This window comes from Lactuca virosa, chromosome 1, assembly GCF_052849685.1.
Source record: "Lactuca virosa cultivar CGN04683 chromosome 1, Lactuca_virosa_CGN04683_v6, whole genome shotgun sequence".
In the NCBI taxonomy this organism is placed as follows: domain Eukaryota; kingdom Viridiplantae; phylum Streptophyta; class Magnoliopsida; order Asterales; family Asteraceae; genus Lactuca; species Lactuca virosa.
This window is the reverse complement of record NC_136426.1, coordinates 38,523,015-38,595,103: the sequence shown is the minus strand read 5'-3', so window position 1 is coordinate 38,595,103 and position 72,089 is coordinate 38,523,015. Positions and strand designations below refer to the sequence as shown.

The following is a 72,089-nucleotide window of genomic DNA, read 5'->3' as shown; positions in this document are numbered from 1 at the left end:
TAACATACAAACATACATGATAAGAAACAATACAACATGTCAAGTGTTAGCATTAACAGGATTAAGGGAACATCATTAACAAAATAATAATGTAACACATTGCCAATCATCTCACATTGCCAATCATCTCACATTGCCAATCGCTATAATTTTCATCCCGAAGTAAACTCTCGCCAACGAAATATTGGGTGATCAACCGTGGTGATAAAATATCCATCATCGTCTGCTCACTTGAGGAATTGTGTTTTTCTCCACCTCCAGTCACCAAATCTGATTAAATCTTCCAAATCTGCTCTGATACCATGATAAATTTGACAGAAAATTGTAAACTGCGTTTTCTTATTCATTAACACGAAAGCATACAACCCAAAAGTATTTATACTCAACAAAAAGAAAACCTAGATAAACTAGGAAAGGATAAATATGACAGCTAATAAATAAGATAAATAATAGAGCAAAGATAATGACGCCATCAACAAACCGAAAAATTAATTACCTTAATAAGTCAATTTTCCTTAATTTATCTCAATTGATATTTTATTTTCAAATTTTGTCTTGGGATTTTCGATCTTTTTGATTTTTGTGATGTTTTATATATCTTTCCAAATAATTTATTATAAAATAATGCATGTACAAGTTATTGAAATATAACTACACAAAATTTGAAGTTACCATCCTGGTATTTTTCATATCAACCGTTACCATCCATAACCATGCACAATTATTAAGGTAATCTTTGTGAATAATGTCTTTATTCTCAAGTATATTTTATTTCCCTAAAATATCCCAAAATGAATATACCTTTACCCGAAATTTTGAAATTATGGGATATTGAAAATATAAATTAATGAAAATAGCAGTCGCGTAGTTGGCTAACTAATATAAAAAGAATATCTTAGTAATTAATAAAATAAAGACATCACCACGGACATAAAATATTGTTACCTAAACTAGAAATTTCGAAAGATTCTTTATTTCTAAATTAGTGTTGGGACTTTCATCACTTTGAGTTTTTTAATATCTTTTACTTACTTCTAGATGTTCATCTTTTTCAATCCCTTCTATTTTAAGTTAAATATATATTAATTGGTTTAACATATAATTTCACTTTCTATCCACCAACAAAAAGTGTTTTTTATATAACTCGTCATAGGTGTTCTTAATATGTTATAAGAATAGTTAATAAAAACATAAAAAATTCCTCAGCATCTAATTATAACAAAATGTCAAATAATATTACCATATATGTATCTAATTACATGGGATATGACTATGTTTGTTTGAAGTGTGGGTTAGTATATGTATGAAATTGATTGAACCCATGATTTTTTTGTTAGAAAAATCATTGTTAGACATTTTGTTAGTCAAGTCGGCTAACCACAACTTATGATATATGACTATGTGTTTATTAGTTTTATTTGAGTAATCAAATATCTATCTACATTTTGATTTTACATATTATTTTACTCATTAGATCAAGACAAGTCAAAATCAATAGTTAAGATTGAACAGAGAGAATTAATAGTTTCATATGTTATTATTGTATTTGTATATGAGTAAAAAAATTGGAATGAACAAAAAATAAAAAGATATTTATTTGTTTTTATTTAAACAGTGACATTTTCTTGAAAAATAAGCTTATATAATTTTATATTATTCTTCATTTCTCTACTTATTAGGTCTTACTTTCTTGCAAATTATACAAAAAAAAATGATCATATTAAACGCTAATAATATGATATCAAATCAATTTTGTAGTATTATGCATGTAGTTTAAAAACAAAAAGTAGCAACCAATGAAAATGTCTTTGTCACATGGCTCTCACATTCATTTTGCACAACTCCCCACATGCTTCCGAAGTGTTCTCTGTTTTGTGCTTTGCCCTAATAATACACCTTGACCCTAGTTTTTAATTTACTATAAAGTTTGGTTTGCCATGTGTCGCCATTATAAGATTTGGAGGTGGTGCAAAGTCATTGGTCCTTACAAGAGCAAATCATTGTGTAAAGACTTTCATCAAAACTAATACTTAATATATTTGTCGACAAAACTTCAAGCAAATTGATTTCAAAATGTTTCAGTGGAGGATAACTTGGAGATTTTATGCATCCATCAAAGAGAGATGCAGAATAATCATAAGATATCTAAATAAATTGCCAATGTGTATAGTCGTTTAAATATTTTGATTTTGTTTTTCTAGTTATAATCATTCTTTATGACCATTATACATCTCTTTGTTACACACATACATGCATACATACATACATACATACATACATACATACATATTATAAATATTTTTTCAGTTTCTAAAACATAAATATTTAGTTAAATACTTAAATATTACATATGATATGCTGTCATTAACTCATTTCGCGTTTCTTGTGATTTTATTTTTAGCTTCTCTAATCCATTTCTTCTTCTATTTTGTTTCTTGTTCATTTTCATATATGTTTCTTGTAAATTAACAAGTTAGAAATATCTTTGTAGAGTTCAGCCGCAATGTCATATGAAGAATGACATTTATTTGCAAGATGCAAGTATTAAGCATTCCTCATCCGATGACACTAGCTAGGCTACAAAATTTTCAGTTGGTTTCTCATTTCTCAAGAAATTATTTTAATGCTTAATTGTATGATCATGCGGTATTGATAGCCTGAAGGGTTACAAAGTTTGGGGCATTAATTTGAGGAACTGTTAGATGTCTTTTTGTGTATTTTCGTTTTAACGTTTTGTGGATTTTTTCATCTCCTTGCGAATAAATGAATTTAAATTGTATTGCATATGTGTGTGGTTTTATGTCCTCATTATTAGATGCACCCTCATGATGAGACATATGTGTGGTTGTATATGTGGATAACCCACAAGACAGATATGTCCATCATTCACCAACTAAATAGGGTTATTTACTTTAAATTCCTATCAATTTAGTTGAATTTTATGCACTTGTATGTTTGATACCTATTTCTTAAATGGTAACGTCTCATGATATATACACTTTTGGGTGTTGAAAACAACTTTTTAGCAAGTGTGAAATATAATAGGATAACTGAAATTTTTGTTGAAGAAATGTATTATAGAAATTCGCTTTGGCAAATTTGCAACTTTTAGCTTGTTTTTAGAGGCCTGTATAATACGATTATTAATGGATTTAATATAAATGTTTTATTGTATGAACATGGACTTTTTTCAAGTAAAAGATTAGGTGTTTTTGCAAACAAAAAACTAATAGAGTAGTATATATATTTTAGTTGTACAATACAAATATGGGTTAAAGTCCGACTATTTACCAAATGTATAGATTAGGAAGTCAACAAACAGTTAGCTAAACCTAAATTCAAATATTTGATTTTTCTTGGAAAGGTATTCTACAAACCATTTGTGAAACCTTATTTTGTCGGCTAAAGTGATCTCACAATAATTTGAAATTTTAAGAAGGCCATTTGCGAATTAGGCGTTTGTTATGAACATTTCAAAATATAGAATGTGGTTTGAATGTTTGATCACTCTAAACCCTCATTTCTTTTTGTTATTTTGTGATTACCACTTTAAAGTTTTTTATAATATTAAATCATTGAAATTAGATAATCAGTTAGTTATCGTAAAAGACATTATAGAAGATAATGTTGAAATCTGTTTCTTTTATTAGAAGTCGTAATATTTGATAAAATGTGCATGTTAAAATAATAATATGCATCTTCTATACTATACCTAATAAATAAGTAAATAATGGGACACGTCGACTAGGTAGCCCTAAAATTTGTTTTTTCCACTAAAAGTTGTATTTACTAGCAATTTGGATTCCATTCAATAATTCAATTTGATAACCATCATCCCTTTAAATCAACAATAAATCATCAACGAAAAAAGAAAAAAAAAACTTAGAAGCCCCTGTCAACCAACGTCATACTAATTTTCCATGTAAATTATTTGAGAAAATGACAAACATAACCAAATTCTTTAAAGAATTAGCAAAAAAATTAACATTATTCTAAAACATAGTCGCCCAAATCCTAGGCCACTAGCCTTACCATGATTTGGACATGTTAGGACTGAGATTTGGGCCTATTTTTGGCCCATAGGACAAAAATATATAAATATCCTTTATTTGTACAATTTCAATTTCAAGAAACCACCTCTGCTCTATATAGGCTCAATCACATTATTCCCCCAAAAACTTTTTAAGGTATCTACTTATTTCATGTTTTAATTATTGTTTTATTAGGTTTTAAACATTTAAGTAAACATATATGATTTTTGGTTAAAAAAACTGAAATGTTAATTTTTTATAGGAATTCTTAGCTGGCAAGGAGGAAATCTCAACCAATGGGGGCCAAATGGCAGGTCACATTTTTTTTTATGATAAGAATATACAAGTCACTGATGCATACATCCTATATTTGTTTTTTTACCATATTTGTTAGTTTATATCACATGATATTTAATATTAGTGACTTATATATATATATATATATATATATATATATATATATATATATATATATATTTGCCAAATTCTTATTTTTACTAGTTTATAAGGAATGATATTTAATATTAGTGACTTAAATTTTATTACTTTTTCCATATTCTTATCATATTTAATATATTATTAATAGTTCTAAGTTCTAACATATAGTATTTAATATTAGAGACTTGTAGATTCATTTTTTTTTTTGCAATATTTTTGCCATAGTAAATATATGTTTACTAGTTTATAGCGCACATTTAATATTAGATAAATTTGTTTCACCGTGTAAATAAGCATAAATAAGTCTAAATCAACTGTTTTTTTTTTCAGATCCAACTTTTTTTCACAACTCATAATCTCGTCAAATGCACCCTTTCAATGGAATATAGAAGAGGAAATGGTACTCGTACGCTCTTGGATTATCATTACACCTAGTTCTTGAGTTCATTTAAAGAGTACAATGGAAATATTTGAAAGTAAATTACAAGGGAAATGTGTTATTGTTTTTTTTTTTAATATTGAAGGGAATGAAATGGAAGGGGAAGCAAAATATGTGCATTTTTTTTTCTTTCTTTTCTAATTTTCATACTTTTTAGATGCATCCTAGTTTAAGTTCATGCATTTTTGTTTTCTCTTGTCTTCTCATCCCTACAGGTACCAGAGCACCGAATCATAAGTATTGAATCATAGATTGGTCCCGGGTCTTGATATGGAATTCCTTGTATTTGACAAGTGGGACACGTTTTGAGCCTCACGGACCATTTTAAGACCGCTTGTGTGGGGGTCAGATGCAGGTAGCTTGATTGGGTCTAGGTGCGGAGGGATGTGGTTGGTCATGCCAATGTGTGCGAGCAAAGATTAGTCCGGTAAGGTATTATGAAGACATTGAAGATAATGAAGACTCGCATATTGGTTTTGGGGGGAGTACCCTTTAGTACTCCCGAGTCTCGTCCGAGCCTTGCTTAGTTAGATTCTCACCACCTTTTTAAGATAGGTTATCATTTTTCTAGGGGTCTAGAGTAGATAGTTAGATAGATTTTGTTTATCACACCTTGCATTGAGGTGCTTGATGAACTTTGAAATGGGTCCCCCAATTCACATCTTTTGGGACCAAGTTTTTTCGGTAATACCCATTTTTGAGTCATATCTCACCCTTTTTAGTTGATCTTGGCACATTGTCAATGATCATTAGGTGTTCATGTTAGCCTCCATCCTTTGTTACATGGTGAAATTCCTTAGACCTTCAAAGAAGAAAACACAAAAAAAAAGAAATTGGAAAAGTGAAAACAAAGAAAAAAAAATGAAGAAAATGAGCAACACAAAAAGAAGAATAAGAATCCAAGTTCAAGGCTTTAGTTCTAAAAAAAAAAAAAAAAAAAAAAAAAAAAAAAAAAAAAAAAAAAAACAAACCCAGAAGATTTAAGAAGACTGAATATCAAGCAACAAAGAGGCTGAAGACCAAATAACAGAAGTTCAAGATTGAAGATTTAAGTTGTTAGGTTTAAGATTTAGGTTAAGTAGAATTTTATTTTATTTTATTTTATTTTTGATTTTTGGTGAGAAAAGACCTTGACGATGAGACGGTAAACTGTAAAGGACAGTACAAGGGAGAAGCCTCTGAAACCGGATGTTTGCCCGGAGGCCGCGCTACAAAACCCTATTTCGTACTATACATTTTAGCCGGACAAATGTAGGAATCATAGTGTGTGAAGAGGTGTCTTTCCTTCGTGCACTATGGTCTACATTGGTGATTTAAAGTGCCCCCACTGGGCGCATCTCTGTTTCCTTTGTCTTGCACACCACGACTGCATCCAGCCATGATCTATTCGCCCATCAAGTGGTTGAGAATGTGGTTTATGACTCTAAAGCGGGGAACATTTTGAAGATGCGTAGGGTCCATGAAGGATTAATTCTGACCATGTTGACTGATGTTGACCAAGTTCTATGGTACCTTTCTTTTTCCTTTTTAGTTTAGCTTATCCCGAGCTCATTTTAGTCTTATTCTAACTTGAGGATAAGTTACGTTTAAGCTTGGGGTGATTTGATAGCTTATTTTATTTCCTTATTTTATTAGTTTATTTTAGATTTTTTAGATCTTTTTATCATTATTGCATTGTATTTTATTTATTTTTCTTTAGTATGGATCGTACCGGGTGCTTTTTATGTTGCATGAGGAATTTTGCAGGGTTTTGGAGCTTATCGCGATTGTGGATTAGAGTGAAGACGGACTTGTGGGCTCTCGAGGCGCTATTGGGCTTGGCGGATCCACCAAAGGAGATTTGGGCTTAAAAAGATAAAGGCTTGGATGAAGTGGGCTTGTGAAGATGGATCATGGATAATTAATTTTGGGTTTGGAGCATCCACATTTGAAGATAAAAGATGATTGGCTGATTTGAATCACATGGATATGGAGGGGACCAAAGGAATCTTTGGTAGTGGAAGGGTGGAGTGGTGGAATGAAGGACCAATAGCATTACAGCAACATTTGCGCGAGTGGAATTTTCGTCGCGCGGGTACCCGCGCAACTGCCCAGTTTGGGCATTTTGGTCATTTGGCTTGCCATTACCTTGGGGGATCAGACCTAACAGCCATAACTTCGATTTTACACAATTGGAGACCTGCAAGAGGCGATTTTGGAGCTTGAAACCCATTTCCTTTCATCTTTCCAAGTCTTAGGTAGTTTCTTTATGCAATTAGACTTTTGTTATTGTTATTTTGTTGCCATGAGTGGCTAATTTCCCTATTTTGGTAGACCTTGGCTAAAACCTCTGAATGTTTGTGGGTTTTTGAAGGATTTATGCTTATTTATCATTTATCTTATGTCTATGATTCTAGTTCATATTTCCTATGCTTGTTTAGTGCTTTGATCATGAGCTTGGTACTTTAATAAGCAATTGTTGGTTTATTTCTTTGGTTTAGCATTGAATCATTGAATTTACTTAGAACAAATGCTTTATGATGGTAGAAATCATCTCTAGCTTATGAATCATAACTCCTTTATGGATGTGTAAGCATTGATATCCTCTAGGAATTGGGGATTTCTTCATTCTTAAGGCTAATCAACTTCTTGGGTTTAATTGCTTTAATTGACCCTTGATCTTGATTAAGAAGGTGTGTTGTGGGCTTCCCCAACCTCCATACTACCTATGAGAAATCTTGGCATATCATGCTTCATGATTGCTATAACCAATTTGGGATGAATGATAAGCTTCATGTTAAATCCTAATGATAAACACACAAATGTTCATTGTGTTGAATTGCCTTGGTTTACCAATTCTCTCTAATATTTGAGCATCTCACTCTCTTGCTTAATTGCAAGTATTTAGTTATTCAAGTCTTTTAGTTTTCAAGCAATCATAACACCCCCCCCCCCTTTTTAGTTTAATTGTAGATAGTTAGTTTATTTTCACTAGTTCTATTGGATTGCATTGATGATTGAATACAACCATTTCCCCGAGGATCGATACCCCTTTTTACCATTATATTACGTTTTATTTGCAAACAAAGGGTGTAATTTGCTTGGTGGACTTGACATCCCATCAAGTTTTGGCGCCGTTGCCAGGGAAATTGGTTATTGTTATTTGATTGTTTATGCCTAGGTCTACAAGAACCGGTGAACTACTCTACAATCCGGAAATTGAAAAAGAAGCAAAAAGGTTGAAAAAGTTAGCCAAACAAGCAAAGCAACAACAACTAGTTCAAGCTTCTTCCTCTTCTCCACTAATCGACATAGAAGATCAAGTTCACACTTCAAGTGATACCGACACCGAGCCGAGTTCTCCAATTGTTGGTCATTCCTTTGAAGACATTCCATTTGAAAACTACATAGCCATGAATCACACTCCACCTCACAATCCCAACCTAAACCCAAACAATCAAGATGCCAATACACCACCCCAACAACCAAGACAACAACAAGAACCTCTCATTGATATGCCACCTTGGAATCAGCCCCTCCTCAAAACCAACCCAATTATCAACAACCACAAAACCAACAATTCCACCAAAACAACCAACCTCCAAACAATGCTTTTCAAGTTCAACAAGAAATACATTACCCAAATCAACCCAATTACCAACACCCTCCAATGTACCAAAACCCAATGTACCCCCAACAACAACCCCCCTACAACCAATATCCTAACTACCAACCTTATCCACCACCAATCTACAATCCCCAACAATACCCATACCCACCTTACCAACAACCACCCAATTACTTGCAACAATATCCTAATAACCCCAATCCACCCAACCCCCCTCAAGAGTTGACACTTCGACAAATGATGGAGACGGATGTTACTCACACACCTCTTGGTATTGTTTATCCCGCAAACCGCCGAGGGATTGAATTGAAGTCAATTTTCATACATCAACTCACTAAGTTCTATGGTTTGGATAGAGAAGATCCTCAAAGGCATTTAAAGTCCTTTCATATGATATGTGTTAGCATGTTGCCCGAAAATGTGACATTGGATGATTTCAAGCTAACCGCCTTCCCGCTCACCTTGGAAGATAAAGCTAGAGAGTGGTTATTCAACTTACCACCGGGATCTATCCACACATGGGAATAGTTACTCAAGGACTTCAATAGCAAGTTCTATCCCACCTCCCGGATATCAAGTCAAAGAAGTGACATTTTGGGGATTCGTTAAGGAGAGAATGAGACTTTTCATGATTTTTGGGAGCGATTCAACAACTTGTGTATAAGTTGTCCTCAACACAATATTCTCGAACAATTACTTCTTCAACAATTTTATGATGGTATGAATGAAAAAGATCGAAGGATGATTGATGCTTCAAGTGGTGGTGACATCTTCAACAAAACCCCTCAAGAGATAAGATCACTTTTTGGAACCATTTCTCAAAATCAAAGGAACTTTGGGACTAGAAATGACATGAAGAGAAATTCTCCACAAGTGGTTGGTGAAGTTAGCAACACTCAACACTTGGAATCAAAGCTCTTGGATTTGACTAATGTGCTAAGTCAAATGGTGGTGGGAAGTGGTCAACAATTTATGGTATGCGGTATTTGTGCCATGACGGGGCATTACACGGATAAGTGTCCCACACTTGGAAGTGAACCGGAAGATGTGAATGCTATGGGCGGATATCAAGGTCAACCAAGACCCACGGGATTTCAAAACAATTTCAACCCAAATTGGAGGAATAACCCAAACAATCCATACCCACCAAAGCAAAATCCACCAAACATTTTGATGAGACCCTAACATCCGCCATATCCTTCCCAAAAACCTCCATATCCACAAACTTCTTATAACCCTCCAAATTACCAACAACCTCCACAACACGGCCAATCAAGTGGTAACCATCAAATGAGCCTTCAAGAACTCGTCACTTCTCTTGCTCAAAGCCAAACCCAATTTCAACAAGAGACCAAGAACACTTTCTCAAACATTCAAGCACAAATTGGAGACTTGGCCACCGCTCTCAACAAGATGGAACAAAGGGGTAAACTTCTATCTCAAACCGAGAAGAATCCCAATGTGAGTGCAATAACTTTAAGAAGTGGGAAAACCCTTGGAGAAAGCAACCCCAAAAGAGTTTCAAGAGAAGAAGAAGATGAGGTTATTATTATTGATCCTCCGAAGGTTGAAGCTACTTCAAAGGAACCGGTTGTTCCCAACATTGACAAACCCGACTCTTCCAACAAGCCTATCAAGCCATTGGTCATACCACCACCTTTCCCTTCTCGGTTAGCCTTTTCCAAGAAGCAAGAGGAAGAGAAAGAAATTCTTGAGACTTTCCGAAAAATTCAAATCAACATTTCACTATTGGATGCCATAAAGCAAATTCCGCGCTATGCCAAATTTCTTAAGGATTTGTGCACTAATAAGAGTAAGTTTAAGGCGAATGAAAAGATTCAAGTCAATGCCAATGTGTCCACTGTTATCCAAAAGAAGCTTCCACCCAAATGCAAGGATCCGGGCATGTTTGCTATTCCTTGTACCATTGGTGACTTGCATGTTGAAAGTGCCATGTTAGATCTTGGAGCCTCAATCAATGTAATGCCATACTCGGTTTTTCAATCTCTCAATGTTGGACCTTTGGAAGAAACCGGAGTCATCATTCGATTAGCGGACAAGTCAAATGTATTTCCAAGAGGTGTGTTGGAGGATGTACTAGTTCAAGTCAATCAACTAGTATTTCCCGCGGACTTCTATGTCATTGACCTTGAAGAGAAGACCCCTTCCAAGTCATCTATGATCCTTCTTGGAAGACCTTTCATGAATACCGGTCACACAATTATTGATGTCCATAATGGGAAGATCACAATGGAATTTGATGGAGAGATCATTAACTTCAACATCTTTGAAGCCATGAGATACCCTAGCAACATTTCTCCATTATATCGGGTTGATGTGATTGAACCAATCACCCAAGAATTATTCGAGTTATCACATGGGGATCTTTTGAAGATGGTGCTCAACATGAGTTTTGATGTTGAAAGTTTGAAGAAAACATTGGATATGTATACATTGGACTCCGAAGTTGAAGAGATTGTGAAGACTTTAGAACTTAACAACTCAACAAAAAAGGATGTTTCTCAAGTTGCCTTATCTCATTCTCCAAACAAGATGCCACCTTCCATAATCCACCCACCCACACTTGAATTGAAAGTCTTACCTATCCATTTGAAATATGCTTATCTAGGTCAAGATGAAACTCTACTGGTGATCATCTCTTCTCAATTGAAAGACTTTGAAGAAAACCAATTGATTGAAGTCTTGAAAGATCATAAAGAGGCCATGGGGTGGACAATAGCGGACATTAAGGGGATAAGCCCTAATGTATGCACTCACAAGATTCTCATGGAAGATGATTGTAAGCCTAGGAGGGAAGCTCAAAGACGATTAAATCCTCCCATGATGGAAGTTGTCAAGAAAGAGATAATCAAACTCCTTGATGCGGATATGATTTACCCGATTTCCGACTCCAAGTGGGTTAGTCCGGTTCAAGTGGTTCCCAAGAAAACGGGAATCACGGTTGTTGAGAATAACAAAGGAATAATGGTACCCACTCGAGTTCAAAATGGATGGAGGGTATGCATTGATTATCGAAAGTTGAATTCAAGCACACGAAAAGATCACTTTCCTTTTCCTTTCATCGACCAAATGCTCGAGAGATTGGCGGGAAAGTCACATTATTGTTGTCTCGATGGATACTCGGGTTTTCATCAAATACCCGTTGCCCCCGAAGATCAAGACAAGACAACCTTCACATGCCCTTTTGGCACGTTTGCCTACAAGCGGATGCCCTTTGGATTATGCAATGCCCTCGCCACATTCCAAAGATGCATGGTGAGCATCTTTTCAGAGTATGTAGAAAATATAATTGAAGTGTTCATGAACGACTTCACAGTGTATGGAAATTCGTTTGATGAATGCTTGGATAATCTTGAGAAGATTTTGAAAAGATGTATTGAGAAAAAGTTGGTGTTAAACTTTGAGAAGTGTCACTTTATGGTCAATCAAGGCATCATCTTGGGACACATCGTCTCCAAAAAGGGAATTGAAGTTGATAAAGCCAAAATTGATGTCATCCAAACCCTTCCTTACCCAACATGTGTTAGAGAAGTAAGATCTTTCTTGGTCCATGCGGGATTCTATAGAAGATTTATCAAAGATTTCTCGAAGATTACGCGTCCGATGTGCCTCCTTCTCCAAAAAGATGTTGATTTTGACTTCAATGTTGCATGTCAAGAAGCCTTTGATAAACTCAAAGCCTTGCTCACTTCCGCTCCAATAATCCAACCTCCAAATTGGGAGCTTCCTTTTGAAATAATGTGTGATGCAAGCAATTTTGCAATTGGAGCGGTCTTAGGTCAAAAGGAGGGCAAAGCATCACATGTCATCTACTATGCCTCCAAAACCTTGGATAATGCTCAAGCCAATTACTCAACCACCGAGAAGGAACTTCTAGCTATTGTATTCGCCTTGGAGAAATTCCGGCAATACCTTCTCGGAACAAAAGTGATTGTATACTCCGACCATGCCGCATTGAAGTATCTCATGACCAAGAAAGATGCCAAGCCACGGCTGATTCGGTGGATTCTTCTTTTACAAGAATTCGATCTTGAGATAAAGGACAAAAGTGGTGCCGAAAATCTAGTTGCGGACCATTTAAGTCGGTTGAATATTGGTGACTCCTCATCTTCTATCCTTGATGAATTCCCGGATGAGCACCTCTTCTACATTTCAAACACCATCCCATGGTATGCGGATATTGTGAACTACTTGGTTACTAAAGAAATTCCTCACGCATTTACCAAGTACCAAAAAGCCAAGTTGAAGAGTGATTCCAAATACTACGTATGGGATGACCCTTATCTTTGGAAACATTGTCCGGATCAACTAATACGGCGGTGTGTTCATCAAAATGAGGTCGAATCAATCTTGAAGTTTTGTCATGAGTATGCATGCGGAGGACATTTTGGTCAAAACAAAACCATGAGAAAGGTCTTAGAATGTGGACTCTATTGGCCAACAATGTCAAGAGATACTTATCTATTTTGCAAAAGTTGTGATAGATGTGAAAGAACAGGAACCGTATCCACGAGGCATGAAATGATTCAAAGCCTTATCCTCATTTGCGAAATCTTTGATGTATGGGGAATCGATTTCATGGGCCCTTTCCCCGTCTCTTTCGGATACACTTATATACTCTTGGCGGTTGATTACGTATCAAAGTGGGTTGAAGCAAAGGCTACAAGGCATGATGATTCCAAAACTGTGATTGAATTCTTGAAGTCAAACATTTTTGCAAGATATGGTGTACCGAGAGCTTTGGTGAGTGATAGGGGCACTCATTTTTGCAACAAAATGATGGAAGCCATGATGAAAAGATATGGTGTCACACACCGGATATCAACCGCTTATCATCCACAAACGAATGGCCAAGCCGAAGTGTCAAATAGAGAAGTCAAGCAAATTCTTGAAAAGACGGTCAACACCACACGAAAAGATTGGAGCTTGAAGTTAGAAGATGCATTGTGGGCGTATCGGACCGCCTACAAAACTCCAATTGGTATGTCTCCATTCCGCCTCGTCTATGGAAAGTCTTGTCATTTACCGGTGGAATTGGAACACAAGGCATATTGGGCAGTTAAAAAGTGTAATTTCAATCTTGAAGAAGCCGGAAAGCACCGAAAGATGCAACTTCAAGAAATCGAGGAGTTGAGGAACGAGTCTTATGAAAATGCAAGCATCTACAAAGATAAGACAAAAAGCGTTTCACGACAAACACATCACTCGTAAGCATTTTATTCCGGGCCAAAAAGTTCTTCTTTATCATTCACGCTTAAAGCTATTCCCGGGAAAGTTGCGATCTCGATGACACGGACCTTTTATTGTTATAAAAGTGTTTGATCACGTTGCGGTTGAAATTAAGAGTTTGGAAACAAATCAAATATTCAAAGTGAATGGGCATCGCTTGAAACCATTTTATGAAGGCTTTGACACAGGAGAATTTGACAACATAACATTGGAAAATCCGAATTACGAAGGTTGACGGAAGCGGGGCTAAGTCTTGGCAAAGACGTTAAATAAATGCGTTGTAAATAAATAATCTCCGCTTGAAGTTTTGGGTGTTTCTAAGCTTGAAGTTGGTCTAAAAATAAGAATTTGGAAGTCTAGCAATGATCTTGGTGAAGTTTGAAAAAAAAATGAAAAAAAATTCAAAATTTGCGCGGGTACCCGCGCAGACGTTGCGCGACCAGCCCCCAGCCGCGCAAGTTCTGAGTTCCAACCTCCACAACTTAGAATTGCATCTGATTAGTCTGCGCGGCCTAACTCCACCCTCGCAGATGCTTGCGCGGCCAAGAACAAAATGCAACCTTCCTTGCGCGGCCGACCCAATTTACCCACAACTCACCCGCCCCACCCGGTAACCCGCTCCAAACCCACTCCTTACCCGGATCCGACCCTAGTTTTGACCCGATACCCGACCCGTTCCATCTTAAGACCCACCCTTATACCCCCTCAACCCATCGGACCACACCCCCCTTGTAACTCCCGTCTGCGACGCACACAAATCCCCAGCCTTATCCCTCCGATTTGGCGCAAGGTCTGCTACCTCCGACTTCAGCCTCCGCCGGCGAGCTCCGCTACCACCGCTTCAGCACCACCGGTGGCCAGCCCTCTCCTCCTACAGCGACGCTACAACGGCGCCAAAACTTGATGGGATGTCAAGTCCACCAAGCAAATTACACCCTTTGTTTGCAAATAAAACGTAATATAATGGTAAAAAGGGGTATCGATCCTCGGGGAAATGGTTGTATTCAATCACCAATGCAATCCAATAGAACTAGTGAAAATAAACTAACTAACTACAATTAAACTAAAAAGGGGGGGTGTTATGATTGCTTGAAAACTAAAAGACTTGAATAACTAAATACTTGCAATTAAGCAAGAGAGTGAGATGCTCAAATATTAGAGAGAATTGGTAAACCAAGGCAATTCAACACAATGAACATTTGTGTGTTTATCATTAGGATTTAACATGAAGCTTATCATTCATCCCAAATTGGTTATAGCAATCATGAAGCATGATATGCCAAGATTTCTCATAGGTAGTATGGAGGTTGGGGAAGCCCACAACACACCTTCTTAATCAAGATCAAGGGTCAATTAAAGCAATTAAACCCAAGAAGTTGATTAGCCTTAAGAATGAAGAAATCCCCAATTCCTAGAGGATATCAATGCTTACACATCCATAAAGGAGTTATGATTCATAAGCTAGAGATGATTTCTACCATCATAAAGCATTTGTTCTAAGTAAATTCAATGATTCAATGCTAAACCAAAGAAATAAACCAACAATTGCTTATTAAAGTACCAAGCTCATGATCAAAGCACTAAACAAGCATAGGAAATATGAACTAGAATCATAGACATAAGATAAATGATAAATAAGCATAAATCCTTCAAAAACCCACAAACATTCAAAGGTTTTAGCCAAGGTCTACCAAAATAGGGAAATTAGCCACTCATGGCAACAAAATAACAATAACAAAAGTCTAATTGCATAAAGAAACTACCTAAGACTTGGAAAGATGAAAGGAAATGGGTTTCAAGCTCCAAAATCGCCTCTTGCAGGTCTCCAATGGTGTAAAATCGAAGTTATGGCTGCTAGGTCTGATCCCCCAAGGTAATGGCAAGCCAAATGACCAAAATGCCCAAACTGGGCAGTTGCGCGGGTACCCTCGCGACGAAAATTCCACCCGCGCAAATGTTGTTGTAATGCTATTGTTCCTTCATTCCACCACTCCACCCTTCCACTAAAAAAACTTGAGAACAAGGCATTAAAGATGATATCATCATCACTAGTCTCCTACATTTGATCTCCTACAATTGATGGTGGGATCACTTTCGACCCGCTTGACAAATATGTTTCAATATGAATTAGGTAATAGAGACTACGAAAAAAAGAAATGAAGACTAAGTTTAAAGATTTAATAAAAGAGGTGGAGATTTTCAACAAAATTGATGACAATACCGCTTATGAATTGTTGAATAAAGATGAAGATGATATTTTGGAAACGGATAGGGAGCAATAAATAATGCAAAGTGATGGGGCCGACTTTGCACATGAAAGCGCTTGGAATGTTTTGAAAGATATATCGTATTTCTAATTTGTGGTTTTTTGTTAGTTGTCGAATGTAATAAGAAATAATGATAATAACTATTTACTTATCTAATTATGTCTTCCGTTCTTAGTAGTAATCTTTTAATTATGTATTTATGTATTTGTATTAGTGTTTAATTTAAGTTTCTCCGTACTCTTATTAGTGTTTGAAATATTTTATGTTAGTGTTTTATTTATGTATCTTCGTTATATTATTATTGAACATAAAAATAACTAGAAAAATATTCTATAGAACTCATACTATTTTAGTAAAAAAGTAATTGGAAAAATATTATTAAAAAAAAAAAAAAAAAAAACTCATATTTCATTATATCTGAACTTTATATATAGACTAGTAAAAATGTACATAATCATAATAAAACATGACCGAAATCGTAATGAAAATGTACAAAATCATAATCAAACTAAAAGACTTTTATTTGGGAAAATATATTAAAGAAAAGCTCCAAAAACATAGGTCAAGCCAAAGGAAATGAGAAATCCCAGGGGCTTTTAGTTATTAGCGATTTCACAAAAAAAAAAAGAGTAAATTACTGAAATCGTCCCTATGGTTTGATCAAAATTACACGTTTGGTCCCTAACGTTTTTTTTGCACTCGGACCATCCTTGTGGTATGAGTTTTTTACATTTTTCGTCCCTTATAGACATGGAAAGACTATATTGCCCTTTTTTTTCTTTTCAGTTTTTAATATTATTTCTTTATTATTAAATAATGTAAATTATTATTTAGAATTGGAAATGGGATCCACCCAAAACCCTACACCTCTTCCTTGTATCCTTCTATCTCATTTCTTGCCTCTGCCATTGAAGAAACACTACTGCTGCCTCTAAACCCCTCCCACCATCCACCGGAAGCTTCATCGGAGTAAAAAATAAACCATCATCACCACTACCACCATCGAAGAAACACCACTGCTTCCTGGAACCACACAATCAACTCTCTTATCATGTTGTTTCAATCACCATCGTTCATTCTTATGTCATCGGAAACATCACCCCCCTGAAAACCACAACTCTCCCTCCGTCACCTGAAAATCGCTACTAAAACCCCTAAAAATCAGATAGTTAACTGAAAATTGCCACTGAAACCACAACCGATTCATCGTTCTTGGATTCCAGATTTTGAGTTCTAGATCGATTTCATGCGATTTTGGTTTTGAATGTTTTGGTTTTAAGCTATGGATTTTAGGTTTTTTTTAGAAATATGCATCGATGGTTTTTCTTAGGTGTAATGGTAGTGGTGCTGCTGGTAACGACTTCAAACCCTTTTTCCCTCATCTTGGATCTCCTTCTGTAACAAGTTCAAGGGTTAAGTTGATTTGGTTTCTGGATTTTCTTGTCATTTTTATTTTCATTTAGGGTTTAAGATTTTGGTTTCTAGTATAATTTTTCTGGCGAGGGTGGAAATGGTTTGGGTGATAGTGTTGCAGGTTGCAATGGTTTAGTCTCTTCTCTGTCTCCAGATCTCTTTGTGGGTGTTGTGGTGGATTTATTTGAGATTCTCAAGTTTGTGTGGTAAAGGATTTCATTTCAAGTTCACCTGAGGGGTTTTCTGGATACGCTTTCAGGTTTCCGGTGGTGGATGATGGTGATTGGCGGTGACTGGTGGTAGCGGTGGTTTCCGGTGACCGGTGACGGTATTGTTGGGAGTGGTGAGAGTGAGAGTGGGAGTGGGTCCCACTTGTCTTATAAATTACCTAATTAATTTTTTGTAATTAATAAATAATAATTTGGTGAAAAAATAAAGTATAAGGGTAATATAGTCTTTTTATGTCCGTGAGGGACGAAAAACGCAACAAAATAATACCACAGGGATGACCCGAGTGCAAAAAAATGTTAGGGACCAAACATGCAATTTTGACCAAACCATAGGGACGATTTCAGTAATTTACTCAAAAAAAAAATCTTGATTTTTATACCTACACGGCTACACGTTATCAGGTTGGATGTGGGCCGAACATGGGCCAGATCCACAATCCATTTCGTGAAATCACAGGTAATGGGGTGATTTCATAGCTGGCCAAATCCAACTGTAAAATTGTTGGGTATTTTAGTGTTTTATATATGTATCTTCGTTATATTATTCTTGAACATAAATATAATTGGAAAAATATTCAATAGAACTCATATTATTTTAGTGAAAAAAAAGTAATTGGAAAAATATATTAAAAAAAAACACTCATATTTCATTTTTATCTACACCTATATCTTTATATCTTATAAAAGAGATCATTCCAAATCAATATGGTTCAAGATAACCATTTTTTTACACCATATTGATTTGAAACTCCAATAACTTTTCAATTTTCAACTAATTAATCACAACCACTAAAAAGTTTTTAACTTATATATTAATTTTCAACTAATTAGTTACTACAAATCAAGAGTTTTCTCATTTGTGGTGTTTAATTGTCCTTATTATATATAGTTCATATATAGATCGTATTTCTAGAATTTGTAGAATAATATTGAGAAAAAGATAGACTAAGAATAAACACACTTCTATTTTAGGATGCATGTTTTTATATAAAACGATAAAAAGGTAATCATTGTATTCAAAGATGTTAGTTTGTATAAGTTAACGTATTTGTTGATATTTTTTCTTATTTTCATATGGTCTTCTTTTATGAAATTTTAAGTTCAATGAATGTAATATATGTTGGTTCAAAAATTTTGTAGTTCATATTTTTATTTATAACCATTTTGTCTATAATTCCTTCATAAGTTTGCATAAGCTATTATTAATTTTATATATTAGAAATTGTTAGTCCTATTAATGAATTGTAGTTGTTAATTAACAAAAAAATCGAAATACCAATGAATAATTGATAATTGTCGGTTTAATATCGTTTATTATATAACGCGAGAAATAAGTAGATATTGATATGATAGCATATTTAGTGGCAAAAGAAGAAAATTAAGTTGTATTTTTATTTATTTATTATTATTTTTTTGTATATTAAAGTCTTCATTTTTTTTGGGTAAATTACACGGATGGTCCCTCTGGTTTATGGTAATCTGCGTGTTTGGTTCCTAAGAATTTTTTTTTTAACTCGGACCATCCCTATTTTATAATTTTGTTTCACGCTTGGTTCCTGTCCGTTCTAAAAAGACTATTTTACCCTAATCTATTTCTTTTCTTAATTCAATTTTTATTTATTTATTAATTTATTATTTATTTAAATATTATTTATAATTTAATAAAAAATAATTTTCCCACACCTACTGAAAACAAACTCTTTGTCTCCCTCACTCCCTCTCCTTCGACCTTCATGTCTGGCTTCCACAACTAAATCACGTCCGATGACCACCGTAGCTTCACTTCGACAACCACCACTACTTCACATCCAACGTTCGGCGGCCATGAAAACCAACGATTTTAGATACCCAAACCCCACCCTCATAATCATCCCCTTTCTGAAACCATCAGCAATGAAATCAAACTCAAATTCGCTGGCATCATCGGTCTCCTAATCTACTTACCCCTCATTCTTACCTGATAATATATATATATATATATATATATATATATATATACTCTCTCTCTCTCTCTCTCTATCTCTCTCTCTCTCTCATCAGTTGCAAGAAAACAACACCAGGAAACATGAAATTATGGTATCCTCCACCACCAAAACCAGCATCGTACCTGACACTTCCGACCTCCTCACCCCTCATTTTGGTTTTGTTGATAAAACATGAAGATGACATAGATGGAATTAAATGATTTTGCTTTTGGGTTTGCTGATTTCTTGATATATCTGGTTTTGTTGAACAAAACCCCAATTTATGTGGGTTCATCATTCAACCATGGTTGATTTCTTGATAAATTTGGCAAAAATATTCAGATTTCTTACGAAATCTGAGAAGCTTTTGTGTTTGTCCGGTCATATTCTCTGACCACCTTCACCTTCACTGCTGATTACATCTCATCCCTCTTCCCTAATCACCATCGGCCTGAATAGATTTCTTTAAATCGGAGGGTTTAAGGAAGATAGTATTGGAGGCGAAAGGTGTGGGTGTGGGTGTGGGAGAAAACTGATGGGTTTCGAGCAAAACATCATTCCTATGGTGTACATGCAAACCCTAATAGCTTTTGGATCTAGTTTGTCTAATGAACATGCAATCGAATATCCAAAGCTATAAACCCTAGATCTATCATATAAGAACTGAAATAAGGGTTTAGTAATTACCTTTGATTGTTATATAGTAATAACAATCAATTCCTTGCTTTGATTGGCTTCAGAAAGCTTAGTGCCTCAAGTGTTGCACCTCTAATGGAGTCACAAACACCACTAAGAAACTTGGATGAAGAGGGAGGATAGAGGAGGCACCAAAAACGGATGGAAACCCTAAAGGATTAGTTGTCCACGTTTTTGGGGCTTAGGGGCTACTTAAATAGGTAGGCAATTAGGGTTATCTAACAAGGAAACCCTAATTTGACTGCTTAAGCTCTAAGCAGCCCATGGACCCCTTCTGGAAAATGCCTTGGACGATTTCTAATGGGCTTCCCCATAGAATTCGTCCAACCTATTATTCCAAGGTGATCTATAGCCTAATTATGTAATTATCTTATAATTACACAATAAGTCCCTTAAGTTTAATTAATCTCTTTTAGCCACAAAATTAAATCTTAATTAATTCTTGACTAATATTAATTAAACAATATGATTTCTCATTTAATATATTATTCCCATAATATATTAATAAATCATAATTAAACCTTTCTCTCCTTAATTCATCCTACATATTGCTATGGTGAAGGCAACCCAAAAGGACCATGCTCATAATCGGGTCAAGTACATACCAAAATAGTTATGGACTTAGACACTAATCCAACAGTCTCCCACTTGGATAAGTCTAATAACTATTACGCATTACTTCAGAACCTGATCAACAATCGTAGCTTTCAAAAGCCGCTGTCAACTCTGATCTTATCAGATACGCGTGTCCTTTAGATAAGGGATCATATATTCCTCCATTCTACAAGATATCGTATAGACATGAGACATGGATTTAAATCATTCTCTCTGTCTATGTATTGTTTCCCGACATATGATTTATGACGACTGACAACAGACTACATTTGAACACATCAACTTAGTCCCGGCTTGGCCAAGCGCTTAGGGTGTCATCACTAAATCATCGAGAGGCCCACAGATATCGCTTTTATCCCACTTTGGGTAAAAGGAATGGATAAACTTCGACTCAAATGCTCGCTTCCACCTACTAATCGAATCACACACAACAATAAGTTTTATAACACCAAGTTACTGGTGCGTTTACATATCATTAATGTGCAACCGACCAACAAATAACAACTCACACGTCTCGGTTTCAAGAATATACAATGTTATCGTCTCACTAATCACCCGTGATAAATCCATGAAGTGATTCAAGTGATCGTGGGTTTAATCCAATACTTTAATCTTATCAAAGCACTCATGAACTCTGCAGCAAACTTGTGCTATGTCTAAACACTTTAGACAATCTGCAGACAGATTCATGACAGTCTTCCTTCATACCTACTTCCAACGTATGACCGACTGTGGAGGTTTGAATAACCCAGTTATTCTGGAAGTCAAAACATGCAAAGTGAAACGCAATAATAATATTAATCCTATATGGCCCCAAAACTTTTGAGCGTAAATAAAAACACTTTTATTTAAACACCATATTGATTACTCATTATTCATTGGTTACTGTTTCAGAAAATCAACTTATTACTCGAATTATAACCACAATTGTCTCATGCTCCAAGCATGCACACTTTGGTTTCCTATGGTCCATACTTTGTGAAATAGATCAATTGAAAAACTTTTCCAATGAAACTCATTTCACAATCCCCAATCCTTATTATTAGTATAAGAATACAAAATTCTTGCCACTTTTAGAATATGTCAGATTCTAACATTTTATGCAACAATCCTTTCGTAAAGTCATAGCACAAAAGTCATCAAGACTTGGCCAATGAAATCACAAAGTACTCTATCAGAAATTGTTACAAAACAATTATATAGATGTGATGTCTCTCACTCAAAGTACATTCCTTTGAACATCCTTTTTGCCTAAAATTTTCTAATCTAGACATAAATTCTTAATTTCCAACTCCCAATTAATGGAAACATTTCTATATTTGCCATATGACAACTCATTCTAAATAGAATCTTATTTATTCAAAATAATGTCAACATGGTCCTTCCTTTACTATACTTCCAACTGCTCACAAGCGACAAATCCTCAGTGAACCTCAGATCGTCATTTGATAGTTGTTTATTTATTTTAGTCAAAACCGATTCTAGTCCCTTTTTCCCTCTTAATGCCCTAGGCATTTGGAAAATTTTAGAACGGTCAAATATTATCAGTCTTCTGCCATAATATTTTGTTAGCCATGTTCTCACAATTCGAATTATGAAGAGGGATGTCGTAATCATAATCGAATTTTGAGAATGTGCTATGTATCCCTGACTAAATTTTATTAACATTTCTCGATCTAAGCTTTTAGATATTGAAACGAAGTATAATATTCTCTCCCTTAATTATAGCAAAACAACTTTTCAACCCTTGCAACTTTGCAAAGTGAATCTTTGTTTTCTATAATTAATATTGCTAACTTGCAATACTTACCATAATAATCATGCTCCCACTAACACGATGATTATTACAATACTAGCATAACACTTATGCTCCCACTAGCTTTGACATGTATTCAGAAAATAGTTGAACTTCTAGAAGACAATGCTTATTGAATTCCTTAAGTTCATATTTCTAACACTTGATGCTTTGATAATCCTTTATCTAAGCTTTTTAAGCTCATACATCTTTGTCTTAGATAGCTCACATGTGTGTCTAAACAATTCAGAATTTATGTTACTAAGTCCCAAATGTTCAGACCAATTGCCAAATCTCACAATTCGAACTATGAAAAGGGATGTCGTAATCATAATCGAATTTGAGAATACAATTTTCACAATTGCTATCTTCTTAAAATCTCTCTTAGTGAAAGCATTTCCTCACAATCATTTTCATGAAGGAGGGAAACCTTATGACACTTAGATTTTATGATGTATGTGTTCCTATCCATGCGAATTCGTCAAAACGAAAGTTTGCAACAAATCCAAAACCATATGGACTGAACTTGTTCAATCTTGATTTATTGCCTCATGGTAACACGAGTGCCCACCATGTCTTCCAAGCAACTCACCCCTACATATCAATGTACTTTCCATTGATCAAGCTTATGCATTCAAATGAGAACTCACATACATATTTAGCTTAATTAGAATGACACAGAAACCTCAAGTTGTGCGCTAGTGATGATTAACTAGGTTTACTCTTGATTTGTTCTTGAAACTTTTCAAGACCATTAAGACTCCCACTGACTCCTTGACATATAAGATTCTCTTGTCAATAAACATTTCTTGACAAACAAATATTCAAGAGTTAGTGTAGCCTTTTGTCAAGTTTAACACTTCACACAATTGGTCCTGGTTGGTCTTTGTCTTATCCAAGACATCACAACTTACCAATTTCAAATGTGCCAGAATAAGAAAACTTTTCCAAATTCCACATTTGTCGAGTGTTATAAACCTACTTAAGACTTGTCACTCATGTCAGAATCTTGACTCTAAGACTTGATATTGGAACGAAGTATGATTGACTTCTTGATTTAACCATTTCTACAATTCTTGATTCCTCTTCTTAGACATGCAATTGCACTAAGACTTACTTAGAGGATCAATTGAGACATGGTTCTTAATCATTAAGACCTATCATAAAACACAATAAAAGGTACTCTCCCTTCTTCTTAGAATAGAGAAACTTTTATCTTTCTGCCTACTTGATTCTTCTTATTCGTTCTGCTATTGATTGAAACTCTTTCGATCAACTCAGAATTATACTTAATCTTATAAGTATAACCATATTTACTAAACTTTAGTAAATCATGAAGAATATCTTTATCACTCTTGTGGTGGACTTGATCAACGCACAATCTAGTGTACTCGATCCCCTAGTCCTTCTCTTGACACTTTGTTAAAAATAGTCTAATTTCCAAATATGAAGTTTCTCATTCATCACGCAACCAAGTTGTATGATTCCAAGTTTCTGTCCAATTGAAACTTGGGCGATGAGAATCTTCCCTTATTTGGCAAATTCTCGACATTTCCACAAATAACATAATTAAGAACCAAATCCATTATTGCTAATAATAGAAACAATTAAACATCAATTTTTCATACACACCATTGCAAGGATAAATAAATAAGACAAAATAAAAATTTATTTTATTGCGGAAAAATTTGTCCTTACAATGCAATTCAACTGAAAACCTATGTTATTTCATATTTCTTATCATTCTATCCTAACTCTAGATTAGCAGCTCAAAAATCTGATCTTCGAATCCATGCGATCGAAATCCATTTCTTCATGATCAGATTCAGCACGCTTCTTCCTTAAGCTTCCTCTCTTTTCTTTGATCCTGCAAAACATCAAAATGTAATCTTATCACATCATGTATTAAGAATAAAAAATAGGAACTTGCAGAGTTAGATAATGGATTTTACCTGAAGTAGAGCCATATTCCTTGACTCTCCCATCTCTTAGATCTCTCAGGTAGTTTGGTCAGCTTCGTCTCCAATGCCCCTTCTCTAGGCAATAAAAGCAAATTGACTCCTTTGGCACAGCACATGGGACAATCTCATGCTTAGTCCTTTCTGGACTTCCAATGTTGCCAGTGTCCATTGAAGTTTGTGAGTTTGATTCACCAGACAAATTTGCTTGACCAGCACGCCAAATCATTGCTGATTCAGCAGCTATAAGCAAATAGGTGAGATCAATGAGGGTCACGTCGTGTTCCATCATATAGTACTCTCTTACGAACTCACTATATGATTCAGGAAGTGACTGAAGAACCCAGTCAACAACCAACTCACCTGAAATCTCGACACCCAACATCCTTAACCTGTCAATGTGTGACTTTATCTCCAAGACGTGTGCACACACATGTTTCCCATCTTCGTGTTTACTTGCCAATAGGGCTTGAGTGAGCTTGAACTTTTCAAGCCTTTGAACTTGTGGGTTAGGGAGAATAATTGGAGGAGGTGGAGGAAGTGAAGCATGACTCTCATTTCCTTGATCGTATCGTGGAACGTCATCTTCATTTGGAAAGCTTGTTCCAAGGGACTTGGGAAGACCATTGTAAGATTTAGACATCTACAAAACGGGAGAAAATTCAAGTTAGTTGATAAGAATCCTTGATGTAACACCCAAATGGAACATCAAGGCTAGGATCCAACACAACATTCTACAACCTAGAAGAGGGATGTCGTAATCTAGTTGCAGAACATTTGAAGGTAGGTAAATGACGATTTACCGATTCCCACCATGAAAAACAAAATGAAGTTTAAGTTTTAAATGAATTGAAACTCCTTGATCTTTTGAGATTCATTGAACTTTTCAATGACATGATTAATCTCGATTATGCCCTTCTATTTGTGACTGGGATGCCGAGGATCACAAATAAGGTGTGAATAACCATACGAATCTACGTGATGCACTCAATGATACTATCACCTAATCAATGTGCCGGTTAACCACACACGCTCCATTGATCTATGATAAACATCGAGCCACCCTTCACAACCAATGTCAACCCCAAATTAGTGTGCCGGTTAACCACGCACGCTCCACTAACGTTTGACAAGGGTACGAAGTGTAATTCCATGGATTAGCATACAATTTCACATTTTGCCTAAAGTAACTAGAATTTGGGAATTTGTAAAAGCATGTAGTTACTTTGTACTTCATTATACTTATAATGGAAGGTTTCGTCCTATCCTACCCGTTCGGCTAACGACCCTCCACTAGTCAAGAGTACGGTGGGTAAGAGTGGATACCCATTCAATCGCCATTTTATAGGCAATTTCCTTAAACACCCCTTATAGACCAGCTTCGTGAATGAGGCCTACTAATGGTAAGACTGACTGTTTACTTATACATATATAATATTAGACTTTTAATGTCATATATACATAGTGTAGGGTGTATTTTACACTTTTAAAATACTAGGTGGTCTAATTTAATAAATTATACTTTTAATTTAATTAAATGTAAACCAAAACTTTATGGATTTATTAACTCTCTTTTAATTATACACTTTAATTAATTAACAAAACCATAAGGGTGTAATTTGAACTTTTCAAAATGCGAGGGTTTTAGAATTTAACATTTCAAAATCAAACTTTTAATCAACTTTTAAATTCCAAAACTTGAGGGCAAGTTTTGAAACTTTTTCAAAAACATTTGGGATTAGAATTTAAATATTTCAAAATTAACTTTTAATCAAAAATTTAAATTCCAAAACTTGAGGGCAAGTTTTGAAACTTTTCAAAACATTAGGGTTTAACTATTCAAATTTCAAAAACAAAACTTTTAAGTTCAAATTTAAACTATAAAACCTAAAGGGGAAAAATTGAAACTTTTCACAAGATAATTCAAATCTAAATTACAAATAATCAATCTTTATCTAATAAAACAAAAGATTATCTAAATTTTGACAATTATCTTCTATTTTGGCAAGGATAATCTCCAAATATTGATAAAAATCGGATTTTATTAACAAAAAACGTTTTAGGTAATTATCCACAGCCAAAACAGGTCAAAATCCCGAAATCTGCTCCACCTGCGACTCTGACTCGTCGAGTCTAGCTTGGACTCGTCGAGTTCACTATGGACTCGGCGAGTTCAGCCCCCAGAAACCAAAAAAATTTCGATTTTAAGCATGAATAATCAACTATAGCATCAAATACATCAAACAAACAGCCCTAGGCTCTGATACCATTGATGGGTTTCGAGCAAAACATCATTCCTATGGTGTACATGCAAACCCTAATAGCTTTTGGATCTAGTTTGTCTAATGAACATGCAATCGAATATCCAAAGCTATAAACCCTAGATCTATCATATAAGAACTGAAATAAGGGTTTAGTAATTACCTTTGATTGTTATATAGTAATAACAATCAATTCCTTGCTTTGATTGACTTCAGAAAGCTTAGTGCCTCAAGTGTTGCACCTCTAATGGAGTCACAAACACCACTAAGCAACTTGGATGAAGAGGGAGGAGAGAGGAGGCACCAAAAACGGCTGGAAACCCAAAAGGATTAGTTGTCCACGTTTTTGGGGCTTAGGGGCTACTTAAATAGGTAGGCAATTAGGGTTATCTAACAAGGAAACCCTAATTTGACTGCTTAAGCTCTAAGCAGCCCATGGACCCCTTCTGGAAAATGCCTTGGACGATTTCTAATGGGCTTCCCCATAGAATTCATCCAACCTATTATTCCAAGGTGATCCATAGCCTAATTATGTAATTATCTTATAATTACACAATAAGTCCCTTAAGTTTAATTAATCTCTTTTAGCCACAAAATTAAATCTTAATTAATTCTTGACTAATATTAATTAAACAATATGATTTCTCATTTAATATATTATTCCCATAATATATTAATAAATCATAATTAAACCTTGCTCTCCTTAATTCATCCTACATATTGCTATGGTGAAGGCAACCCAAAAGGACCATGCTCATAATCGGGTCAAGTAGATACCAAAATAGTTATGGACTTAGACACTAATCCAACAAAAACGTGGGAGATGATGGTGGGCTACAGATGTTGTATGCACGCAGGGCCGGTCCATTGATTTTTGATACCCGGGACGAGATAATAACTTTATGCCCTTATAAATGTACCGTAAAATAAACAAAATGTATATATAAAAAATTTATAAAAGAAAGATACAATAAATTTTATAATCAAATAAATAATACAAATAAAAACCTACAAATATCATTTAAAAGTTATCTATATATTTTTTGAAACAAAATCATTTCTTTATTTACAATAATCAAAACTTTGTAAAAAAACAACCCTTGTGTCATGATACTTCAAATATTCGATTTCACAGGCTTCAAAGACCTTGTATATGATTAGACTCATGATTAGCCTCTTCGTGTTCTCTTTTTTTCCGTTTTAAATTTTGAGCACCTGATGGTTTTTTCAAGGAAACATATTAAAAACTCAAGAAATATAGATATTAAAGCTAAGCAAAGAAAGATCCAACCTAACCAAAGTTTATGTTTTTGTTTTCACTTTCAAGATGTCAAATGATCTCGAAAATGAATCTAAGAGTCAGAAATAAGAATCCATTTTAATTATTAACCTTTTCTTGTTCTGCAAAAATCAAACTCACCCAAAATTATATGGTATGACTCCTGAAACAAAAAAAAAGAACATAAATCAGAAATAAGAATGAGAAAATGATATCAGAAATACGAGAAATAAGAATCCAAAAATCAAACTAACCTAATCCGAAAATCAAAAACCTCACAAATCTTCAGATTTTCGCTATTAGCTTCAGAAAAATAAAATAGAACTCAGAACACATCGAACATTAATCTGAAATTGGAATGAGAAAAATGGAATCAGAATAAGAGAAAAAAGAATTTAGAAATCAAACTCAACCAGACTAGAAATCGAGTGTGTTTACTTCAGAAAACAATATATAGAATTCAGAATATAATTAACATTAATCGGAACTTGGAATGAAAAAAACGGAATCAGAATATGAGAAAAAAAATTACAAATAAAACTCACCCAATCCACAAAACGAAAACCTCACAAATCTTCAGGTTTTCTGTGTTTGCTTTAGAAAAAGAAATCGAAATCAGAATACAATAAAGGCAAATCGGAAATTGAAATAAGAAAAAAGGAATCAGATTAAGAGAAATAAGAATCCAAATCCAAAACCTCACAAATCTTCAGTTTTACTGTGTTTGATTTAGAAAAAAAAATCAAACCTAGCATACAAAAACTCAAGAAGGTTATCAGCAACCAAATCCAACAATCACAAAGACACAAACATTTAAGTAACACAAATCGGAATTTCGATTATTGGATGTAGAATATACGTGCAATAGGTTTAAAAGAGAAGCAGAGAAACTATAATGAGAATGAAATAGATATCGATCAGAATGGAAAATTGAAAACGTAACTCAGTCAAGTAAGGCTCCTCGATCTCTATACATTTGTGTTTTTCTAGACCATTCATATGATTTGGCGATTGCTATTCTCAAGATGCTTTGGATGATTCAACGCCCACGCTCTTAACTGTGATATGTTGCCTCCCAGACGCACGCGGACGTTGTATCAAACCACTTATTGGACTAGACTTTGGCCCAAAATCAATATATACTCTATTACTTAATGGACCAGATTTATGCCCTCTTTTTTTTGCTGCCCTGGGCCATAGCCCAACTTGCCCAGGTATTGGGTCGGGCCTGTATGCACGATCGACGGTGATGATGATGCCACCGGTGGTCGGGTTCCACTGATCTAGTGTTCTTTGGGGCTCTGACAACTAAGTAAGAGAGAGAGATAGATAGATAGATAGATAGAGAGAGAGAGACCATAGTTGTGAACATAATCTCCGTCGACGATGTGGCAGCAAAGGGGGCGAAGTTGGGTAGCAAAAAGGGCGGAGGTATCACCGGTGATGTGGTCTAGGTTTAGGTTCTTAAAATCAGATGATTAAATGAAGAGATTTATTTGAGATGGTGGGTGTATTTGATTTTCATTTAAAGTTTTGCTGGGTCTGAAGATTATTGTGTGAGTGTGTTTTTTGTTTTTTTAGTAATTAAAAAAAATAGAATAAATACATAAGAGTTGGACCGACATTTTCAGACGGTCTGAGTTAAAAAAATTTGTTAGGGACCAAACATGCAGATTACCCTAAACCACAGGGACCATCCATGTAATTTACCATTTCTTTTTATATGATGACAATCACCGTTAAACAAAGAATAAATAAAAATAAAAATTTTGGAAGATAAAATACATGAACGAAAATAGGCCAAAATACCAAAATGATAATTTTGAAACCCGCTAGACAGCAAACAAAAAAAAAGTTAGCAAACCACCGAGACAATTTTTGCATTTTGTTTGATAAAAAGAAAGTTTTTTTTAAAAATATTTCAAGTAAATTAGATATCATAAAAAACAATTATAATGTATAATATTATAAAACAAAAAGTTTAAGTTGAGTTTGGATTTTATTATATACTAAGAAAAAAACTAATAATTTTTTTATTGTTTCCTAAATTAGGTTTACAAATGTATAATATAACTTTTATTTCATTAATTAAGATTATATATATAGTGACCAAAAAACATGGTTAGAAAAGTTAATTCGAACATATTATAAAATTTTAAAATTTTTACAATTATTATTTTAATGGAGCCCAAAATATTTGATTTTCATACATTTGAAACTCCAATGATTCTTCAATTTCCTTTTAATAATGATTGTAATCAAAGGCTTTTTATAATTGTATTAAATAATATTTTAATAATGAAACTCTTTATATTTCAACTAATTAACTATTATAACTTAAGATTTTTTGTAACTTATGGTATATTAATTGGTTGATTTTGAGTATATATATAGTTCATGAATGTAAATTAGATTGTTAGGATTTTAAGATTAAGACCGGGGGAAAAATAGTTAAGAATACAAAAATTTCTACTTCATGAGATAAAACTGGAGCAATATTGTTGTTTGATATGAATTTTCGTCAAATAGATTATTATTATGTATTTGTTTCTATTTTCTTTCTTCATGTTAAACTTTTTTTTACATATTATTTTATATTATTAGAGTTTATGCTTTTGTTTGTCATTTTAATATTATTTCTTAATTATCTAATTTCTAACTAGAAGTTATCGTTTGTTGTTTTTATTAAAGTTTATTCTGTTGTTTGTCATTTTAATATTGTTTCTTAATTTTTTAATTTTCTCTTGAAACTTATCTTTTGTTGTTGTGTTATAATTTATCAACAAAACTAACATCCAAAATAATCAAAATGTTTGCTAGGAAGTGACAGATGACATTAATAACATATAAATAATAACTAAATATCAGTAACAAAGAATTTCATGAAATGATTAGTATAAAAAATCATTAACTCAAAATTAATAATAATGATATATATATTTATAATACCATATATGTATCAATAATATAATTATATTATTTTAGTTAGCGTAATATATTTGTCATAATTTTAATCACCATAGTTTTATTTCTACGCAACACGCGGGTTTCACATAGTTTTATATATAGACTAATAACAATGTACATAATCATAGTAAACCATGTCCCAAATCGTAGTAAAATGTACAAAATCATAATCAAACTAAAAACCTTTTATTTGGGAAAATATATTAAAGAAAAACTCCAAAAGCACAGGTCAAGGCAGAGGAAATCACGGGTGGCTCTTAGCCATATGTAATTTCATAAATAAATAAAAAATCTTGATTTTTATACCTATACGTGAACGTTATTAGGCTAGATGTGAACCGAAAATGGGCCGAATTCATAGCCAATTTTGTGAGATCACAGGTGGGAATGATTTCATAACAGCCCAAATCTACATGTAAAGTCGTTGGCTATTTTTGAAAAATATGATTTTTTTTTGGTTAATTTATTAAGAATTTTGGCTATATTTGTAATTTATCATAATATAATTTGAAGAACTAGTTGAAATTAATCTAATAAATAAAGAAAGAAAGTGTTATATTATAGGAAATACCGAAATATTGTCATTTTTGAAAAATAAATAAAAATAGAAATTAAAGTCATGACAAATGAGAGTCATCACTCATCAGTCATCTATAAAACTTGTGGAATATGTTGTCTTCGAATAATCCAACAGTACTTTCGTCCTTTATCCTAATATACATTTTTCAATAAAAACCCCAATTATAAACTCATATAATATATATTATTTGATAAAGTATTCATAACATATAAATCGACATAACATCAAAAAGATACAAACCTATTGTAATACAAAAAAATATAAATAAATAGTTACCCAAAATATGTGGGTTTTGTTTCTCTTTCAAAAGAAACTTTTACATATCAATCACTAAATCTTCAGAATAAGAAATGTGTCCAAGATCGTTTGTTTGTTTGTTTTTCATCAAGTAATGTGTGTGTGTTGGGGGGGGGGGGGGGGGTAAATTGGATGCATTTGTAATGATTTATGTATGGATAAAGTGATGTATACATAAGGCTTGTTTTTTTTTTTCTAGACTGAATTAAATGTTTGAATGAGACTAAATGAGTACATTTTATAAAAATATCACATATTCATCTATTTTAAGTTTTAAAAAATTTCATCAATTCTAACATAAGAGAAGTTGGAAAACCAAATAGGTAAAGGGTTCATGTCTTAACACATTAAGCCGGATTTTGATGCCATAAGCCATTACCCATTAAGTCATTCTGTCCAAATTAAGTATAAAAGAAACAACCATGTATACATGTCCATACTAAAAGCTTAACCCATTAACTTCATTAAGTAAAAAAGAAATAACCTCTTAACAACGAAAAACCAATATACACACATGTTCAACATTGAAAAATTGCAAAGCATGTACACTTTATTAAAAATATTCGACTATAACAAATTAAGCTGTGCTGGTAGAATTTGTCTTTATTTAAAACCCATGCTTCATTTCATTATATTCACAACTCATTTTGTTTTCAACACCAAAATGCCATGAAAACACTAGAAGATGAGTGTGAAATAAGTTAAAATTTTACATAACATGGATAGAGAGAGGGTTAGTTAGGGGTCATGCTTGACTTTTTCAGATTCATACTTATCAATGGCAACTTGAAGCTCATCTGATCCACCAACTGCTCTCATGGTGTAGAAATACACACCAAACACAAAACCAGTCAATCCTCCAGCCACAACCAGATTCTTGGTCTTAGGTGCCAAATTCCCAAATCCAGCCATAACCTTATATAATATAACAATCAAGATTTAGCATGATTCTGTAAAAGACGTGAATGCCCTCCTCATCACTGAAAATAACCCTGGAAAGATTGTCTAGTCATGTCCCATGTAATGGAGGCAGCCTAAAGGTTGAGATGTAGGTCCCACTAATATAGATATTTATATGAAATCCCATTTAGCAAAAATGAAGATTGGATGTAAAAAGATGGTCATAAAATGTAACAAATGGCTCCACTTATGGATGTGTGAGTCTTAAATATGAGAGATGAAAATGGGAAATATGAAATAAGAACAGGAAAATATGGATATGTAAATTGGGATTTCTTTATGCAAAACTATCTGATACCTGAAGTTTATATGCTTTTATTGAACAAAAATGTGATAACTAAGGATGTAGGTTTCAATTATTTGTTAATTATTTACAATATAGCAAAATTTATATAGATTGTTCATTATAAAATGTATTTTTATCACCAATATTAACACATTATTCGCCAAACTCACATCAGATATCAAACAACAACTGAATGTCCACAAAATGATAGTGGATAGTCAGTTAACTGAGTGATTAACTTTTTGGGAACATAGTATATGATTTTCTATTGCAAATTTTTTGTGTATAAAGAACACTGCAGCCTGTAAAAATGTTTAATATTGGATAAATTAAGATCCTAATTCAACCTCAAGCTCTGATCGAATTAAGATAAGAAAATCAAGGAACTCTTTGTTGAAAGGGTAAAATTATCCATTTGTTATACTGTAAAAAGGGGCATTATAAATTCATACGATTGGGGGAGGATGTGGTCTGTGGAATCCCATTCTCTCCCCCAATATACATGCTTAACCGAAGATATGTCATACATTGGATTCTAAACTAGAATCATACATATATCATCTTCAATGAACACAAAAACATAGAAGATCAGACGAAATTGGACTTGTGATTGATTTTGTTAAAGGAATTTACCACATATCTTCAATTAACCAACAGAAGTGTTTTCGAATTGATCTCTAGGAATAAATACAGTTATCTTAGCTTCATGTTGCGCATAAGAATTTTTTTTTTTTTTTTTTGAGTTACTTGCTATTACATTACATGAAAACAACAGAGCTAACATATGCTAAAGGAAAAGAGAATCAGAAACAACCTTAGGCGAGGTGATGAGCAGCGATTCCAGGAAGCAAGAAACACGATACAGATATCGGCTTGGAATAGGGGTAACAAAATCGATTTGGAAACGAGTTGATATCGGTTCTGTTCAAACTGAATGATTTTGTAGTCGGCAAGGTTGGGTAATGGGTAGGGGTCATCCGGGTATCCGACTCTAGCTCGAAACCAATCTCCATGACTCCATCTGACGGGACCGGCCCGTTTTCTATTGGATATCGACCCACCAACCCAACCCGAAATAAGGAGTTTCGGTTGTAGGTAACTAAACTCTCCAAGTATCAAGTATGTAACTGAAAATGTAATGTTGAAAATTCCAACTATGTAACACGTTTAATTGAAAATGTAATGATGTTACGTTCGAAACTACCAACTTCATTTCAACCTGATCATCCGTTTAAACATAATATAAATTTTAAATTTATACTTATGTAGTATAACTTTTAACTTTTAATTTTTGTTATATGCAATGAATATAAAATAAAAGGAAAATAACCTACAAATTTTATCTTTTATTTTAAAAAGTCGCTTATCGTTTTTTTTAGTAGTTTAGGGGCTTAAAGTCCGATTTTACGTGTTAAAAAAACCATTATCGACATAATGAAGGGTAAGCCGATATCTTTGCTAACGTGACATTTTATCAAGAAGAAAACCTCTCGTCCTCCCCACCTCTATATGTAAAACAAAGCTCACACCATCACTTCTCCCTTGTAACACATGTTTAATCTAAACCTCAAGAACAAAACCTAAAATCATGTATACTACACCTTCTTAACTCATGTCGACTTTGATGAATCGTTTCCTGTTGTCGGAACTAGTTCCATTGATTTAATTTGACTCTTTTGTGTCGTTTACTAGAATTAAAGATCAACTTTCAGAATTTAACTGCAGAGAGAGGAATATTTAGTGACAACTGAAGGAATCAATCTGATTACATGTTTCGGAAGTTGAAAGAGAACATACCCCAATGTTGAATACAGTTTAAGAATCCAACTTAGTCCAAGAATTCACTAAAATCCCCAAATGGGGTACTTGTATTATGACTGTTTTGATTCGTTACAACCCTCTTTATGTATATAAGAAGAACCTGTGATTGTGGAGGATTCAAATTGAAATCATGCTAAGTTTGATTGTGTTCCAACGTGTACACACGTTGAAGAAACCAAATTGAAGGATTCAAACTTACATTATTATATTTGGAATTCTCTGAAAGAGAAATTTTGGTGAGGAGAAAAAATGAAACGTCTAGAAGGAAGTAGAGAAGAAATTTTGAGCACATACTCGGGTATTTCGTGAAAAACAATATTGAAGTGGGGCTTTTATTTGTCTTTGTAGTTGGCGCTTGGTCGTTTTTTTCAAACTATTGTGGCTTCGTTTGTCTTAGTAGTTGGCACTAGCTTAGCAATTGAAGGAAAAAAAATAATGATTCTTGAAATTTTTGGTACGATTAATCTTTTGACAAGACACCAAAAGTGTGTTGGGCTGTGAGTCAGTGGTAATGTTGGTATCTCAATGGACACCACCTATTACAAGTCCACTATTAGAACCTCATGTCTCTTATTAGTAAGTAACATTTGACTTTATATTCCTAGACTAAAAAAAATATAAAAGATCTTTTAAAACAATATATGAAAGTTTGTAGGGTACAATGTCATTTTCTCTAAAATCATTCACCATTGTAAGTTGATGTATGCATATGCCTAAATCTATAGAAATATGTTGATCAATGTATATTGGGCAATATTTTTTTTGGAATTCGAAGGAGCATAAATCAAGATAAAATTCATATCGAAAATACAAGTAGAGTTGTTTAAAGATTAAATATTGATAAGCTTTGTTTAAATTAAAAAATTTAAATGTTATCAACCTGAGTTCAAACGGTTTTTTTATATAAGTAAAGATTGGAAAATATTATTCATATCCAAGGTTTTAAAAATTTTGTTATGACTTCGTCATGGCGCGTCATAGCTCCAAGACTTGTACATGCTTCCACGCTTTAACAAAATGTCGCCTTAAGTAATATATTAAGTCATATATGTATATAAAAAAATTATAGTAGAAAATATATATTATATAATTAATTATATACAAAATTATCGCGTCAAGTCATGTCTTACAACAACATGACTCGTAAAAACTTGAGGCTTAACATTGCCGTCAAATCACGTCTAACATTATTTAGAACCTTAACCATATTAACCCAATACATATCCAGTTGATTAAATAGGTTAAATTTTATTAAAATTTGAACACGTTTAACAAAACAGGTTAAACTCGAACCCAACATAACCTAACCTAGCTTGACCAAATGTCGATATTAATTAAAACTAAAAAAAACATGACAAATCTAACAAAAATAACTAATTTTTTTTCAAATTCTAGCAAAACAATAAGCCTTTTCCTATATTTTAATTTGCAGGCCCTTATTACCAAAAGGGACTTTTGGCCCGTCAAAATGGGCTATTCATTTACAAAGACAGTCTTTTCAATTTTTCTTTTTTATTTAATCTAAAATATCCTTTTTTATGGTCTTTGGAGATTCTTATGTTAAGAAAATTAAAACATATTTTTTCAAAGAAACATATGATTTTTGCAAGTACGATATACGAATAACTGTTTATATATATATATATATATATATATATATATATATATATATATATATATATATAATTTTTTTAATTTTTTCTGTTGGCTTTTTTACAACCTGTGATTTTGTATTTTCTTAAGTACATAAATAAATATTATTGTCATAACTTTTGTTTTTGATAAAAACCAATGATTTTTAAAGGTTATACATGTGAAATTGCTATTCACCTATGTTTTCTTAATAATTATTTTTGTATTTTTTTTTATTTAAAGTCGATATTTTTATAAGTTAAACTTAAACCTATAAAAATATTTTATTTTATTTTATTTTATTTTATTTTAATAGATACTATGATAATTTTGGAAACCCAACAATTATTTGTTGGTCATGGTCAACCAAATTAATGAATATATCTAAATAATAAAAAATTAATTGTTTTGGACTTTTGTTTAAAATAAGATTAAAAAAAAAGTAAAAAAAAATCGTATGAACCACCGCATAGGCATACTCATATTCTGGATTTTAACAAATGAGAACGCATTCCAACACCGTCAACCCACCCCCACCTCCCTTACAGACTGCCGTTTTTTTTTCCATCACCGCCTCCAAACGCTTTCTTCTCCGATGAAATAAGTGAAATTGGTTAGGAACGCCGCCCTAATCGGTCGAATCTCCCTTGAATTCATACGTGATTACTACTAGCCTTTCGGCTCTCTCCATTCTCACTGCAAATTCTTACGGATCCAAACGCGCTTATTTTATCATCCGATTTGAAGGTACCACTACTATTTATTTCTCGTAATTTAATCCATCTTTATTGTACCACACCTCTTATATTTTACTCATGTAACGTAAAACCAAACCCGAGAGTCGATTGCTATTAGGGCAAACAAATGAAAATGTTAGGGACTAACTAGTTGGTAATCTTCGATTCTGTTACTTGTCTGCTCATCCGTTTGATAATCTTACTTGATGACAATATCCACGTTGCCAAAACGATTTATCTTTTCTCTGAAACGATAAGATTAATTTATGTGTTTTGTTTAGGGAGATACTGATACATATATGATATATCCCGTCCATAAGTATGCTTCTGCATCTGTGTTCTCCAGAAATTCTTATCCCTGCTTCTTTGAAGGAATCAAAACAATGGTGTCTTTGTGATTGATACTGGATGTTACACCTCATTACATGGATATGATAACTATTGTTTTGTTGTACAGCTGTTCTGTGTTGCTGCTTTATTGCCATGCCATCGTTAGGTTCAACTTCAAAGGCAGTGGGGCAGTTGATTACACGCAAAAATGGTGTCAAACAGTTAATTAGATGTTTACAAAACAACCCTGAAGTGGAAAATCACGTTCAAAGTCGGTGTTTTCGCAGTAGCATTGGAAATGTAGAAACATTTCCATCTTCCTGTCAAATAGTTAGTAGTATTCATAAGGATAAACATACTCCCCTGTTACAAAATATGTCTTCTGGTGTTGTTATTCAAAGAAGGGGATTTCTTGGCTGTGGTGATGGAGATGAAGGAAGTAATGTACTTTCAAAAGTTCATGAAGAGAAACGTATTATGGGGTAATTTCTGATGTTACTTTTTCTTTCTTTCTTGATTATTTGAATGAGTTAATAGAACTTTTTTTGTTTCAGGTATTCTCCAGAGCAGCTGTTTGCAGTGGTTGCTGCTGTTGACATGTATCAAGATTTTCTTCCATGGTGTAAGAGATCTGATATAGTTCAACGTCATTCAGACTCAGCTTTTGATGCTGAATTGGAGATTGGTTTCAAATTTCTTGTTGAAAGCTATGTGTCTCATGTGCAATTGGTAAAGCCCAAAATGATAAAGGTAATGTTTATAAGCTTAGCACATGTATTATGTTAGAATCAAGTCATGTACTTCACTTTCACTTTCTTTATTAAGTCGTTCTTTCTATATTTAGTCAAACACTGATGCAATTTGGTGTGTGATTGTTTTTGTTTGATTACAGACGACTTCATCACAAAGCAGCCTTTTTGATCATTTAATAAACATATGGGAGTTCAATCCGGGACCCATTCCAGGAACATGTGACCTTCATTTCTTTGTGGATTTTAAGTTCCAGTCACCCTTATACTCACAGGTAAGCATCATTTATCATTTTAATATTGCTTTGGTTGAAATATATGATTTTTTTTTTTTATTATAATGATTTGTGGTTGTGAATTGTGATGTACAATAATAGATGGCGTCCATGTTTTTTAAAGAAGTGGTGTCTCGACTAGTTGGTTCATTTAATGACCGTTGTCGATTGATATATGGGCCCGGGGTCCCACTTCATGGAAAAAATATTGAACGAAGCGCATAACAGACAGTTTGTAATCGGTAAAACCATCTATCTCATTAACCAATGTGGGCCCATTTGTTACACAGGACATGAGATGACAGTATGCTAATATATCTGAAATGTTGGATTTTGATGGTATTGCAGGTTAAAAAGGTTTTTTTGGAGGTCAATAATGGAAATTTGACAGTACAGGGGAAAATTTTCTGCATCATCCATGACTTTCTCGAATTCATTTGTTATTTTTCAAAGCCGTTAAGGGATTCAGGGTTGGATTTGAAGTTTGAAGTTGTCTTCTAGTTTGTCCTCAAAAGCTGTAGCTGTAATCTATTTTGGTCATTTTGGCCTTTCAGCATATATAGAAACTTATTGCACCCTCCTACCTTTTAGATCATAATCGTATCACAAGTTACCAAAATACAATGTAATGGTTATCAATGATATAAAATAGCTCTGAATTTGGAGCTTCAAAATGTCTTTGATAATGGTTGGTGGTTTTATATCAAATCTCACCATGTCACCTCATATAAGTGTGTGAGCTCGTTGACAAAATATAATCCAATTGAACTTGTAAACATTTAGAATAAAGTATTCTCCTACTACTTTTGTTGATGTATTTTCAAATCATTTAAAACTAGCAATATAACGAATGTTATGATACAAACATAATGGACAAAGGTAAGTCATTTACATTACACTTTCTAAAAATGAACAAACTAACTCTCCACTTCAAAGACTTATGAATTCTTTTGCGGTAAATTTTTAGGATTCTTATTATTCCCCATAAACATAAAAAATTTGGGCATAGCTGCCTTTTTCTTCTTCTTTGAACCTGGACCATCGGGTGACGTGTCACCACCTGACTCACTTATGTTTTCCGTACTTTCTTTGGTTTCCTTACTTTCCTTGGTTTCCTTACTTCCCTTGCTTTTATTTTCACCTTTACCCCATTTGAATGGGTTCATGGAGTTGGAATTGGATTCCGTTGTTGTTGATGTACTTTCGGCACCTTCCTTCCCCTCCTTACTTTCTTTGTTTTTATTTTCCTTACTTTCCCCCTTACCCCATTTGAATGGGTTCATGGAGTTGGAGTTGGAATTGGATTCCGTTGTTGCTGTTGTTGATGTACTTTCCGCACCTTCCTTACCTTCCTTACCCTCTTTACTTTCTTTGTTTTTATTTTCCTTACTTTCCCCCTTACCCCATTTGAAAGGGTTCATGGAGTTGGAGTTGGAATTGGATTCTGTTGTTGTTGCTGCTGCTGTACCTTCCGTACCTTCTTTACCTTCTTTGTTTTCCTTGCTTTTATTTTCCTTATTTTCTCCCTTACCCCATTTGAATGGGTTCATGGAGCTGGAGTTAGAGTTTGTATTGGTATTGGTATTGGTATTGGAGTCTGTTGCTGTTGCACTTTCCGTACTGTCCTTGTTGTCCTTGTTATCCTTATTTTCCTTATTTTCTTTTCTTTTTTCCCTTTCCGCCTTACCCCATTTGAATAGGTTGATGGAGCTTGAGGTGGTGGTGGAGGTTGTGGTGGCGGTGGCGGTGGCGGTGGAGTTGGGGTCTGCTGGTGTTGTTGTTGTTGCTGATGTACTTTCCTTACTTTTACTATCTTTACTTTTATTATCCTTATTTTCCCCTCTCTTTGCCCCAAACCGCGATTTAAGAGAGGAAGCAATATTAACATTCAACTTCAAATTCAAATTTGAAGTCGAACCGGAAGCGGAATTGGGATCCGGATTCCCATTCTCTTTGTCTTTGTCTTTGTCCTTGTCTTTGTCTTTCGACCCGCGAAAAAACCCGCCATGACTTGTCTCCTTTTTTGCTTTTTGTTCGGTTTCTCCCTTTCGTTTCTTAAGCTCCTCTTCAATATTCAACTTCGATTCCTTGGCCAATTCCGCCTTTTCCAAAGCCACATTCAAAGCCTCTTTCCGGGACGCCAATTCCGAATTCAATTGCGTGAGTTTATTCAAACTTTGCGTTTCGGAATCCTTAGCTTCCTCAATCTGCGCCATGGCATCCGCCACCCGTTTATCCGCCGCCTCTTCCGCATCGTGTCCTTTTTTACTTAAACTATAATATTCTTCTAATGTAATTGTCACACCGTCTTTTTGGTCATCAAATTTAAGCGCGCGGGAAGATTCGCTTTCTTGAAGCGCGCTAATCGCGCCTAACGCTAACTTCTCCGCGGCTCGGGCAGCTTCGATTTCCTTTTGGGCAGCGGTGAGCTTTGTCGACATCGTGTTTGCTTCCGATTTCGTTTGGTCGGTCGATTCTTTTGCTTTTTTCAAAACCCTCCGGGCACCTTCGGTCAGCGATTTGGCGCGTTCGGCGTCTTCGGTAACCTTTTTGAGTTGTTTCGGGAGTTCGGTCAGCTTTTCCTGGGTTTCTTTTTCCTTTTTTCGAATTTCTTCGAGTTCGGTTCTTGTTCGTTTTAATTCGGATTCTAAAGACGAAACTGCCCCTGCCCCTAACCCTTTTTGCTTCCGGACTTTTGTTAAAGTCGCCTTTTCGGTTTCTAGTTCTGCGGTTAATGAATCCGTGGCATTTTTCAAATCCATGATTTCTTCTTTCGTTTTCTCGATGTTTTGGTTGACTTCTTCGAGGTTCTTTTTGGCTAGTGCTATACCGGATTGGATATCGATACGAGTGAAACTGGAATCGGAATTGGAATTGGAATCGGAATTGAATTCCCCCGGGGAATTATTCCCTTGCATGTAAACCGCTAACTCTTCTTTTAACTTATATAGTAAAACCGAAGAGCTTTCGAGTTTTGTTTTGAGATCTTTGGCTAATACAATTTGTTGTTGGACTTTTTCTAATTCTTCTTCTGAGCGTTTGAATTCTTTGTCCCAATTTAAGTCGTCTTGGTCATGTGACATGGCTTCTGCGTATCTGTGTTCTTCGGCTTCTAAATGTGAAGCGTGTGTGGATTCGATTGCTTCTTTTGTTGTTATGAGTTGAATCGTTAAATCCTCTACAGATCTCTCGGCTTCTTTAGCCGCCGACACTAATTCCTGAGCTTTGTGAATGGCGACGTCTCGTTCAGTTATCAAAACGGCGAAGTCTCTACGGATTTCTGATAAGTCATTTCTGGCTTTTATGAGGTCTGCAGCGGCGGCTTGGTGGCGGGCTTTGGCGACTTCGAGTTGGGTCTTGGCGGCGACGCATGACTCGTCGGTGTATCCTTGTTCCATTTCTGTGACTCGGAGTTGGGCGAGTTCGGAATCTTGTTTTGCTTGACGTTCTTCCGTTTGTGCTCTTTCTAGGTTTAATTTCAGTTCTTCTATCAGCCTTTTTGTGCAGTCGAGTTCTCTTAATGCTTGATCTTTTGCCTTTTCGGCTTCCTCAGATTTTTTCTTGAACGCCGGAATTTCCTGACGCGCCTTTTCCAGTTCTTGTTCTATGTATATCCGTCTCTGCATCATTTAACACAAAAAATAACTTGCACATATTAAAATTAGAACAAGACTTGGTGTATCATTCATAAAATAATGGAATGGAATATACCTCGTTTGTCTGAGCTCTGTGAGCTTTCCAATCAACAATCACCCCGAACATGGAAACGGCTTCTTTAACGGATTCAAAGGGCTTCTCCCTATCGATATGAGCAGCAACTTGACCAGCTTTTGAATCAGGTTGATCAAGCTGTTTATTTGAACCATCCTTGTTTGCTTTTGGAGATGAACCAGAACCACCCTTGTTTGCTTTTGGAGATGATCCATGATTGTTCCCTTTTGGAGATGAACCATAATTGTTTGCTTTTGAAGATGACGAAGCATAATTGCTTCCTTTTGGAGATGAAGCATAATGGTTTGGTTTTGGAGATGATGAACCATAATTGTTTGCTTTTAAAGATGAACCATAAACGTCTCCTCCTTTTGGAGATGATGAACCATAATTGTTTGCTTTTGGAGGGGATGAACCATAATTGTTTGCTTTTGGAGGAGATGAACCATAATTGATTGCTTTTGGAGATGAAGCATAACTGTTTCCTGGAGAAACGTCATTAAGATGTTCAATATATTCAGCCTTCATACGTCCTGAAGATGAATCTGGACTGAGGAATGTATCCTCACCAGAAGAGGATTGATCGGCGATTTCTTGGAGACGCTTATCAACAGAACCAAATTGATAATCTTCCCGAGCTCTCTCTTCATCCATTCCAGAAAAGATCAAGAAGCAGAGTCACCCGGGTATCTGTAATTCGTTAATCACAGAAATTGACATTTAACACCATCCCCAAGTTTTCATATCAGAATTAGGTCAAACAAGCAAATTGATGAAGTTGAATTAACCAAAATACAAAAGCATAATCCCTAAATAAAACCAATAATGAAAATCGATTACTTCCAGGCTTCAATTTTCCCTCATCATCATCGAACAACCGAATTTTCACCGTTTGCCAATTAAACCTAAAATCATCAAACTAACAATAACATTACATGTATATAGGATACCTGAAAATCCCCGGAGTTAAATCCAGAAGCTTATTACAATGTCCCTCGAGATTGTTTTTTTTTTTTTTTTTTCTGAAAACTCGGATAAATCCAACAAATCAGCAGTTATGGCGCCAAATCCACTGTAAACACAAAATCCGAATCACATTGATGATCAAAGCTAGCATGTAATCTGAAACAAAAACAATAAGTAATTACCTATCGATTAACAAATCTCAATTCTCTATTCCTATTTCTGAATGAAGATTCATATGAAATCCATTTCCGAATGACGAACAGGATTGAATAAAATCGTGTAATTTTGTTCACCACAACAAAATCTGAGAGGCAGAGCTGTTTTTTGTAAAGTTTCATACTTTTTTGTCTATTTTTAGATGAATAATTTCTGTGATTTTAGATGGCGAAAGATTTGCAGCTGCCATTGTTTCTCCTCTAAATTTAGATGGATTCGGGAAAATGGACCCCCATGCACGGCCGACACGCGCCTCATCTGGTATATTTAATGATATGAACTTATGAAGGTGGGTATTTTAGTAACTCGGTCCATAGGTTAGGTTTTTAATGCCTTGGGAGAAAAAACATAATAATGCCCGAGTTTTTTACATAACCATAGTAATTTGAAAAAGTATTTACCTAAATGGGGCAGTCTGAAAATTAATTACAAAGTAATTGTAGTTTTATATAAAATTAAAATAAAAAACCCTATTATTTTCCTAAGAAACGAACGATGCTAACACTTTCTTTGAATATTAATTGTTTTCACATCACTTTTCCAATTGCATATTGATTCTTTTAATTAAAAAGAAGTCTTGTATATTAATTGTGTTTGAGTCATTTTTCCCAATAAATGCAAATATGTTTCTCTTTTTGGGTTACTAACTTCATATTTTTAATATCATACTACCTTATGGTGTGATTTCGTTCGATTTTGTATTTTGTATGTGTCATTAAGATTTTATAATCAATGCCATACTTTTTGCATGTTAAAGTATTTTGTTATTTGAATTTTATTTTTCGCTTCTTCATACATTTTTATCAATATGACATCAAAACCCGTTACATTGATATGTTATCGGGATGGGGAAATTGTGACGGCAAAACAATCAAGGTTCAGTGTGGAATAAAATTCAATGAACTGATCAACCAAATACATATTGCGACATCGATTGACAAACAAAAATACTATATCAGAGTAATATGCAGATACCCATTGATTGTTGGAAAAATAATCAAATATATTCAACTCCCAATCAATGACGATAATAAAGTTGAGATCTTGTTTGGTGTGCTTAGTCTCCATCAAGAATTAAGCAACATTAATCTATATTTAGAGGTTGAAGTCAATAGAAATAAAAATCACATGAATATAACACCACATGGAGGTAATAAAAGTCATATTATACATTAGTTTTAACTTTTACTTATATAGTTGTTTTGTTGATTTTGTCTTGTATATTAACTCTAGAAACGAAGAATAAGTTTTGATAGAGTAATAAAGGAACTTCAATTTGTTACCTCCTATGAATGGACAAAGGATTTGAGTGCTTGTGCCTCTCTTTCTATAAGTACGAGTCAATATATTCAACAATATTACTCAAGTTACATTTATATTTATAGCTTTTGATGTCTATTTTAGTTTTGCTATGATTTTATTCATAAAATTAAAAAGCTTAATATAAAATGAACTGTGGACGATAAAAAGATTAAGAAAAAAACAATTTTTCGTATTTGTTGTTTGATTTAGCTAAAGATTTTTTAATACGTATGAGACTTCTAATAACCACTCAGTCAAACCAATGTAGTTGATGAGAATGATTTTTACTATAAGAAAAAAGAATTAATATATTAATATAATAATAATAAGATTATTTACTATTTTAATTTTATAATATAAAAAATAATTTATATTGTATAAGTAATAATAAATAGATAATCACGTGATATTTAACATACATTTAATTTAGTTTAAGTAGGTGAAAGTTAACAAAAATAACTTTACCATGTTTTGTTTGGTAAATTAGTTTACAACCACAAGAGAGTGGTAAATATTTTTTGAAAATACCATGGCTTAGTACAAAACTCAATAATGCCCCTATATTTATGGGAATCTCATATGCAACACATAATTATACATATTGGCAAACAAAACCGAATAAATACTCTCATTCTATCTCTTATCACAAAAAAGGAAAACTAATAATAATCAGATTTGCAAATAAGTAATAAACATTTAAAACCTTTAATAAACAAAACAAATATAATCATGTTAACTATAAAGACACAAGACGCATAGTATTAGCAAAAATTTTTTTTTGCAAAAAAACATTGACACCAAATAAGATACATCAAAAGACATTTATAGGAAAAACATTTTTATGTTGTAATAAAAATTCTTGCATTAACAATTACAAAAACTCAAACATGATAGATAGTAGCAAAATTCATTTGCAAAAGAAACATCGAAGCAAATAACAAAAAAATCATGACTGCCAATCTCCAACTTCCAAGTACAGTTCCATTTCCAGTTGGGTGATTAGAGATCCTGGAGAGTCTAACTTGTGTGCTCTCAATTTCAATTCTCATTCCCTATTAAAATACAGAACGAGAGTATAACATATTAGAATTAGATCAACAATCAAAAAAACTTTTTATACACAACTGAATCAATGGCATCTTGCAAAACAAATAATAATACATAACTTTTTTTTGTTTCTAACCCGTTAATAAATCCAAATATCCATAAAATATCATCAAATCATCATAGTTAATTACTTACCTGAAGCAAACCACAAATATCGTTAATCAAACAACTCCTGGTTTTGAACTCAAATGGGAGAAATCAGAACTATGAACTCATGATTTTAAATTTAAAAAATCAGCACATTTTCGAATTCCTACTCCTAAGCAAACTACAAAAAACAAAAAAATCAGACATGAAGCAATCTAGGGAACTAATTAAATCAAAACAAATAAATATGAAATAAAAGATGCATATTTCTAATAAAAAAAATATTGAGATACCTCCTTACCTGAACGCTTCGAGCTCCAAGTTTCCAACTCATACAAATCGGGGAATATGAGAATAGGAGAAATCATAATTGGGTTCCAGAAATAGAAGATTGGCGATCTTAGCTCGTTTTCAGTTCAAACGAATCACCAAATCGGGAATTATAAATAGAAGAATAGGAGAAATCAGATTTAGAAATTGGGATTCAGTCGATTTAGATAGCCGACTCTTCGATCTTCTACATCGTTCATTTTCTAGGCGTTAATTGGCAATCAACCAATTGCAAATGTTGATTACAGATCTCAAGGCGACTTCAATTATTTTGCTCTCCCGACTTGCCTCCAATTTCATCTCTCCGTGTAGACAAAAACGGTGTAATGGGCTAAATTGTTTGGGCCAAACTAATGTATATACTATTACTTGTTGGATTAAAATGATGCCCTCTAAGATTTGCTGCCCTAGGCCTTAGCCCATCTCGCCCAGGTATTGGGCCGGGCCTGCTTGGTAGACTGTGTGGGAGAGACGCGATGAATGAGAGTGTGGGAATGCAGATTAAACGGACAGGCAGAAAAGTTGGTGTAACTAATTTACTAAATTGCCCTTGTCGCTCATTCACTTACGTGTTCTTAACTTCTATTAGGCTAGACGGTCTGAACTTCGGATAGCTCGGCTCGGTAACTCGGTTAGCTTTCACCGAGGAGAGAGGGTCTATTGGGATAAGAATGTGGACGTTGGAGGTGGTCAAATGGGATAAGAATCCATTTTATGATCTTCTCGAGTCCGCAATGAACCACCAACCTGAATTTCAAACTGAAGCGGGACCCAAAGTCGACCCGGAAACAGAATCTGAGCCGGAAGGGAATCCACCACAAAAAAAAAGTGGAAGGCCGCCACCAAAGCAATGGACATCCGCCGAAGAAAAGACGTTACCGTGTGCTTGGGTGAATGTTTCTGAAGATCCGGTGATCGGAAACAACCAAGATTGTCTAACTTTCTTCTGGAAAATCACACGTCGGTTTTTGAACGAGATGAATCTTGGTGATTACCAGAAAAAAGACCAAGTTTATTCTAAGTGGCGAAATGTTAACAAAGTGGTGACAGAGTTCAACGGGTTGTTTTCGAGTGTGAAACGACAATGACAAAGTGTTGCAAAAATCTCTTGACATGTACCGGGAACAAAAAGGGGCGTCATTCAAATTTTTACATGTTTGGAACATTGTAAAATTATAAAAAAAGGATTTGGCATCTTTTCAAACTTTTACGGGTGGTTCGTCTAAAAGAACTAAGACGTCTGAAACGACACATAGTTAATCGTCCGATGTGCATATCGGGATTGATCTCAATGAAGAGGAGCCTTTTGAGGTTCCAAGAGTCACTCGTCACATGGAAAGATACAATGCCAAGTGAAAGGGAAAAGCGGCGGCAACTACTTTCGAAGACGTGACGAAACTATCAACAAAAATGGACGGTTTGAAGTCTTCCTTGGAATGCTACTTGAACTTTGCACAAGAGAAAGAAAAAACTCGTGTCATGTCCATTTTAACCGAGACCCACAAGCGAGCTGTCCACACGCGAACGAGAAATGACTTTAAAAGCCAAAGGGGAGCTTGCAAAAAAAAATATAACATCTAATTTAGGTTTTTTAATTTTATTGTCTTCTTTTTTTACATTTCTATGTTTTTTTTTAATTTCTAGGTTTGTAATTTGAATTTCTATGTTTTTTTGGTGTGTTGTACTTTATTTTAAGTTTAATGAATTTTAAATTTTTTTAAAAAATGTTATGTTTAAATTATTTATTTTGTATATTAAAAAAACAACATATGAAGTGTGGTGTGACATCCCCATTTTCACGGTTAGAAAATACCGATTTGTTTATGCTTATTTAAAAATCAGAGTATCATTTTTGAAATATAATATTACGGAATTTGTTTACAGAAAACATGATAAAGATGTTATCAAAGCATTTCCGAAGAAATGTATTTTTATTTATATTAAAACATTGGGATGTCATCGTCAATACAGAAACATATGCATAACGAAATATTACAAGCCTTACAGTAATTAAACTAGTGAACTGATACTCCTTAAATCTCTCAGCAGAATGTATCTTTCATATAGGCCACCTGTGATACAATAAACTGAGTGAGTTAGGTTGGGAAACCTAGTGAGTACATAGGGTACCCACAATAATATAATTATTATGTTTAATCATCAAACAATTAACCCAATTTCCCATCCCAATTATCTTATTTATTCTTAAGGATCTACCCTAAGAATTATCTATTCTTCATTTATTTATTCCTAAGGATTGTTGTGACATCCCCATTTTCACGGTCAGAAAAGACCGGTTTAATTTATGCTTTTAAAATAATTTCAGAGTAATCCTTTGATTAAAAGAGTTGCGGAATTTGTTCCCAAAACGAAATATGATAAAATAAGATTTACCAAAGCATTTGTTAAAGAAATGTATTTTCATTATATAACAAAACTCGGGATGTCATGTTCCGATACAGACCAAAAGCATAAACGACACATTATAAGCCTTACAACAGTTATATACACTACAGGCCTATAATTAAAATATCTTGATAAGTCGTTCAACTTATGCTCTTGCGCCACTACCTGTAATACAAAGAAAACTGAGTGGGTCAGGCTTGGGAGCCTGGTGATCATATAGGGTTTTCAATCCACAATAAATAAATTTATTAATTTCATCAAACAACAATAACCCAATTATCCATTCCCGTTATCCTCACTTTACGTCCCTAAAACAACTATCACAAGGGACCTAGTCTAAGGATTTTCATCGGGGCGACAACACTTCTTGGGGGGGGGGGGGGGTTTCCCAACAATTTATGTCAAATAAGGCAACCATGTGGGGGATGGAGTACAACAAATGAACACCCAAGCTCATTAACACCTACAGGTTGCGAGCCTGCCAGCGTTCCACAAGACTACCTAGAAAAGTCCGTGGTCGTCATCCATACTCCGCTAGATGACTGGATCACAATAACATCGAGGCCTCTCATCATTTTATTTCATCACACATCAACTATCTACCCATGTTTTACCCAACATATTTGTAGATAAAAATACATATACAGTTTAACTTATTTAAAAATCTGTATAAATCATCCATTTATCATCCATCTCAAATAAATAAACAATATATAATCACATAACACGTATTTATATAAAATACTTCATATCTATGTGTAAGATGAAAGTGACTATACACTCACCTGATTTAACGATAATCGGGCAGCACCTCGTTTCCTAAAACGATCGTTTTCGATGAAACCGAGAGTTTTTTAATGAAAAACCGGCCTTACACGGGCAGAGTTTCGGCTTGTAAATATAATTTTCTCGGTAACTTCGGAGCGTCGGGACTTGCTTCGGGTGTCGGGGATGATACCGGGACTTCGAGGGTATTTCTCGCAGAGTAGAAGAGAGAAAAGGGGTGAAAGATGAGTAAAGTAGCAACCAAAACCGGCTGCCCCTTGGTTCTTATTTATAGGGTGAAAATTTGAGGTTCACCTCGTGAACCAAGTATGTTCACCTCATGAATTCGATCCTGATCATCTCCTAGGCTTGCCGTATATCTTCTAGGCTCGAAATGTGTCATGCAACGAATTCACCTCGTGAATTTCAATGTTCACCTCGTGAAGGTCTCGAAGTTTGTGCCCCGAACTTTGAAAATTCATATCTTTTGCATACAAACTCCGTTTTGACGTTCTTTATATCCATGCGTAGATGAAATTATGCTCTACAACTTTCATTTAGACTCTGTCGGCTAAATTTGACTTCATTTTTATTATTATATTTTTAACAGGTCGGGACAGGAAAAGTCTGTTAAAAATCCCGACCTGTTAAAAATTCATAACTTCTTCATTCGACGTCTGTTTTCGTCTGTCTTTTTACCGTTGTACTACTATTGACGAGACCTTCGATTCTCGTTTAGGTTGTGTCGGCTAAAAATCACTCGATCTAAAATTCGAGTTTTTAGCTGTCTACTGCTAAGCTGAAACTTAGAAAATCATAACTTCCTCATACGAAGTCAGATTTGGGCGTTCTTTTTATGCATACTCTCGGTTTAACGAACACTATGGATTTCATTTAGATCACCAAGGCTAAAAAGTAGTTTATCAAAAACTCACTTTTTTCGTCATTCGGCGTCGTGCCGGTTTTGTCGCGAAACTTTGACAGGTCATAACTTCTTCGTTATAACTCGGATTTCGGTATTCTTTATATCTCCGGAATCCTTGTTTCGGCCACTAAAACTTTCTTAATAGATATCGGCTTTATCTAATATTTATTTTCGACGCTTATTTTTATTCTTAATTCATTAATCATAATACTTAAGCAGATAAGCACATAATTCACATAATATTCACATAATTCCTCTTTATTATTTCAAAATGAGTTACAAAGGTTAACCTAGACTATTACATCAATATTAATGCCTAGCCTAGAAACACGGGCGTTACAACTCTCTCCCCCTTAGGATGATTCCGTCCCCGGAATCACATATCAGCAAACAAATGCGGGTAGCGACTCATCATGTAACTCTCCGTTTCCCAGGTGAGATTTGGCCCATTCGTATGTTTCCAACGCACAAGCACTAAATCGACCATCTTGCGTCGCAACTTTTTATTCTTACGGTCAACGATTGCCTCTGGTTCTTCAATTAACCTCTTATTTTCATCAATTCTTAATTCAGAATTTGGAATTATGTTGGGTACATCTCCCGTGAACTTCCTCAAATAATACACATGGAAGGTGTTATGAATACCATCTAGTTCTTCTGGTAATTCTAGCTTGTAAGCTTGATTCCCAATCCTCTGAAGAACTTTAAACGGTCCAATAAACCTTTGACTTAACTTTCCCTTTTTTTCAAATCTTATAATTCCTTTCCACATAAAGACTTTAAGCAAGACCGAATCTCCAACTTCAAAAGTTATCGGTCGTCTTTTCTTGTCAGCATAGCTCTTTTGACGATCCTGAGCTGCTAACATTCTCTCCCTAATCACTTTTAACTTTTCAGCAGTCTGATGGATTATCTCAGGTCCCATAAACTGCTTTTCCCCAGCCTCAAGCCAACAAGACGGCGTACGACACTTCTTTCCGTACAAAGCTTGATAAGGTGTCATCTTAATGCTCGAGTGGAAACTATTATTGTAGGAAAATTCTACCAAAGGTAAATGCTCATCCCAGTTACCTTGGAATTCCAGGGTACATGCTCTCAGCATATCTTCAAGTGTTTGTATCGTTCGTTCGCTTTGACCATCAGTCTGTGGATGGTAAGTTGTACTCAAACACAACTTGGTACCCAATTCCTCTTGTAGACTTCTCCAAAACCTTGAGGTGAAACGGCTGTCACGATCCGATACAATCATTAAGGGAACACCGTGAAGCCTCACAATTTCCTTCACGTAAGAATTCGCAAGCTTATCCATAGACCATTTCTCATTGGCAGCTATGAAATGCGCACTCTTAGTGAAGCGATCCACGACCACCCAAATCATGTCGTGGGCCGTTCTTTGTTCTGGGCAGTTTAGTGACAAAATCCATAGTGATGTCTTCCCATTTACCCATGGGTACAGGTAAAGGTTCTAAACTCCCATATGGTTTCTGATGTTGTGCCTTCACGCTCGCACATGTCACACACTCGGCCACATACTTTGCAACATCAAGCTTCATCGTCGGCCACCAGTAATAGGGTTTTAGGTCCCTATACATTTTAGTGCTGCCGAGATGAATTGAATACATGGTTTTGTGAGCTTCTTCCATTAGAAGATCTCTTAATGCTTATGTCTTAGGTACCCAAATCCGATCTTGGAATACCTTCAGTTCGTGACTGTTTATACCGAACACTAACGTTTTGCCCAAACGTTCTTCCTTTCGGTCATTCTTCTCTGAAGCTTCTTCTTGAGCTTTCTTTATACTTTCCACAATTGTCGAGACAACTTCTATTCTCAACGCCCTTGGCCTTTTTCTTTCAAGATTGACTTTCCGACTGAGAGCATCAGCAACAACATTGGCTTTACCGGGGTGGTAAAGTATCTCACAGTCGTAGTCCTTGAGTAACTCTAGCCAACGTCTTTGCCTCATATTCAATTCTTTCTGATTAAAGAGATACTGGAGACTCTTATGATCAGTGAAAAGTTTGCACTTCGTGCCATAGAGGTAATGCCTCCATATCTTTAGAGCAAATACTACCGTTGCCAACTCCAGATCATGAGTGGGGTAGTTCTTTTCATGCTCTTTCAACTGTCGAGATGCATACACTATCACCTTTTCTCTTTGGGTCAAAACACAACCCAACCCAACACCAGACGCATCGCTATAGACAGCGAAGTCTTCAACTCCGTCGGGTAGAGAAAGAATCGGTGCTTCACATAATTTCTTCTTTAGCAACTCGAATGCTTCTTTGTGCTTATCATTCCAAGTATAAATAGCTCCTTTGTGGGTCAAAGCTGTTAATGGAGTAGCGATCGAAGAAAAGCCTTGGATAAACCTTCGGTAATATCCAACTAATCCTAGAAAGCTTCGGATCTCCGTGGGACTTTTTGGTTGCTCCCACTTCATCACAGCTTCAATCTTTGCTGGATCAACCATTATCCCTTCTTGGTTGACCATGTGACCCAAGAATTGGACTTCTTGAATCCAAAAATCACATTTGCAGAACTTTGCATACAACTTCTCCTTCTTTAAGACTTCTAACACTTCTCGCAAGTGTTTGCCATGCTCCTCTTGGCTTTTCGAGTAAATCAGAATGTCATCTATGAAAACTATCACAGATTTATCGAGGAATGGTTTACAAACCCTATTCATCAAATCCATGAATGCTGCTGGAGCATTGGTTAGTCCAAATGACATAACCAAAAACTCGTAGTGTCCATATCGTGTTCTGAATGCAGTCTTCTCGATATCCTGCTCTCTCACCTTTAGCTGATGATGACCTTAGGTCGATCTTTGAAAAATAGCTTGAGCCTTGCAGCTGATCGAATAGGTCATCAATCCTTGGCAGTGGATATTTATTCTTTATCATTGCCTTATTCAACTCTCTGTAATCTATGCACATTCTCATACTCCTGTCCTTCTTCTTTACGAATAACACCGGAGCTACCCAGGGTGACGAACTAGGTCTAATGAAACCTTTGTTCAATAATTCCTAAAGTTGTGTCATAAGCTCCTTCATCTCTGTTGGTGCAAATCGATATGGTGTTTTTGCTATTGGCGTCGTTCCTGGTAACAAGTCTATTCTGAACTCCACTTGTCTATCAGGCGGTAATCCAGGAAGATCTTCGGGAAATACTTCTGGATAATCACACACCACTGGTATACTCTGCACCTCCTTTTTCTCCTTCTTTGCATCGATCACGAATGCCAGATATGATGTACATCCCTTGACCAAACACTTTCTGGCTTTCATTGTGGAAATGATTCCAGAATTTACTCTACGTTTGTCCCCATACACCATAAATGACTCTTTCCCTGGCGGGTTTACTTTTACTATCTTCTTTCTGTACAATATTTCAACATCATTGGTGCTAAGCCAATCCATTCCCAACACGATGTCGAAACCATTTAGCTCGATAGGCAATAATTCCTCGTGGAACTTATTCCCATTCAAATCAATAAAGATGTTTTTCATGCGATGGCTAACAGGTAAAAACTTACTACTAGTAACTTCGACTAATAAAGCATTATCTAGTCTATCGACAGGTAAAGCTAGTTTTCTACCAAATTCATGCGAAAATAAAGGAGTAGTTGGCTCCAGAATCAAATAAAATTTGGGCAGACAATTTGTTTACGAGAAAGGTACCTGAAGCGACATCGGCTTCTTCTTTCGCAGCTTCAAGTGTCATCTGAAAGGCTCTCGCCTTCGGTTTTGGTGGAATGTTGGGTTTTGCTGCGTCCTTCTTTTTCGGACAGTCTTTCAAAACGTGCCATTCCTCATTACATCCAAAGCATACCCTCTTGTTGGACAGACACTCATTGGCATAATGCCCAGTCTTTCCACATTTGTAGCAAGTCACCTCCTCACTACATTTCCCAGAGTGCTTTTTCTTGCACTTTTCACACCATTTCGCTTCGCCTCCTCCTCCTCCTCCAAACTTCTTAGACTTTGAAATTTTGCTTTTCTTGTTGGAACCTGAAGTTCCTTCAAAGTTTCTCTTTTTGTCAACTTCAAACTTGCTGGTGGTTCTCCCCTTGATCATATCCTCAACAGACTTGGCAACCCAAATAGCTGCCTCCAGAGTAGGTGCCTGTCGTATCCTCCAGAGTAGTGTCATCTGAAAGGCTCTCCCCTTGATCATATCCTCAACAGACTTAGCAACCCAAATAGCTGCCTCCAGACTTGGCAACCCAAATAGCTGTCAACTTCAAACTTGCTGGCGGTTCTCCAACTCCAGCAGATTTTGGGCCGAGCAGAACTTGCGCTTGAATTGCACCAAGAACTCTACCCAAGTCAGTTGCAGTGGCTCATTAGGGCTTAGGGTCTTCCCCAGAGTGTTCCACCAACGAACAGCGCCGCCTCTGAACTGACGTACTGCAAACGTGGTCTGCAACTTGCCTCTGCAACCACACGTCATGAAGGCTAGCTCCATCTCCGAGATCCAATCCATAACTCCGATCGGATCTTCCTTTCCAGTGAAGGTCGATGGTTTGCAAGTCAGAAAATCTTTGTACTTGCATCCAAGTCCACCATTTCCTCCCTCTTGTTCGTTTTGTCTAATTATTGGTGGGTTGGCTTGACCAACAACCCTACTGAAGTTTCCTCCATGCAAATGCCCTTCATTCATTTCGGGCTGTTCAACAGGCATCGTAGTTTCTTCCCTATTCTGTTGTAGTAATCGCCTTGTCTCTTCCATTTGGCGATCCATCATCATCTGCATCATTTCTTGTACTCCAGCCATTGTCATTGGCTCAGGTGCAGCTGCTACAACAGGTACTTGCTCAAGTACTTGGGGTTGAGGTTGTTGATTACTGTTTCCGTTTGTATTTCCAACTCCACTACGAGTTCTTGCCATTATAATCTATATACCAAATAATTCGAATTTAGATCTTTATCCACGATCGATATTTTAAATTCTCCTTATCACTCCAACACGTTTACATGCTAGTTCTAATATCGTAGTCGTACGCTTAGAATCCTAAACACATAAAGTTTCCAGATCCGGTCGGCAACAGACCATAGATCCGAACAAATAACATCATATATGGCAAACATATAACATTTAGCACATAAAAGTATTTTAGGCATCTTTCCTAAAATATACTAGTGCTCGTGTCTAAAATATGGTAGACACTCATCTTACGATCATCACATAGCATTCTAAGTTTAAGTCTAGAAATCCTACAAATTCCTAGTTTGCTTAAACTAATGCTCTGATACCAACTGTGACATCCCCATTTTCACGGCCAGAAAAGACCGGTTTAATTTATGCTTTTAAAATAATTTCAGAGTAATCTTTTGATTAAAAGAGTTGCGGAATTTGTTCCCAAAACGAAATATGATAAAATAAGATTTACCAAAGCATTTCTTAAAGAAATGTATTTTCATTATATAACAAAACTCGGGATGTCATGTTCCGATACAGACCAAAAGCATAAACGGCACATTATAAGCCTTACAACAGTTATATACACTACAGGTGTAACACCCAAAAATTCAAGCCAATTTAAAACTTTTTAAACAACCCAAAAACCATTAGTTATTACAAACTTGTTTTCAAAATGTATAATATCAGAGTATCGCAGAAACATAGTCATAAAAAGTGAGGAGCTGTACGATCACGCCTTTGCCCTGCCACGATCCCCTGATGCACCTGAAACAATAAACTGAAACTGTAAGCCCGAAAGCTTAGTGAGTTACCCCCAAAATACCAATACACATACAGTCCACATAACAATATCAGCAATACCATAACATAACAACTGAAACAGCATGCAATGGGTTCACAGCTTTACAAGCTGGATTACCCCTGGGCCCTCAGTACGAGTCTGGAATGCCTACCCTAACTCTAAAGTAACAGCTCAAAAATCCGATCTTTGAATCCATGCGATCGAAATCCATTTCTTCGTGATCAGATTCAACACGCTTCTTCCTTAAGTTTCCTTTCTTTTCTTCGATACTGCAAAACATCAAAATGTAATCTTATCACATCATGTATAAAGAACCAAAAATAGGAACTTATAGAGTTAGTTAATGGATTTTACCTGAAGTAGAGCCATACGTCTTGACTCTCCCATCTCTTAGATCTCTCAGGTAAACTGGGCAGATTCGTCTCCAATGCCCCTTCTCTTGGCAGTAAAAGCAAATGGACTCCTTTGGTACATAGCAAGGGACAATCTCAGCCTTTTCTGGACTTCCAATGTAGCTAGTGTCCAATGAAGCATGGGAGTTTGATTGACCAATCAAGTTTGCTTGACCAGTGCGCCAAATCATCACTGATTCAGCATCAATAAGCAAATAGGTCAAATCAATGAGGGTCACGTCGTGAACCATCGCATAGTACTCTCTTACGAACTCACCATACGAATCAGGAAGTGACTGAAGAACCCAGTCAACAGCCAACATCTCTGAGATATCGACACCTAACATCCTTAACCTATCAATGCGTGACTTCATCTCTAAGACGTGTGCACACATAGGTTTCCCATCTTCGTGCTTACTTGCCAATAGGGATTGAGTGAGCTTGAACTTTTCAAGCCTTTGAACTTGTGGGTCAGGGAGAATAATTGGAGGAGGTGGAGGAAGTGAAGCATGACTCTCATTTCCTTGATTGTATCGTGGAACGTCATCTTTATTTGGAAATCTTGTTCCAAGGGACTTGGGAAGACCATTGTAAGATTTAGACATCTACAAAACGGGAGAAAAATCAAGTTAGTTGATAAAAATCCTTGATGTAACACCCAAATGAAACATCAAGGCTAGGATCCAACACAATACTCTACAACCTAGAAGAGGGATACCGTAATCTAGTTGCAGAATATTTGAAGGTAGGTAAATGACGATTTACCAATTCCACCATGAAAAACAAAAAAAAAAGTTTAAGTTTTAAATGAATTGAAACTCCTAGATCTTTTGAGATTCATTGAACTTTTCAATGGCATGTTTAATCTCGATTATGCCCTTCAAGTTTGCGACTGGGATGCCGAGGATCACAAACAAGGTGTGAATAACCATACGAATCACGTGGTGCACCCAATTGCTACTATCACCTAATTAATGTGCCGGTTAGCCACACACACTCCATTGATCTATGATAAACACCGAGCCACCCTTCGCCACCAATGTCAATCCCAAATTAGTGTGCCAGTTAACCACACACGCTCCACTAACGTTTCGACAAGGGTACAAAGTGTAATTCCATGGATTAGCATACAATTCCACATTTTTCCTAAAGTAACTATGATTTGGGAATTTGTAAAAGCATGTAGTTACTTTGTACTTCATTATACTTATAATGGAAGGTTTCGTCCTATCCTACCCGTTCGGCTAACGACCCTCCACTAGTCAAGAGCGAGGTGGGTAAGAGTGGATACCCATTCAATCGCCATTTTATAGGCAATTTCCTTAAACACCCCTTATAGACCAGCTTCGTGAATGAGGCCTATTAACGGTAAGACTGACTCTTTACTCATATATATAATATTAGACTTTTAATGTTACATATATATAGTATAGGGTGTATTTTACACTTTTAAAATACTAGGTGGTTCAATTTAATAAATTATACTTTTAATTTAATCAAATGTAAACCAAAACTTTATGGAATTATTAAATCTCTTTTAATTATACACTTTAATTAATTAATAAAACCATAAGGGTGTAATTTGAACTTTTTCAAAAAATACGAGGGTTTTAGAATTTAACATTTCAAAATTAAACATTTAATTAACTTTTAAATTCCAAAACTTGAGGGCAAGTTTTTGAAACATTTCAAAACATTAGAGTTTAGAATTTAAATATTTCAAAATTAAACTTTATTCAAAAATTTAAATTCCAAAACTTGAGGACAAGTTTTGAAACCTTTCAAAACATTAGGGTTTAACTATTTAAATTTCAAAAACAAAACTTTTAAGTTCAAATTTAAACTATAAAACCTAAAGGGGAAAATAGAAACTTTTTCACAAGATAATTCAAATCTAAATTACAAATAATCAATCTTTATCTAATAAAACAAAAGATTATCTAAATTTTGACAATTATCTTCTATTTTGGCAAGGATAATCACCCAATATCAATAAAAATCGGATCTTATGAATTAAAAACGTTTATGGTAAGTATCCCAAGCCAAAACAGCAAGAAAATTGCCAAAAAACGCTGCCAGACTCGCTGACTCGTCGAGTCAGCACTGGACTCGTCGAGTACCCAGTGGACTCGGCGAGTTCAGTCATGGACTCGGCGAGTCCAGCCCTAAAAATAAAAAAAAAATCGTTTTTCAGCCAATTTTCGATCAAGAAGGCATCAAATTCACTAACAAACAACCCTAGGCTCTGATACCACTGATGGGTTTCGAGCAATACATCATTCCTATGGTGTACATGCAAACCCTAATAGCTTTTGGATCTAGTTTGTCTAATGAACATGCAATTGAATATCCAAAGCTATAAACCCTAGATCTATCAAATAAGAACTGAAATAAGGGTTTAGTAATTACCTTTGATTGTTATATAGCAATAACAATCAATCCTTGCTTTGATTGGCTTCAGAAAGCTTAGGGCCTCAAGTGTCGCACCTCTAATGGAGTCACAAACACCACTAAGCAACAAGATGAAGAAGAGAAGAGATGGGGAGGCACCAAAACGGCTGGAAACCCTAATCCAAGTGTTAGCCACGTTTTTGGGGCATAGGGGGCCTTTATATACATGTAGGCTATTAGGGTTTACAACTAGGAAACCCTAATCTGGCTGCTTAAGCCCTAAGCAGCCCATGGACTCCTTTAACATATCTCTTGGACGAATTCCTTATGGACTTCCCATAGAATTCGTCCAACCTATATTATTTAGGTAATCCATAGCCCAATTGCAATTATCTTATAATTACAAATCCAGTCCCCTAAGTTTACTTAATCTCTTTTAGCCACAAAATTAATTCTCAATTAATTCTTGACTAATATCAATTAAACATTATGATTTCTCCTTTAATATATTATCCTTATAATATATTAATAAATCATAATTAAACCTTTCTCTCCTTAATTCATCCTACATATTGCTATGGTGAAGGCAACCCAAAAGGACCATGCTCATAATCGGGTCAAGTACATACCAAAATAGTTATGGACTTAGACACTAATCCAACACTTTTACCCAACATATTTGTAGATAAAAATACATATACAGTTTAATTTATTTAAAAATCTGTATAAATCATTCATTCATCATCCATCTCAAATAAATAAACAATATATAATCACATAGCATGTATTTTATATAAAATACTTCATATTTATGTGTAAGATGAAAGTGACTATACACTCACCTGATTTAACGATAATCGGGCAGCACATCGTTTCCTAAAACGATCGTTTTCGATGAAACCGGGAGCTTTTTAATGAAAAACCGGCCTTACACGGACAGAGTTTCGGCTTGTAAATATAATTTTCTCAGGAACGTCGGAGCGTCAGGACTTGTTTCGGGTGTCGGGGATGATACTGGGACTTCGGGGGTATTTCTCGCAGAGTAGAAGAGAGAAAATGGGTGAAAGATGAGTAAAGTAGCAACCAAAACCGGCTGCCCCTTGGTTCTTATTTATAGGGTCGAAATTTGAGGTTCACCTCATGAATTCGATCATGATCATATCCTAGGCTTGTCGTGTATCTTCTAGGCTCGAAATGTGTCATGCAACGAATTCACCTCGTGAATTTCAATGTTCACCTCGTGAAGGTCTCGAAGTTTGTGCCCCGAACTTCGAAAATTCATATCTTTTGCATACAAATTCCGTTTTTGACGTTCTTTATATCCACGCGTAGGTGAAATTATGCTCTACAACTTCCATTTAGACTCTGTCGGCTAATTTTGACTTCATTTTTATTATTATATTTTTAACAGGCCGGAACAGGAAAAGTCTCTTAAAAATTCATAACTTCTTCATTCGACGTCTGTTTTCGTCTGTCTTTTTACCGTTGTACTACTATTGACGAGACCTTCGATTCTCGTTTAGGTTGTGTCGGCTAAAAATCACTCGATCTAAAATTCGAGTTTTTAGTTGTCTACTGCTAAGCTGAAACTTAGAAAAATCATAACTTCCTCATACGAAGTCAGATTTGGGTGTTCTTTTTATGCATACTCTCGGTTTAACGAGCACTACGACTTTCATTAGATCACCAAGGCTAAAAAGTAGTTTATCAAAAACTCACTTTTTACGTCATTCGGCGCCGTGCCGGTTTTGTCGCGAAACTTTGACAGGTCATAACTTCTTCGTTATAACTCGGATTTCGGTATTCTTTATATCTCCGGAATCCTTGTTTCGGACACTAAAACTTTCTTAATAGATATCGGCTTTATCTAATATTTATTTTCGACGCTTATTTTTATTCTTAATTCATTAATCATAATAATTAAGCAGATAAGCACATAATTCACATAATATTCACATAATTCCTCTTTATTATTTCAAAATGAGTTACAAAGGTTAACCTAGACTATTAAGTCAATATTAATGCCTAGCCTAGAAATACGGGCGTTACAATTGTCCCAAGGAATAGGCATGAAGTCCATTGTTGTCAGGGTTTATCTAACAAGCACTAAGTCCATAGTTGCCGATGTTATCTATTAGGCACAACTGCCAATGTTCATTTATAAGACACTAAGTCCAAAACTGCCAATGTTCATTTGTAAGGCACTAAGTCCATAGTTGCCAGAGTTTTTAGAGCACATCTGGTGAACACGTCGTTCACAAACACCTACAGGTTGCGAGTCTGCTAGCGTTCCACTGGACTGTCAAGAATAGTCTGTGGTCTTCATCTATACTCTTCTAGATGACTGTATCATCGTTAAAGTCAAGGCTTCTCATCATCTATATCATCTTTCATCTCTCATCATTCATCTACCCATCTTTACCCAATATATTTATAGGTATAAAAATACATATATACAGTTTAAATCAGGTAAAACATGTATAAATCATTCATCTAGAATAGATATCAGGAACACAAATAATAAGCACATATAACATGTATTAATATTAAATACTTCATATCTATGTGTAAGATGAAAGTAACTATGCACTCACTTGTTAAAGTGATGATTCGTAATTTGGACAACGTTTCGCTTCTAGCAATTGTCTTTTCCATCGATGTAACCTAGTATCATTATTACTAATTTTTAGTCTAATATTTAGTACGACTAATTATTAGTCTAGATTCATCATTAACTCATAGTCTACTTTCATGATCTATCAAGTAAGGAACAACTAGGTAAGATGATATTGGAGGTAGGGTCCTTTTGGTATACGAAGTATACTGTTTGGAAATCCCACTTTAAACACATCATTAAATCCAGCCTAGACATCATCCCCGTAAGTAGATCAATCAGTATAACGACTTGGAATCACTGATAAATCTTGTTTATAGGTTCATAATAACGATAATGAACTTAAACATAAGTTATACTTAAACTACGGTAATCATAACTTAACTTACAAAAGTTGATAGAAGTGTAGAGCTTCTCATTACCTTTTTGTGGATATAAAGATCGTCGAAATTAGATTTAGAACGAAGAAGTTATGTATTTCGGATGTTTGGTGACTTTAAGGCTAAGGCTAGTACGCTGGGCGAACTTGGGGAGTACGTTGGGCGTACTAGGCAGGTGGATCGCAGGCACCTCATGGAGTACACTAGGCATACTGGGAGTACGTAGGGCGTACTTCAGCCTCATGCAAACCTTAATTCAGGGTCTTGGACCCTACTTAATGATCTTAACTCAACTCCAACCCCTGTTAACTTCAGCCTCCATCCCATTAAACCCTAAATTCGAAACCCTAGCTTCCATTTGATCATTTTGAGGTTTTTGGTGTGAGTTTGGTGTGCCTTGGAGAAGGAGTTCCTTTTGGAAGCATTGCTTGCTTGGAGCTTGTGGATCCAAGCTCTATTCATCTTCATCTACTTCCAAGAGGTATAAAGTTTCTAATTTGATGACTCTATGTGTTAGATCTAGTCTAGAGTATGCTTTGGGTTTATTTTAGTCCTTAGAGTCATCCTAATGAGTATGAGCTACTCCAAGAGCTTAAAATGTTGGATCTTAGCACTTTTGAGGTTGTGGGTGCATAAAAATATCATCTTGATAGGTTTGGGTGAGTCATCAATAAGTTGGTGTTCATATTATGGGTTTAGAAGGATAAGAATTGGTTTTTGGTCCCCTTAAGGAATGCAAGGGAGTAAAGTTGGCAACTTTATGGTTTAATACCTTATCTAGGGATCAGATCTGTGTTTGGACAACTTGACTTAACCCAATACGAGCTTAATATGGATTTTTGGCCTCTGATAAGTACGATGGGTGTACGTAGGAGTACACTCAGCGTAATGTGTGTATCATGCATCGTTTGCTTGTACGTGGTGCTTCAGGGGCGAGCACGCGGGGCGTACGTTCCTGGTACGTAGGGCGTACTCCCTAGAGTGTCTATTTTCGACATTTTAGGGTTTAGGCCTTGTTGGGTCATTGGAGTTCTGACTTTGGGCCATAGATAGATTATGGGCTTTCTTGGAATTAGGTCCATGATGGTTTTTGGGCCCAATTAGGAAGTTGGGCCATATTGGGCCTTGGGATGCCATTTAGGAAATTGGGCTTTTTGAGCAAATAGGTTGGGCCTTGGTTTTGGGCCAAGTAATAAAAAGGTAAAATGGTCTTTTACCCTGGTCATTGGGCAAGTAATTTAGATTTTTGATTATGGGTCGAGATCCAATTATTAATTGGATGTCATTTGATGGTGCTAGCGCAACGGAATTTTCCGGATCAGCAGATCGAGATTTTATCTAAGACATTCAGCAGCTTGAGGTGAGTTTCCTCACTATGTTTAGCGGGTCGAAGGCACCAATACCGACCTATGAATCGTTATGTTTAGGATGCTACTTGTCTGCATGACTCTTGCATGTTTTATGTGTTGACCTGAGAACTAGCCCCGTTGCCTTGATATCTCGAACAAGTTGGCTTGATTTTTCGAACGATGAACCGAAAACTAGCCTCGTTGCCTTGATTTCTCGATCGATGCTTTGATTTCTAGAAAATGTTGTCCGTGTTTCTCAAACGACGACCTGAAAGCTAGCGTGATGCGTTGATTTCACGAAGAACGTCGTGAAAACTTGCCCCATTGCCTTTATTTCCAGAACATGTTGCCTTGGTTTGTCGAATGGCGATCCGAACTCTAGCCCGTTGCCATGATTTTTAGAACACGTTGCCTTGAATTCGCGAACGACGAACTAAAAGCTAGCTCTGTTGCCTTGATTTTCTAGAACGATGCTTTGCTTTCTAGAACATGTTGTCTTGGTTTCTCGAACAACAACCCGAATATTCATCAGTTGGTTTGTATTTTTTTTCTTAAATTCTATTTTAAAAGATGTTTAATATTTACATATTGTATTGAACTATGTTTATCATGTGATACTTCGGTCCGAACTCGCAAACTGTTTCCAGCGAATCAGTGCTCATTTTTTAAATTTCAAGAAAATATAATTATCTTGTTATATGAATTCACTATGATTATTTTAATAAATAGCTTTGATTATTTTAACGAACAACTAGTAAGGGAAAATGATCTGCATAATAGTATTATTATTATTATTATTATTATTTTTTGGGTAAATATCAACACTTGTCTTGATTGAAACAAATAACGAGTGTATACTAAAATTTGAATATAGTGCAATTAAAGGTTTTTAAATTTCCAGAAAATATTATTATCATGTAATATGAATCCACTATGATTATTTTAATAAATAGCTTTGATTATTTTAACGAACAACTAGCTAGGGAAAACGATCCTGCAATATAATAATAATAATAATAATAATAATATTATTATTATTATTATTATTATTATTTGGTAAATATCAACGGTTGTCTTGATTGAAACAAACAAGGAGTGTATGAGGCCGTCTGGTATACCGGCAACGAAGGGGCTCGTGGTCAACGTGACCACGAGCGTTGTCCGTGCACACCATCCCAGACTTTCGTGGTCGTGGTGGGAAAGACGGAGGACCACGGAGTTGCCGCTCTCAGCCGGCCCTCTTCTTCTTCCTCTCTCTCCGTTCGTGCTCGTCACTGGTACACCACCACCGGTTCGTACTTCGTGTTGGTCTTCGTAGTTGCGTTGCTCGTGACAAGCATTGCAGATGGCCTGATAAATCTGAATATAGTGCAATTAAAGGATAAGATTCCCATACATAACTTTTACGGTTTTATTAAAGCATTAGGTGTACCAAACGCATGTTTTGTCCTCACCTCTTTAATTAAAAGCATTTTATTCGATTACGTTTTTGGATTGATTCAAACTAGCTCATAGCTCGAGAATAAATTTATATATATATATATATATATATATATATATATATATATATATATATATATATATATATATAAATATATATTTATGTTATTTTATTCTAACTAATTATTGTGCGGATATCGTATGCTATGAAAATTACTAAGAGAATAAATTGTTTAACAATGCGAATACGTCAACCTTACAAAAATATCGTCATTTTTATGCATTCTTGCTAATTATTATTTATTTTTGTTCTCACACATCGTTTTTCACTCATTTTCTTTCTGACAGAATACGACCCAATAAAACATTCTGGCAACATTCTGACAGAAATAAGAATAATAATAATAAGTGTATAATAACATTATAGACGATTTAATTAATGAGAATGTGTGTTAATGGCAATAGTTATGTAAGATTGAACGTATTTATATTATCAAACAACATATTTTCTTTATCATTCTCATAGCATACGATATCCGCACAATAATTAGTTAAAATACTTGAATCTCTCTCTCTCTATATATATATATATATATATATATATATATATATATATATATATATATATATATATATTAACCGGCGACTACAATGTTAGTAGTTTTCTATGTTTTTTTACCAAAATGATGATTGATATATAGTAAATCTCCAATCAATTATTTTTTTTCATTTATTATCTTGATTTTTTTTTCATTTGTTATCTTTAAAAACTAGTATACTATTTTGTAAATCCACGTATGGTTGATTGTTATATAGTTAATTTGCAGCCCTTTTACTTTTTTTTTTGTTGAAAAACAATATTTTTGTAAATGCAAATTGTGCAATTGGTATATAGAATGGTCTAGCCTTGTATTATTTTCTAGCAATAAATACAATCGTCAAAATTTAATTTACAAACTGGATTGATCCCGTCGCAACTTAACGTATGGTAGGCAAGCACAATGGCGGACCTTAGTGGTGCCCGGGGGGTCCCGGGCCACTGCTCCGATTCTGGCACATAGTGTAAATTTTTTTTTAATGTTTTTTCTATTAGGTGAACCGGCTTAAAATACGAGTGCCACTACTAATTTAGATTTTTTCGGAAAATTTATTTTAGTGTCACCCTTACTAAAACCTTCTGTCCGCCGCTGGTCAAGCGACTATTTATGTGTATAAACAAAGGGATTATGTTCCACATTAATTTAATAATTTCCAGCCCCTGTAACACATAAGATGCACTAGGAATGTCTTCACCATATCCTCTATATATACCTTTCTAGCTCTGATTCAAATAAAGCAAAGTGTTTAACATATATTGAACCAAATCGATCTGTCATAGACCATGTCTGTTCAAGAAAAGGATGTTATCCGACCCATCGCTAATTTTCCTCCCAGCGTATGGGGAGATCAGTTTCTTGCCTACGAGCAGGTATGTATGGAAACTATTGAAACCCATCACGAAAATAACAACTTAACTTCAATATTTCTGTGTGTGAGCCCGCATCTGAACATGAATGCATGTTAATTATCTAACTTTCAAGCACAATACTTGCATATATATATATATATATATATATATATATATATATATATATATATATATATATATATATATATATATATATATATATATATATATATATACCACCTCTTCTACCCCATCTTCATCTTCTTGCTTCATTTACAAATGTGTTACTAGCTATTAAATTTATTGAAGTTCCATATATATATATATATATATATATATATATATATATATATATATATATATATATATATACCACCTCTTCTACCCCATCTTCATCTTCTTGCTTCATTTACAAATGTGTTACTATATATATATATATATATATATATATATATATATATATATATATATAGCTAGTAACACATTTGTAAATGAAGCAAGAAGATGAAGATGGGGTAGAAGAGGTGGTATATATATATATATATATATATATATATATATATATATATATATATATATATATATATATATATATATATATATATATATATATATATATAGTAACACATTTGTAAATGAAGCAAGAAGATAAAGATGGGGTAGAAGAGGTGGTATATATATATATATATATATATATATATATATATATATATATATATATATATATATATATATATATATATATATATATATATATATATATATATATATATATATGGAACTTCAATAAATTTAATAGCTAGTAACACATTTGTAAATGAAGCAAGAAGATGAAGATGGGGTAGAAGAGGTGGTAAACGACTTGAAAGAAGAAGTTAGGAAAGATATATTGGCAAGTTTGAATGATCTCAAGGAACATTTAAATTTGTTAAAAGTAGTTGATGCAATCCAACGTCTTGGCATCGCATATTATTTTGAAGAAGAGATTAATGAAGCCTTGCAACACATCTACGATGCTTATGGTGACAACTGGAATGGTGCCGGCTCTTCACTTTGGTTTCGACTCATGCGGCAACAAGGCTTCTTTGTGGCAAGTGGTAATTATTCTTGTTAATGAATCATAATGATGCAACTTGCATGAGAAACTAACTTATAATATGACTTCTTAATTATATGAAATGTGAAATAGATATTTTCAATACGTACAAGGACAAAGACGGAGCTTTTAATGAGTCATTAAAAAATGATGCTCAAGGTTTACTTGAGTTGTATGAAGCTACGTATTTGAGTATACCAGGTGAGGCCATTCTAGATGAGGCTCTTGATTTTACAAGAAATCGTCTTGATGACATGGCAAACGATCCTCTTTGGAGTCATGACTCTATTCTCTCTACTGAAATAAAGGAAGCATTAAAGCAACCTTTACGTAAAAGGTTGCCAAGACTTGAGGCATTGCGCTACATACCATTCTACCAACGACAAACTTCTCATAATAATTCGTTGCTAAAACTTGCCAAGTTAGGATTCAACATACTCCAATCGTTGCACAAGAAAGAGCTAAACCAAATATCCAAGTACGCACATCTATATAACCCTTCTATAATTTTTATTTCAAAATTTCAAAATTAATCATGGAATTAATTAGTACACATTTAACCTCGTTCCTAATGATCTGAAATTTTCTCTCAAGGACTTATACATGTTTATCGACATATTGTACGTAGATGGTGGAAAGGCTACGATGTTCCAAACAATATACCTTATGCGAGAAATAGACTGGTTGAATGCTACTTTTGGTCTTTAGCAGTGTTCTTTGAGCCTCAATATTCTCAATCTAGAATGTTCTTTGCTAAAGTTTTTGCATCGGCAACACTTTTGGATGACACTTACGATGCTTACGGTACTTATGAAGAACTTCTTATCTTTACCGAGAAACTCCAAAGGTATATAAAAAAAATGTCTGTGGTCGATTTATATATATATATATATATATATATATATATATATATATATATATTAGTCATAAATTTTTTTATTTATAGGTGGTCAATTACATGTTTGGACGAGCTTCCAGAAAACATGAAGCTTATATACCGAATGTTCTTGAATTTTTATGAAGATATGGAGGAAATCTTGGCAAAGATGGGAAAAACCCATCATATTAACTACATTGTAGAGGCGGTAAGTTCTCAATGACACAATCTGGTTGTATTCTTAGTTTAGAGAATGAGTAAATTGATCGTGGTTTCTCCTCTTAAAGTCCCGGTGTTAAACTTATAAATTTTTATTATGCTCTATTTATATGTTCCCTAATTATACTTCTGTACTTAACGTCATAATCCTACAACAAACAAAATAAAATGGATCTCATCCGACTAACGGACCAATTATAAGATTGGTTTTGGAGTAAGATCAAACCTAATATCGTAGTGTCTCGTAGGACTGTTCCATCGTATTCCGATCCGAGCTTCTCTTTGATTTTTGGTCTTTAGTGTGTTAAAAGCAAAACTTCAACGTCTTTTATAAATACGAGTTCAAAAACCCAAGATAGTTATGGTTTCTAAAACATGCAAAATCTCTCTCTCTCTCTCTCTCTCTTTTTTTTTTTTTTTTTTTTTTTTTTTTTTTTTTTTTTTTTTTTTTTTAACTGGAAGGAAGTTTTATTACGACATTTAGCTAGCGAGTTACAAAAGTATTTGAGAGGTTAATTAGGAATGATTTACTATAGTTTTTTTCCTTAATGCTACTTTAGTATAGGAAATAGTATTTGTAATGTTAAAGTGGATATAGTTAGAATTCCATATATTAACTTTTAAACCTATCAAGTGTTTTAAACTTTTTAATAACTTGTGAAAGAATAAATTGAGATTTCCATGTTTTAAACTTTTATATATATATATATATATATATATATATATATATATATATATATATATATATATATATATATATATATATATATATATATATAAAAGTTCAATAGATAACCATAATTATTGGTTCTCCAAGAAACCAAATCTTTTTTTTAAGTTCTAGAGCTTATTCTTTATCGAAAAAAAAAAACTAAAAATATATAAATTCATAACTTAACATTGTGAATGTTAAATATATTTTTCGGATTCACCGTGTGAATTTAGATTCACATTGTGAAATTGACGAAATTTTTTTTTATCGAATTTGATATCATTGGAAAAAGGATAAAAAGTTATGAATTTCTGTATTTTTAGTTTTTTTTTATAAAAAATAAATTCTAAAAGTTGAAAAAAAGATTGGTTCCTTGATTCTTTGGTTAATTATGGTTCTCTAATGAACCTCACCCTATATATATATATATATATATATATATATATATATATATATATATATATATATATATATATATATATATATATATATATATATATAGGGTTACTTCACATGAGACCATTATATTTTGTGAGACTTGCAGACAATCATAATCATTAATTTTGGAGATATAAAAAAATATTTTTAAAATGCAAAGTAAATGAAAATTTTCAAAATTTTTTTAAAATATTATTTTCGTCATTTATTTTCTCTAAAAATAAATAAATAAATAAATAAAAATACCGTTTTTTTTTTCAAAATATAAGTGAAATATTCTAATAGAACATTATAATATAAATATTCAAATCGAATATTTAGAATGTTAGAATATTCTACTAGAATATTAAACTATATATATTCAAAAATATCTAATCGAATATTAGAATATTTTTAAAAAATCTAACAATTCAAGTAAAGTATTAAAATATTTTAACATATCTACCAATTTTAATAGAATATTAAAATATTTTAACATGCTAAAAATTCGATTTGATTATTTACAGTGTAATATTCTATTAGAATATTTCATTTATATTTCGAAAAAAGCAGTGATTTTTTTTTTGATAAAGTAAATAACGAAAATAATATTTAAGAAAAGAATTTTTGGATTTTCTTTTTATTTTGCAATTTATAATTTTTTTTTTATTTTTTTGATCTTCAAGATGAGTGGTTAGAATCGCGTCCCTATATCTCACAAAATTAGCATGGTCTCAAATGAACATTTACCTAGGATTAGTTTCATGTGAGACCATTATATTTTGTAAAACATGGGGACGCAATCACAGTCATTCATTTTGAAGATAAAAAAAATATTTCTAAAATGCAAAATAAATGAAAATTTTCAATTTTTTTAAATATTATTTTCGTTATTTATTTTATCCAAAAATAATTATATATATATATATATATATATATATATATATATATATATATATATATATATATATATATATATATATATATATATATATATATATATATATATATATATATATATATCGGTAGGATTTTAATTCACTCTAATATGACTTTAGGATCAAATCTCACAAAATGGAAATCAATATTAAGTAAGATCTGACAACGATCAACAACCACTCTTTTTGTTTTGGTTTTGTTTGATAAGTTGGCCACACAACTTCATATATTTAGTTTTTTAAAACGTGAATATATATATATATATATATATATATATATATATATATATATATATATATATATATATATATATATATGATTTTGAAAATGGTTTCTAACATTATCGGTATTTATATGGAATTTTATAAAATATTGATTCGCTTGCATGCAATTGAGTTTATTCTTATTTCAGTTGAAAGAATACATTAGAAGCTACATGAAAGAAGCAAAATGGACTCACGAAGGGTATATACCAACTGTCGAAGAACATATGGAACTTGCATATATTAGTACCGGATACAAATATACTCTAGTAGCAAGTTTTGCTGCTATGGGCGATGTAATAACAGACGAGACATTCGAATGGGCTTTCCCTAATCCTCCTCTTGTCAAAGCTTGTTGTGTGCTCTGTAGGATCATGGATGATATTGTCACCCATAAGGTACATCCAACTCTAAATTATGATATGCTACAATGTGATTTATTAATTTGTAATCACAAAATAGCTGAATTAAAATCTCGATAACATGGTGAAAAAGCATGTTTTATTCATTCTTGGATACTATGTTTAGTAACTAGCTAGTGTAAATTTTAAAGATTTCAAACAATATTGTAGGAGGAGCAAAAGAGAAAGCATGTTGCATCTGGTATTGAATGTTACATGAAGCAATTTGATGTCACTGAACAACATGTGTATGATTTGTTCAATGAAAGAGTTGAAGATGCATGGAAAGAAATGAATAAAGAGTCTTTTATCTGTAAAGATGTTAAAATGCCTGTAATTATGCGGGTGATCAATCTAGCACGTGCAATGGATGTATTGTATAAGAATAAGGACCATTACACACATGTTGGAGAAGAACTCATAAGTCATATCAACTCTCTTGTTGTTGACACTATCATCACATGAGTTCGAATCAGTGTTCCATATAATTGGAATTCTACCCATCGTCACTAGAATGGTGGTTTATATGGCAACAACAATAAGATGGTAAGTCCTTCATTTGGTGTCTGATGGTCTGAATGTTCACTTTCTACATCTTCATGTGGATGTTTAATACTATTATGTGTAACATTTTACTTTTAGTCTTTTGTTTGTATTTTCAATTTTAAGAAATAAGGTTTGACTTATACTTTAAATTATTGTTTTACTCTTAATTGCATCTCAACTTGTAATAC

General features: G+C 34.3%; 3 protein-coding genes and 1 long non-coding RNA gene across 7 annotated transcripts; 2 read left to right on the top strand and 2 right to left on the bottom strand.

Moving 5' to 3' along the window:
* Nucleotides 1–32,551: 32,551 nt before the first annotated feature.
* LOC145106978 (uncharacterized) lies at nt 32,552–34,432 on the bottom strand. The gene is made up of 2 exons (XR_013707674.1): nt 34,148–34,432; nt 32,552–33,002 (listed from the first exon to the last, which is right to left on the bottom strand). It is a non-coding gene; the product is annotated as an uncharacterized LOC145106978 (long non-coding RNA).
* A 2,849-nt stretch (nt 34,433–37,281) lies between these two features.
* Nucleotides 37,282–39,551, top strand: LOC145106907 (uncharacterized). The gene is made up of 6 exons (XM_079043842.1): nt 37,282–37,533; nt 37,981–38,335; nt 38,408–38,603; nt 38,746–38,877; nt 38,980–39,119; nt 39,226–39,551. Exons 2-5 carry the CDS (start codon nt 38,007–38,009, stop codon nt 39,100–39,102), a joined length of 780 nt encoding a protein of 259 aa, XP_078899968.1. The 5' UTR covers nt 37,282–37,533; nt 37,981–38,006; the 3' UTR covers nt 39,103–39,119; nt 39,226–39,551.
* Nucleotides 39,552–39,681: 130 nt separating this feature from the next.
* LOC145106719 (protein WEAK CHLOROPLAST MOVEMENT UNDER BLUE LIGHT-like 1) lies at nt 39,682–43,950 on the bottom strand. 4 transcript variants are annotated; one of them, XM_079043792.1, is made up of 5 exons: nt 43,737–43,950; nt 43,539–43,660; nt 43,158–43,278; nt 42,589–43,073; nt 39,682–42,497 (listed from the first exon to the last, which is right to left on the bottom strand). In XM_079043792.1, exons 3-5 carry the CDS (start codon nt 43,240–43,242, stop codon nt 39,816–39,818), a joined length of 3,252 nt encoding a protein of 1,083 aa, XP_078899918.1. In that variant the 5' UTR covers nt 43,243–43,278; nt 43,539–43,660; nt 43,737–43,950; the 3' UTR covers nt 39,682–39,815. The 4 variants fall into 4 exon arrangements, with proteins under 4 accessions (XP_078899918.1, XP_078899799.1, XP_078899837.1 ...); XM_079043673.1 differs by having other exon boundaries at nt 42,589–43,278; XM_079043711.1 differs by having other exon boundaries at nt 42,589–43,660.
* Nucleotides 43,951–66,302: 22,352 nt separating this feature from the next.
* Nucleotides 66,303–72,050, top strand: LOC145106655 (alpha-isocomene synthase-like). The gene is made up of 7 exons (XM_079043619.1): nt 66,303–66,452; nt 67,255–67,528; nt 67,621–68,005; nt 68,156–68,374; nt 68,474–68,612; nt 71,104–71,352; nt 71,527–72,050. The coding sequence occupies exons 1-7, from the start codon at nt 66,366–66,368 to the stop codon at nt 71,818–71,820; spliced, it is 1,647 nt and encodes a 548-aa protein (XP_078899745.1). The 5' UTR covers nt 66,303–66,365; the 3' UTR covers nt 71,821–72,050.
* Nucleotides 72,051–72,089: the final 39 nt, after the last annotated feature.

What these genes read in the sequence shown, in the direction of transcription:
- LOC145106907 (XM_079043842.1), top strand. Translation starts at nt 38,007, where the DNA reads ATGCCATCGTTAGGTTCAACTTCAAAGGCAGTGGGGCAGTTGATTACA. An exon ending in TAAAGCCCAAAATGATAAAG is followed by an intron (nt 38,604 to 38,745) that starts GTAATGTTTATA and finishes GTTTGATTACAG; the next exon opens with ACGACTTCATCACAAAGCAG. An exon ending in AGTCACCCTTATACTCACAG is followed by an intron (nt 38,878 to 38,979) that starts GTAAGCATCATT and finishes GTACAATAATAG; the next exon opens with ATGGCGTCCATGTTTTTTAA.
- LOC145106719 (XM_079043711.1), bottom strand. Translation starts at nt 43,242, where the DNA reads ATGGATGAAGAGAGAGCTCGGGAAGATTATCAATTTGGTTCTGTTGAT. An exon ending in ACAGAGCTCAGACAAACGAG is followed by an intron (nt 42,498 to 42,588) that starts GTATATTCCATT and finishes TAAATGATGCAG; the next exon opens with AGACGGATATACATAGAACA.
- LOC145106655 (XM_079043619.1), top strand. Translation starts at nt 66,366, where the DNA reads ATGTCTGTTCAAGAAAAGGATGTTATCCGACCCATCGCTAATTTTCCT. An exon ending in TTAACTACATTGTAGAGGCG is followed by an intron (nt 68,613 to 71,103) that starts GTAAGTTCTCAA and finishes TTCTTATTTCAG; the next exon opens with TTGAAAGAATACATTAGAAG. An exon ending in ATGATATTGTCACCCATAAG is followed by an intron (nt 71,353 to 71,526) that starts GTACATCCAACT and finishes ACAATATTGTAG; the next exon opens with GAGGAGCAAAAGAGAAAGCA.